Here is a 72089-nt window from a genome sequence, read left to right as displayed (position 1 = left end):
AAAAAATGTCTAGAATGAATTCGTCTTACAGGTCTTGTTACATTTACAACATTATTTTCATGGGAGACCAGTACAACCCATAGGAAATGTTCCCTGGTTTCCAGGCACATGAGGATCTGCAGATTACTGACTGAACATCCCATTGATGATAAGCCAGATTCTAGGTTTTTCCTATCTGAGGCATGCTCAAAGAACCATAGAAAGCAAGACAAGTTATAGTATAGAGCATATGTCTCCCACCTCCTGCTTTCCACCCATTAGTTCTGCATTTTTTTCAGCCCATGAAGGACTAAATTTAGCAAAGGAAGAAGCTCAGAGGAGTCACAAGGATTAAGACCCACAGCTCTGATGTTTCCACCTCTGGCAAGGCATGAAAAACATTGGTGCTACAATGCTGCCCTCTTGTGGCCAGCTAGGGAATAGAGAGGAGAACGTTCTGCCACAGTACCTGTCCCAGCAATACACCTTGGAATGCTTTCATAGCACCTCAAAGTGTTTTTGATAGGGCTCACATACCAGCAAGAAATTAATAAACCAAGAAATATGCCATTGCCTCCAGCAAGGTAACTGAGTAATAATAATGATAATTATAATAATAACTTATAGCATTTATGCTATGCCTTTCATCTGTTGTTATGTCTTAGCAATTCTGAAGAATTTGCATGCAGCCACATCTGGGGTGGATTGCATGGCCATTTTTTTCAGCTGAAGTTTCAGAGGATGGGAGGGAGCACTGTCACTATTCTATTGTTTCTTAAGTAGATTTGGTTCATGCAAAAAAAAAATGTGTTCAGGCAGCTCCAGGTCATCAGGGAGTGGTTATGACAGTCCTGGTTTTTTACCTTCATTGCATTCATGACCTTCTAGCTCTGATTTCCCATATATGCAAAAACTAGTGTTGTCTAGTCACTTTCTTGTTTGGAAACCTTGAAGCCAGAAGGGCTGTGACATTTCTAAGACAACCTCCAGTGACGCCAATTAAACATCCTCTTATCATGACAGGCTGGTCAATGCCTCATTTTCTAATTCCCACTTGCAGAAACACTGTGAGGTGATAGATCAGGAGTAACAAAGAAAAGGTGGAGGGAACAAACAAATCAAGCGATGTGCAATCCAGAAACAGCCTTTATTAATAATGACCCAACATCTGAAGTCTACAAAACTACATAAAACCAACTGATAAATAAATAAATACATGAAAAGCATAAACAGATAAATAAAATATAATTGATCACATAGAAACTATGAATAGGCTTGACTATGGAGATTTGGACTTCTCTCTTCTTGTGAAAGACCAGGAGTTACACTAGTGCCATGGGTACCACGTGTGCAGCTGTTGGGGGAGGGGGAAGAGTGTCACCCTTTCAATTGCTGCCAATGCCCCTACCATGACAGCCCTAAAGCTAGTTGCATCACTCCACTGCCCCAGTCCTGATAACCTGTGTTCTTTTGTCTTGGCTAGAAACTAACCTCAATCCCTAGATCACTGGTTGCTGATGCTGCCTGGGGCCAAACATTGGTTGGGTCATCGCCCATTCCACTGCCCCTACCAGGGAAGAGGGAGAAATAGTAAAACTCTTTGGGATAGAATTCATGGAAGGGGCTGGTCTTATCTTTAATCAAGAAAGGAACTTTGTCTTTACTGCTGTTTTCATCCTTTTGATGATTTTGTCTTGAAGTTGCTTACAGACTCCTGATGCAGGCCTCCGGCAGAAACACAATGTTGTGTTGAGTCTTTTGTGATGTTTAAATAAACCTTGCTTTAATTCAAGACATCGTGTGCTCCAGTCTCTGGAATCCGCGGTCTCAGTTCCCATTTTTCTCCTCTCCTCAGAAAGTTGCTGCCCATCTCTGGCCTGAGCTCCCAATTCTGGAGTTTGCTGGAGTTGCTAATGGTAGTGCAGGACTTCAGGTATAGCACCACCTTGTGGATGGCAAATGAGAAGCACCAGAAGTTGTTATGACTGGGGATGTGTGAGCCCTTGTGCCCCGACTGAGCACGGCAAGGATGGAGTGCCACCGCACTCGGTCAGGCAGCCAGACAACCCCTAGCTTCACCTGCACTTAGCCACTGTTCCCCAGGAGTTGAGCCCTTGGGTTCAAACGGCCGGCAGGGCTTCCAGAACCAGTGGGGATACACGACCACTGACCAGAAAGGTGGGCAAACAAACACAGTCCAGGAGCCCGTAAACAGCAGAGCAAAGAATAGTCAAAGAACAGTCCAAGGTCAAGGCAGGCAGCAACACAACGCGTAGTCCAGGAACAAACCAAGGTCAGGAACACAGGAACCGAAGACAAGGAGCACCGGCATGGATTTCAAACACAATTGAGGCCAAAGCAACGAAGGACTGGAGGCAGGGCTTTAAATAGTGTAGGAATCAATCTCAAACATGTGCAGCTGATCCAAGATGGCTGCCCCCATCAGCAGAGATGCCCTACATCAAAATATGGGCTTCCTTCCTGAAGCTAACCAACTCCAAGATGGCTGCCACAAACTCCAAGATGGCCGACCTATCCTGGAGAAACCACATTCAAGATGGCCGGCTATCTTCGCCAGACCACAACTCGCCAGCGAATTGGCTGCGCAGGCCTGGAGCCAGGTGAGGAACGTAACAGAAGTAAATCAGGAGAAATCTGTGTAGCTCACTCAGCTACAGAAAGTCACTGATAATGGCTAGGAAGTATGTCAGAGAATGGAGGGCGACGTGGGCACCACTTCTAGATGTACCCTGTTAAGAAGCAGATAAAAAGGGGTCAGAAGAGAGCCTGTGCTTATTATCTTCCTGAGAAGAGCTAGTTAGTAAAGAGAAAGAGAACGAGCCCTGGAGAGGAGATATGAAGCACATACTAGTCAAGAAAGATTAATTAGAATATGGATTCTCAGCCCAGTCCTCAGGTCACAGCCAGCCAAGTCTGGTTTCAGAATATCTTCAATAAACATGCATGAGATGGATCTGCTTCGAAAGGGAACAGCGCCAATCTATCTCATGCTTATTCGTTGTGGATTTTCTGAATGGTCTAACGTTTGGCAATTAAAATTCAATGCGAAGAAATGCAAAGTGATGCACTTAGGGAGTAGAAATCCAAGGCAGACGTATGTGTTAGGCGGAGAGAGTCTGATAGGCACGGACGGGGAGAGGGATCTTGGGGTGATAGTATATGAGGACTTGAAGGCGACGAAACAGTGCGACAAGGCGGTGGCAGTAGCTAGAAGATTGCTAGGCTGTATAGAGAGAGGAGTGATCAGCAGAAGAAAGGAGGTTTTAATGCCCCTGTATAAGACGTTGGTGAGGCCCCACCTGGAGTATTGTGTTCAGTTTTGGAGGCCGTATCTTGCGAAGGATGTTAAAAAAATGGAAGCGGTGCAAAGGAAAGCTACGAGGATGGTATGGGATTTACGTTCCAAGACTTATGAAGAGAGGCTTGCTGACCTGAACATGTATACCCTGGAGGAAAGGAGGAACAGGGGTGATATGATACAGACGTTCAAATATTTGAAAGGTATTAATCCGCAAACGAATCTTTTCCGGAGATGGGAAGGCGGTAGAACGAGAGGACATGAAATGAGATTGAAGGGGGGCAGACTCAGGAAAGATGTCAGGAAGTATTTTTTCACGGAGAGGGTGGTGGACGCTTGGAATGCCCTCCCGCGGGAGGTGGTGGAGATGAAAACGGTAACGGAGTTCAAACATGCGTGGGATATGCATAGAGGAATCCTGTGCAGAAGGAATGGATCCTCAGAAGCTTAGCTGAAATTGGGTGGTGGAGCAGTTGGGGGGAAGAGGGGGGTGGTTGGGAGGCGAGGATAGGGGAGGGCAGACTTATACGGTCTGTACCAGAGCCGGTGATGGGAGGCAGGACTGGTGGTTGGGAGGCGGGTAATACTGCTGGGCAGACTTATATGGTCTGTGCCCTGAAAAGGACAGGTACAAATTCAAGGTAATGTATACACATATGAGTTTGTCTTGGGCAGACTGGATGGACCATGCAGGTCTTTTTCTGCCGTCATCTACTATGTTACTATGAACCCCCTGACTGACCTGAGGACTGAGTTGAAAACCACTGGATTAGAAAATTAAGGCTTCCACCTCCTGAATAACACACTAGGAAGGTTCTGAGATACACAGCAAAGCGGCTTATAATATAATTAAAAAAAAAAAGAAATATATATATATATATACTAGTAAAAGAGGCCCGTTTCTGAGCAAATGAAACGGGCGCTAGCAAGGTTTTCGTCTGCAACACCCCCCCCCCCCCCCCCGCCAACCCCTTTGTTGTTGTGGCATTGTTCCGCCCTGAACGTCATGACGTTTGACGCGAGGGCGGGGCCCGTAGCGATTTCCCACCCACCCCCCGCCTCCCTGCCTCCCTCCCTGCCAACCCCTTCGTTGTTCTGCCATTGCTCCGCCCTCGAGGGTGGGGCCCGGAGCGATTTTGGTGGCTTCACCACCACGAACCTTCGAACCTTTTTGAGGGAAATCAGGGCTTGGCTTCACTGACGTCACTGTCTTCAGAACGTTGAGGGTGAGTTTTATATAAATAGATATATACAAACAGAAACAAAAAAAGTGCTTATAGGTGACATGGTAGGAAAGATTATAGATCTAGACACATTAACACAGATGAAAGTCAAATTAAAAAAAGAGAAGAGAGGGGAGTAAAAGAACAGTAGACAGACGACCTAACGCAAGGAAAGAAGCACCCAAACGCTGGTTCTCCCTTCCCTGGGTTCTAGATTCACCTTTACTATCTCAGCATCCTGAACAGATCCATCCATTCTACTATAGCGGAAAGCACCGTATCTTGTCTGGGTGTTGGCAGAGCCAGCCAGTCTCTCTGAGGGAATGGCAGTGCCCTCTCTTCACTGACCCTGCTCCCAGAGGTAAGGGGTCTTCATTCTGTGTGTGAGGAAGGGAAAGCGGGGATTTCCTCTTCCAGTTTGCACAGTCTCCTTCTGTGGCACCTATTGACTTAGCAGTAAGTTCTCACGCGTTAACCGAGCAGGTAATCGTCAGCCTGCGTACACTGCCAATTACTGCCTGGTAGCTTAGAACCCCTGGCAGCTCCCTTATAATGTGGAATCCAAGCCAACCGCCCTGCTCACCCTACCCAAAACGTGGTCCTGGTTGTTGGTGTTCCATAAGAGCTAGACTACTTATGTTTGAATTTACATTTATTACTCATTTGCTTGCCCTGGTATGTCGGCTTCAGGCAAAAAGGAGAGAGAGAGAGTATTTGGGGGGAGGAGGGAGAGAAGGACCCATCAGAGCCCTCCCTGTGCCTTATTCTCCGGTCAGCATTAGGAAGAGCCAGTGTGCAGCACTTCGTACCTGCTGCCTTCTCCTCTGCCAGTTTCCTCTGGGATTAGAACCATATGGAGCCAATTTATAGGAGTTTTAAAAATGTATTGTATCAAAATGAGGAGCCCAATGTACTCCTTTGCCTTGGTCCCATCAAGGGGTTAATTCTCTCCTGGTAGTGGGTGGAGCAGGGTGGGAACCATTTAGATGGAAACAGGTGGTACAAGTTGGAACAACTACAGAACAAATTCATTCTCCAGATTTGGGAGGGATGTACTCAGAATTGGGATAAATGTCTTCACCTCTCCTTTAGCTCTCTGCATTTACATAGTTTACTGTTTGTCCCACAGTCTCCGTCTAGCTAAGACTGACTTGGAAATACAGAGACTAAGAATTATACATTTATGATAGTGACTGCCTCAGGGAGAAGGCTTCAGACTGACTATACAATTAAATATATATTTTTTAAACAATCTCATGAAGAAACCTTCTTAGGCTATAAAATAAATCTGAATACATATTTAGTAGAGAAAGTTTGAGGAAAGTATTTAGAAGGTACCTGCCAAGAGCTAAATTAATCTGGATTGGAAAATTGTAATTAATTCATAAGAACAGAAGAATAGCCATACTGGGTCAGACCAGTGGTCCATCTTGCCAAGTATCCTGCTTCTAACCAGGGGCGTAGCCAGACTTCGGCGGGGGGAGGTCCAGAGCCCGAGGTGAGGGGGCACATTTTAGCCCCCCCCACCATTGCTGAACCCTCCCCCCCCCCACCAACTTTGACTCCCCCTGCCAATGACCCTCTCGACCCCCCTCCCACCGCCAACCCGCCATCGCCTACCTTTGCTAGTGGGGGACCCCAGCCCCCGCCAGCCGAGCTGAGGTCCTCTTCTTTCCAATCCTGCGCAAGGCTTCACTCTAGTCTGACGTCCTGCACATTGCACGTGCAGGACGTCAGACTCACAACAAAGCCTTGCAATCTGCAGGGCTTCGTTCTGTTTCTGTGAGTCTGACACCTATATATTCCTATGGGTGTCTCTAGCATTAGCAAATGCCTTGCAAAGGATTGGGAAGAAGAGGACCTCAGCTCGGCTGGCGGGGATTGGGGTCCCCCGCCAGCAAAGGTAGGCAACAGCGGGTTGGCGGGGGGGGGGGGGTTGAGATGGTCATCGGCAGGGGGGTCCAGGGGCAAATCTACGGGGGCCCAGGCCCCCGTGGCCCCATACTGGCTACGCCACTGCTTCTAACAGTGGCCAATCCAGGTGACAGGTACCTGGCAGAAACCTAATTCATAGCAACATTTCATGCTACCAATCCCAGGGCAAGTAGTGGCTTCCCCATGTCCGTGTCAATAACTCGAGGGCTATCCTGAAAGCCTGATTGACTGATAGTCCCCCAGGACAGGTTTGAGAACCTCTGCTCTAGGGATGTCTTTTACAAAGGCGTGCTAGCGGCTTTAGAAATATATGAGCAAGTCTAACGTTGAGCACATGCTTATTTTTAGCGTGTGCTAAAAACGCTAGTGCGCCTTTTGTAAAATGGCCTCTAGGTGATTCTGTGGATTATATGCCTGTAGTAAATCTGCTCTAACTTCTGGAAGGAGTTTCTCTCATGTTCAGTTGCTGGTAGCAGATTGAACTTTTGCCTTGGGGTTAAAATGCCTCTTCTACTCCCTTTCCAACTGGCATTCCAAAGCATAGTGTCAGTCAGTGATTCCCAAACCAGCCAGTCAGGTTTTCAGGATATCCACAATGAATATGTGTGAGATAGATTTGCATATCAAGAAGGCGGTCTATATAAATCATGCATATTCATAGTGGATAGCCTGAAAACCCGACTGGCTGGCGTTTGGGAATCACTGTTGTATGTATTTCAAATGGAATATTTAACATGTTGGACAAAAGGTCTCCTTTCTCGGGAATACAGAAATTAATACCACCGTTGATTAGTAGACCTGATTTGAGGTTACGGGACCTGTTTACTAAACTGCGCTATAGGTGTGCTAGCGTTATTAGCATGAGCTAATGCTAGAGACACCTATATATTCCTATGGGTGTCTCTAGCATTAGCAAATGCTAATTTTTAGCGTGTGTTGGGCATCTGTAATATATATTAAATCAAAACTGTATTGTTTGTCTGTGTAGATTATATTATGTATTTAATCTTGTATTTGTGGTGCTCTCCTGTATACTAAATCATGAGTTATACTGTTTTTCATCTTATGTAGCTAGTTTGTGGGTTTGCTGTGCTTTCCTGTAATGACTGGAGTTCTAATGTTTGTCCAACCTGTACATATCGTATTGCTTCTTTTATTTTATAAATTGTAAACCGTTCTGTCTTGCAGTAGCAATAAGATACGGTATATAAATTGACGTAAATAAAATAAAATAAATAAAATCTTAACATTTTATCTTATATACTGATGTTGACATCCAGATATCTGTTGTTTTATAACCTGCTTAAAATCTTGCGTGTAATCATAATTATCTTTGATTTGGAAAACTGCGTTTTGAAAGTGCCAAACCACTCAGAGAAAAACTGCATTGGCTACCAATCAAAGAACTTTCAAAATCTGCACCACCGTTCATAAAATACTCTACGGCGAAGCACCGGGATACATGACAGACCTCATCGACCTGCCAACCAGAAACACTACAAAATCCACACAATCATACCTAAACCTCCACTACCCAAGTAACAAGGGACTCAAGTACAAATCCACCTATGCATCCAGCTTTTCCTACCTAAGACCACAAATATGGAACGCATTGCCAAAAGTAGTAAAAACTACGCTCGACCATCTAAACTTCAGGAAAGCACTAAAGACGGAACTGTTCAGAAGAGAATTACCCCAGCAACCCAAAATACAAAACCTGGACATTTGCAACACAATGTAACCAAAGACCGCAATTGAACTCTACTTGTACCTCATTCCATCACATTATCACTTTGTATTCATTCATACCATGTATTTGTTCTGATCAGAATTGGCTAACGCCACAAACGGTAATATATAAGCCACATTGAGCCTGCAAAAAGGTGGGAAAATGTGGGATACAAAAGCAACAAATAAATAAAATGTGAATGAATTTTTTTTTTTTTAGAAAAGCATGTGATGAGCACCAAGAATCCCCAGTTATTCAGAAGTAAAAGGAAAAGTGGAGCACATCAGACTAGGAAGGAAGGTGGGATAACTAGATTTTATGGTTCTTGTCTGTCTTCGTGTTTTTATGTTACTGTGTGATTACTGCACAGTTCATGTTGCTAAAAACTAAGATATCATTCACTTGACTCCTCTCTTGCCTTCAAATGACCCACTTTGGTTAATAACCCTGATCCAGAGGAAGCAAATGAAATAATCTCGTATGATTGAAGCTAATTTGTTCCATGCATGAAAAATCATCCTTTTCACTGTAGGAAGCTATTGGAGCAAATCACAGAAGCTGGCTCCACCCACCTGGTTGCCCCTCTGGTCATGGCAGCAGACAGCCATCCATGTGAGATCATCAGGCCTAAGGACAGCGAAGCAGCTTTCACACTGACTGATGGGATCACAATACAATGGCTAATTTAGACATGCTGAAGCTGAAGTGGTTTCAATCTGCAGTATTTCAGGTAGGTATCAAAAAGATTAAAGTGCACTGAAGACACAAGCCTCAGTTACACTCCGGTCACCCATTCCAATAAACTGGCATTTCATCTCTTCGCACCTTCCATGAATTGTGCTAATGGGACAGGGCTCTACCTGTTGGACTGGATGCTTGTCATTTAACAGCCTCAGCACCTGGGGGGCCATTCTGCAAGGGTGCTAACCCTTTCCATTGTCCATTTCCATCAGGTTCCTCTCTAATTTAATGGAGAAGGTCTCTGGGGGTTAAATGTGCTGAATCATTAAAGCCCCAGAAAGAAAAATGGTTAACCTGTCTCTCTTCTCACTTCCTGAATCCTCAGCACTTTTCTCCGCAACTCCATTGCATGTGGCAGGTCCTTTACTTCACTGAGCAAATTTTTTTTCTTTTTCTTTGCCCTGGGTCCATCAGAGGCTGGTATGTTAAATTTCAATTTCCCCTTTTGATTTCAGATCATTTATAAAAGAAGGAAGCTGGGGATGGCAACGACCCTTTGACACACTGTTAACTTCATCAAGACTCTTGCGTGTAGGCAAGATGGATGGATTGTCCCCAAGCTCTGTCACCGGCAGATTAATGTTATCGGCTAAATAGTCCTGTGATGGCCACAAGGCCAAACCAGCCCCAGTTAAGGGCACATCAGGGTATAGTCTCCATCCACGAGAGCCTTTCTTGGCAGCTTCCTCTTGCACAGTGTTATTATCAGGCTTTGAACAACGTAGCCTGTCACTTGCTGTGGTTGTAACTTGGTGGAGACCAACTGTTCATATTTCATGCTTTATTCACCAACATACTAACAAGGTTTGTGAGGCTGATATGTCCAACTTTGTTCAGTGCTTCAATGTTAACAAAAATAAATTAATGTTACCGACTGGTTGATATTCAAAGTGATTTAACAGGCCAGAAATGGCTCCTGGCCAGCTAAACGTCTTGTTTAGAAGTAACCGGTTAGTGGCACTGAGAAATCGCCGGTTAGAGCTTATCTTAAAACCAGTGATTTTGGAGGTGTTCTGGGGACGGACTCAGTGCTTGGCCGGTTAAGTGCCGATATTCAGTCAGTCCTATCTTTATGCAGTGCCTGATAGCGGGTTAAGTGCCGGATACTGAATTTGAGTGGCTCCGTAAACCCAGAAATTCAGCGCTGAAGCCCAGACACGGCGCAGCATTGAATTTCTGGGTATAACACCTGCGATCAGCAAAACACTGGAGCATCACCGGCTGAATATTAATCCCTATGTTACTCACTTTCCAAATAATTATGGGGCCCCTTTACTAAGACTCGTAGGTGCCTATGCGCGTACAACGTGTGTCAAATTAGAACTACTTCCCGGCTACCGCGTGCCTCTGGCAGTAATTCTAATTTCTATATGCGTCCAAAATATGTGGCAGAAAGTAATTTCTATTTTCTACCGTGTGGTGCTAATTGGCAGTGTATTGCACGCTGACGATTACTGCTCGGTTAACGCGTGAGAACTTACTGCTAAGTCAATAGGTGGCGGTAAAGTCTCAGGCCCAAAATGGACGTGAGCTGATTTTTATTTTGCCGCATGTCCATTTTTGGCCAAAAAAGGCCTTTTTTTGCAGGTGCACTGATCAATGGACCTGCGCGCGTCCGATACGCGCATCTACACCAGCGCAGGCCATTTTTCAGTGCTCCTTAGTAAAATGGCCCCTATTTTATTATCACAAAACAATGCTCTATTTTTATAGGATGGGTGATTGAACCTGTAAGGTAGGGTTGTGTCATTTACCCCCAAATGACACAAGTGATGAAACGTTTCAGAAGCCTCAGGGCTTAATTATTTCAAGCACTAGAAAAGGTTAGAAGCATCTTAATGGTTCAAGCAGCAGGTTGAGAACTAGGAAAAGCCGGTTCTAATTGCACTGTTGCTCTTTGTGGTCTTGGACAAAGTTGCTTATCCCTCCATTGGCTCAAAGTACAAACTTAGCGGTCGATATTCAAACGGGTTGAACATGGCAGGTTAAACCCCGCTGAACTAGATAGCTGCCGATATTCTGTGGAACCACTAACTCACCGGCCATCCCCTAACTGGCTTTTAGGGGTGGGTGAGGGGCCAACTTAGCTGATTCGCAGCAATATTCCGTCCACTAACCAGCTAAGTAAGCACAAAATGTTAGGGCAGCACAACAGCCAAGTTAACCGGCCACAGGTCTGAATATCAGCCAGTGCCCGGTTAACTTCCAGGTCAGTGCACAGTGCCAGCAGTTGTTCATACCCTGGCATTAAACATCCAGGGTAAGGTCAGCCAGTGGCAGGAAGCAGCTTGGAAGTCAGCTACTACTGTGGCACTCTGAATATCGGGCCCTTAGATTTTAAGCACTCTGGAGACAGGAAAATACCTTGTGTACCTGAATGTAGCACACCTTGAACTACAACTGAAAAGGTGTGAGCTAAATGCAAAAATCCCTTTCCTGATCAGTCTTTCTATGCCTCCTGTCTCCCTGTGCAGCTCTTCCTAGGTTTAATTTGTGACTTACAGTCATAATTTACCCCTAGATTACACCTTGGTTACTTAAATCCAAAGGTTACCCTCTGTTACACCCCAGCCACCAGCTTTGGATTTGACTCTTTTTAGCTGCTGGCATAATTCTAGGGGAATCCTCACTCCCTGGTAGTCAGCACTCTGCGAATTTGTCAGCCTATCAAACTCACCCCAAAGTCCAGGCCTTCTTGTTTCATGTGTGCCAGTTGATTTGATTAAGCACTTAGCCAGAGGATCATGTGATGGATAAAATGGGTATCAGATAGGAAGGAGAGAAATAGCGAGTTCACGATATTTAGGAGAAATGAGAGGGCTATAAGAGTCAAGACCCTCCGTTGGATAATTGTAGTTGAGGAACAGAAAGCCAACAGTGAGGAGTAATAGGGATGTTCAAGGTTAGAGGAGGGGAGCTAGGGGGGGTGGGGGGTGGGAAGGGAAATGAGGAGGATAAATGTCAGGAAGGAGAGAATTCACTTTTATTAGTATTGATGGTAGGAACCAAATTGTGTGTTTATGTTAATGTATATTTCCTAGACAATGCAATTTTAAGTATACTAAATGGTGTAGTAATGGTAAATTGTTATGTTTATTAATAACGTTCCTGGAAAAAGGATTGATGGGGGTGGGAGAGGTTGGGGGGGGGGGGGTGACAAAACGGTGGGGTTTTAAGCCTGTAACTTGTATTAATTCATGAAGTGTATTTCTCCTATTGGCCAGCAGGTGGTTTTTCCTTATTTTAAAGCAGTTACAGAGAAATTACTGCTTTTTCTTTAGTCTAACACACATAGGAAGTAAGATGCAGCATACTTTTGAAATCTTGCTGTTCTGGGCTCTGATTGGCCCAGGAGCTCAATTCATCTAAGATGTACTGGCTTTTTTCACCAGTCATAGCCAGGGAGAAGAGAGAGAAAGATCTCTTTGCTGAGGCCCTGTGAGCAGTTATATTTGATAACCTGCGAGCAGCTATATGTCCTGAGCTCCCCAGAAACTATTCAGATAGTAAACAAATATTTAGATAGTTTCATAAATAATCCATATTTCAGTTACCTGTTATTGTTTTGCTGATTGCACCTTTTCTGTTCATTGTTCTAATTTTTCATGACAATAAACATTTTCAGTTTATTGCCTCTGCTTGTCTGGACTAAGAATGCTGGTGGTTTATGTGTTGGGTCTGTGAGTGCTTTCTACGAACTGTGGGACCACCGGAAGTGTGGACCTAGTAACCTAAAAATCACTGGGGATAACTTGAGAGCAGGAGACTCGCCCAGAGGCGGTTAGGACCCAGTCAGTGGGAGGAGGGTGCTAGTGTAGAGCACAAGCGGCAGGTGCAGGCGGACCTTACCTATGCTGGGGAATGGGGATAAAGCCTCTCTGAGTGGCTGCGGGGTAACCCAGGTGGGTGGCTAGGCGTTTCGTGACACCTAGTTTTAAACTTATATCCCAAAGTACTGTTGGATTTGTAGTCGCTGCTGCAAGTTCCATGATGCAATGGCGTGAGATCATCAGGAATCCAGAGTTGGCCTCAAATCTCCCTCCTAGATCTCAGTAACCTGGAATCTCTGAAACTAGATGGGGAAAATAACAGGAACACTTTTATCTGTTTGTGTCTGGCAGAACAGAATGAATGATTTCTCACAATTCCCAAATGTTTGGTGAAAAATGGACCCAATTGGTCACAGACAGAGCCAATAGCTTTTCTAATGATATATTTAGAAAGCGAGGAGACTAAATTATGGTGTCATGGAAGGTTCTTTTTTAAATGTTCATTGACCCCCGAGGGGTTATCTCTGACCTCTTTGACCTTCCTGAGCTGCCAAAGTGATTGAAGATATAGGAGAAGAAGCAGCTTTCACCCCAGTACACCCCACTCAAATACACTTCCTCTCTTGGCATGTCCATTCCGATACTATTTTTCACATTCTGAAAATACTGATGATCTAGCCTAGATCCATCTAGCTTTCTAAATAGCCTGTCTCTTTGATAAATAACATAAATTAAATTAGACAAGACAAATAGTCATTTTTTTCCTCGGTTTGAGGGGGAAAACAAAACCTAGCAAATGAAAAAAAAAAAAAAAAGGAATTCTAATTCAGGTGACTGTCCCTAAAGGCCCGAAGGATTTGCACTCTGAAGGAAGTGGGAACTATGGTGATCACACACAGGTTCACAGTTTTAACAAGGGTTAAAGATCTTTTCCACAGCAAGTTTTGCTTCAATTCCTGACTTTTCCCATGTTAGTTCGATGCACTATTACAGACACGCCAAGTCACGTGCGTTCAGCGGGTGACACACGAATTCAGGCCCCTTCTCCAGCTCACATGCTTAAGGGGCCAGATCTCACCCACTGACTCCCTCCCTGCTCCCTGGCGATCTACCATCAGCTTATACCTCCCTCTATCTCCTTCTTCCCTCCCCCAGGTCTCCAGCGTTGCCTTCCTACCTAACCTCCGTTCGATACATAAATATACAATCTATATTGTATAAAGATATAGACATATAGTATAGATTGCTATCTAGATATACAATATAGATTGATATCTAATATACAGTATAGATATGGATTGATATAAAGATATACAGTATAGATCGATAAACAGTATAGATTGATATCCACTAGACAGATGTAGATATAGATTGATAGATATAGATATACAATAAAGATTGATACATAATAAACACATCTCTTCAACAGAGCCTACAAAAGTCACCCTCAATGAAACAAATCATTCCTTAAACCACCCAAGTACACCAAAAACACCTCTCACATAACCTTACCTAACACCTTCTACCTAAATTCCTCTTTCACCTCAGCTTATGATCGACTGTTTTCTTAAATCATGTAATAACGTTCTCATTTCCATACTCTGTAAGCCACATTGCAAAAAGGTGGGAAAATGTGGGGTACAAATACAATAAATAAATCAGTATAGATACAATATAGACAGATCAATATTTATTTATTTGATACTTGTATCCCACATTATCTGAATACAATTATTCAGCTCTATATGGCTTACAGAAGTAATAACCCAAAACATCCAGGGAATCGTTGTGCTGACACGCCCACATTTTTTGAAAATAATGAGGGAGGGAAAACGCCTCCTATAACTGTGGCAAACAACTACACGGTGAACTGGACCGCGGAATCAGCAAATCCACATACACACAGTTGAAAAAGTTACTCGTCGGTCGAAAAACCTCCATTGCAATGTTGCTAAATTGTGCAATCGAAAATTGAAATACAGTATGCAAACAAATTCAAGCAAAGCGCTGTCGCATTAAAATCGATCTTCAACACATTAGTGTCATACAAATACAGTCACAAAATGTGAGCACTTATCTTCATGGTGCTGAGTCCCAATCCACGGGTGCTCAGCCTTGGCAGGAAAACAAACAACAGTGTGGTTCCGACGGACCCGTTTCGCTCCAGCTTCTTCTGGAGAACCTCACTGTGCCCCAAACTGGCGGGTAGTTTCTCCACTACGAGACAGCATAAGTAATAAACAGTACAAGTAAATGTATAATACATGTTATGACAAATCTCTCTTGTCATCCCCCTTCTCCTCCACTGCTAATTCCAGGCTTCGTTCCTTTTCCCTTGCGGCACCTTATGCTTGGAATGGACTTCCTGAGCCTGTACGCCTAGCTCCATCTCTACCTGTTTTCAAATCTATGCTGAAAACCCACCTTTTCACCACTGCTTTTGGCTCCTAACCACTACTCAATTCCCCTATCCTTGTTCTGTCTCACCCAGTACTTTCCTTGCCCTTAATTGTCTTGTCTGTCTATATTTTTAGATTGTAAGCTCTATCGAGCAGGGACTGTCTCTCTGTATCAGGTGTTCAGCGCTGCGTGCGTCTGGTAGCGCTATACAAATGTTAATAATAATAGATAGGTTCCAAACATGCAGTTCTGCTTAGAAGCCGAGCAGTTTCCCCATTGCCTGTCAGAAAGTCAGTACTGTAATATGAAATTCTGCTTCACCTTGATTTACCTCCCGTTTTATTTATTTATAATTTTAAAACTCTGGTTGTATAAGAGGAATAAGGAAGTTTGGTCTCTCTCTAGCAGGGAGGAACTGATGTATCGGCTGGTGGTCAAGATTCTCTGTGCATCCATGAAGCAGTGGAAGTGAAGGAGGCAGCTGCAGTCAACATAAGATGGACGGTGAGAGGCCTGCTCTGTCCTGCTTTGATTTATGAATTCAGAGTTTCCTGCCGCGTCAGATAATCTACAAGATCTGTAGATTATCTGATGCTCAATAACTATTAGCTACTACTGTCTAAGAACCTTTGCTTAATTTTTTAATGTTATTTTAAGATGTCCCGGATCTGCTTTGACGAAAGAAGGATTGGAAGGTGTTGCATATGTTTTAATGACCAATTAAAAAAGAAGTAAAAAGTTGGGGACTGCTAAAGCTAGGAATTCAAATTTGGGTGAAACACTGGCCCTAGGGCTGTTTTGGGTTGGGGGGGGGGGAGTAATCTTCTGTTTCACCCTTTTTTGCTACATTAGCTGCACATTAGCATCTAATGCAGCTTACTAAAAGTACCTCCCAGAACTCGCATGTAGCCCTTTGGGAGTGTGCCCGGTTTATTTTTTAAGGGGGTCCTTTTACTAAAGTGCTCTGAAAAAATGGCCTGTGCTGTTGTAGATGCCAGTATTGGACATGCGCAGGTCCATTTTTCAGTACACCTGCAAAAAAGGCCTTTTTGGGGGGGCCAAAAATGGATGTGCGGCAAAATAAAAATTGGTGCACGTCCATTTTGGGCTTGAGACCTTACCACCACCCATTGACTTAGCAGTAAGGTCTCATGCGTTAATCAGACGGTAATCATCAGCACGCATACACTACCAATTACCACACAAATAGTGCCACCCGGTACAAAATAAATATTTTTGGACGCACCCATTGAACACACAAAAAAAATAGAATTACTGCCCGGAGTTCACGGTAGCCAGGCGGTAGTTCCAAATTGATGCACATTGGGCGCATGTAGGCGCCTACACGCCTTAGGAAAAGGGTCCCTAAAAGAGAATCCTGCGGATACCGCACTTTGGAAAAAAAAAATACTCCTTAAGCATTTGGTTTTCTTTGGAATTCTTTTTGTGTCGTAGAGGACAGCAAATTTGTGGTTCTTTGCAAGTGGATGAAGTAGAACAAGGGGAGGAGTTGCTAATCCACACTGGAGGGAGCATTTGCGCACGCCCAAAACGTTTTGTCAGGTTTTTTTCTGGGCTTTGGGAGAACTATCTCGCTTGGCTCCATCCATATTTCATCACCCATGTGTGTAGATGATTCTATCCCGCAAGTCAATGGAGTACTCCCAGTGGCTGCCATGGTTTTCCAGTGTCAGGGGGTCAATGTTTACATTTGTGTCCTCCCCACCCCCACCCAACACATACCACCACATCGGTAAGGCTTCACACTTCTGTGTTTTCATCTTCTAGCTGTTCCTTCAGCATCCGTTCAGACTGAAAACCTGACTGGCTAGGTGTTCTGGAGGACTGCATTGAGAAACTGATGTAAAGTTACATTTTGAGATCATTAAGCCTCATTTCATGTGGTTTATAGTACAGATTAAGCCATTTTGGTAGCTTTTCTCTTAGTCACCTCCTCTAGTCTGTATCTCTTCAGTGTAATGCTTCTAGAAAAGGACACAGTTCTCCAAATGAGTTCTTTTGATGGTATGAGTCTGGATTGTACACACACACAAAGGTTCAGTCAGTATTATGCTATAATATTGGCAATAATGATGCGATTGTGCCTAGATTGATCACCAATATACTGAATATAACAATTTAGTGAATATAACATCACTAAAAAATGTAAACATGGACATTTTTTTTGCATCAAAAGTCTAACAATTGCTTTCTTCTTTGCCTCATATTCCTGCTTAGTTCAGAAATTTCAGTCAGCTTAACAGAAACAAATATTTTCACAGTGGGGGTTTTGTTTTTTTTCCTCCTCTCCTCTCAGCAGAATTGCATTGTCCCAGGGCTGGGAGGGAAAACAGATCGATACCTGAAAATGAGAAGGCTCAGCTGAGTCAATGTGAGAAACCGTGCTGAGGGGATGGAGAGGGGGAGGAGACTGTTAGGTATTAAATGCATCAAAGGTAGGGAACAGAAGAAAAGCCTGAGAGGTACAGCCGGATCACACAGATAAAGAAATGCGATGCAAGACTAGAAGACCCGACAGGGAGACACGGGGTTTCAAATTCTGACTTGGGGTTGTGAAAGAGACCCTGTATTAAAATATAAAATCCTTCATGTGTGAATACAACAAATGCACAATGTAACAACATCAGCACAATAATAATTGGAATAACATAATACTTTTATGCAAAAAGATCTCATAGACCACTACTAAATGGACTTGGGAAAAATCCACAATTTCGGGAATAACATGTATAAAATGTTTGTACGTTTGGGTAGCTTGCCAGGTGCCCTTGACCTGGATTGGCCGCTGTCGGGGACAGGATGCTGGGCTTGATGAGCCTTTGGTCTTTTCCCAGTATGGCATTACTTATGTACTTTACTACCGACTGGGTTAGAGACTTGGTTCAACATCCAGAGCTGACTCCCTGACTTGAGAGAAAGCAGCGGTCAACCGTGCACCCTCAACCCAATCTTTAGTGGAGCGTGCAGTCATGGCGCAACAGCGACATCTACTGGTCAGATTCAAGGTCGGCCACTGTAAATAAGGGCTGCTCTATAGGGGAAGAGGGAAAGAGATCTAGCCATAGAGTTTTAGAACAGGAAAAAGCACCAGTATGCAGCCATCACTGGGGTAAAAGCTTGGAAACATAATTGTGGGATATTTTAGTACTGTTTTTCAGAGACATACAAATTTTGGAGCAGAACAGCTCTTTTTTTTTAAATTATTTTATTTTTGTATTTTTTAAAATTTAAACAGCAATTAACTAATTTATTTAGCAGCCTTTATAAAAAGGTTCACCCAAGGCGGTGTACAGCAGGTACAGTTTAACATAAAAGTTACAATTTTGTTAACAGCATAACAATAGTAAAATAACCAAGAATAAACATAAATATAATAAATGAGGTAAACTTTAAAACAGTAAATTGAAACCTAATAATAGAACTACCGTGAAACAGTATCAAAAATATACACATTTAACAGCACTGGAATTCAAATACCAGAAATATACTACAATCTTAGCATAATACTAACAATACACCTAATAAGCAGCATTAGAACATTCAACTAACATAGATATGATGCTAAAGATTTTCTACAATACGGTTTACCATATAACTGCGGGACCAAGATGCGTGGTACAGTCAGTTGGGATAATTTGATGGCTAGCTACAATCAAGGCAAGTTCTTTGTATAGTTAAGCAAGCGATAAGGAACTAAGTTACAATATGTGTAGCAAACTAGACCAGGTGCAGAATTGGTGTATAGTCAGTCACCCTGCGTGTTAAAAGCTTGGAAGAAGAGCCAGGCCTCTGTTGCATTCATTGTCCCGTAGTCGGAATGCACTGAAAGACAGCAGACCCTAATAGTTTAATTATAATCTTGGCAAACTCACTAACCAGAAATAAACCCATACTACCTCTGTAGAAAATCCAAATTATGTTATCAGAACAAACTGAAATCTAATTTTTTTCCAAAGAACATATGAAGAACTTAGAGATCGGAACTGAGATGGCTAGGTTGAGGACATGTTGAGTTCCAGCAGTATTTCACAAAAGGCTCTGTCCAACAACTGTGACATCGCCTCCTGCTGGTGGAGAAGAGGACTATGTCTGAATTTAAGAAAGTGTGGGACAGGCATCTGGGATCCCTGAAGAAAAGGAGACAGTGGTTGCTGTGGATGGGCCATTTGACTCTTCTCTGCCGTCATGTTTCTATGTTTTAAGACATACAGAATTGTACATGTATTTCTCAGCAGACAGACATTTTACAAAAATACACATGAAACCAATGAGGCATGAACTCACAATTTCACAACTTCCACCTGGAAATGGCACCACTTGAGTGCTGTGCGAAGACGCAGCCACACTGGGCGCAAGAGAAGCTTATTGCTCCCTGTCTGTTGTCTTCTCTTCTTGCAAATCCCAAAGTGACGTTTGTTGCTTTTAAGTCATACAAGGATTCATAGCTTTGCAATAGGTGTAGTGGCATGGATTTAATCTAACATATAATTGTTTTAATTCTTATTTGGCTGCACCAACCCTGATAAAGTGATGAAAAACGGTCCATGTCGGTGGTCTGCGTTATTAAGTTAAGTGCCTAAAATATTGGAGCTCTATCACTTTTATAGAAAATGCTTTAAAAAGTTTTTTAAAACTGAGCTTTAAAGTTTGATAGGATTAAAAAGTATTATTTAGTGATTTTGTAAAAACAAACAAACAGCTGAAGATAAAGGCAAGCCATGAGTTGTGGCTCATGTGAAACAAGTTGCCACTGATGGATCGGGAAGAAGTATAATTATTGAATGATTTAAAGTGTGGAAAGTGTTGGGATTTGTGATTTGCTTGATGATTGCCTCCACTTGAGATCTACTTCAATTGATTAAATTGTGATTTCTCAAGGTCTCCTTTTCTTGGCCATAGCACAGTGGGCAGAACAGGGTTGCCAGAGGACGTGTGGTACAGGGCAAACTTCTGGCAGTACAGTACCCAATTCCACATGCAGCTGGCCCATTAAGTCAACTTATAAGTGCCTGCCAATTAAATAGTGAGGTCACAATTGTATTTACTTTTTATGTTAGAGACACAAATAAACAACGGGAGATTAAAGAATTACTCTCTCAGTACCTCATGTAAAAGCACTTTTAAAAGTTGGTGCATGCCTCAGAGCTAGTGCAAAACTCCACAATGATATTTTTTCCCATATACATGTATTCCCTTAAAAACATGTAGATTTTCAGCCTGCCTAAAAGCCAAAAATATATATTGTCTATTTATATGGATGTATTTTTGTTAGCTGCATAGTTGCAGGAGTGATTTGCAATATATAACCATCATATTTGAAAGCAAAGCCACACCTCCCTGAAATTTCTGGGCACTTGAATGTCATGTCAAATAGCTGCTCTCTGAAATCATCATTTACATGTGCAGATGCTTCTAAGATAACCTCCTTTCTGCTGTGTATTATGGACAAAGGGAGGCACCAGGCCCATCTCCTCTGTCCATTCTTCCTTCCTAATGCATTACACATGCTGGTTTGCTGACAGATTATTGCAGGTTATGGACCTGGATCCATTTTGAACTTGTGTCCTTTCCCCATTGCAGCTGAAGTATAAGGTAGAACTCCCCCCCCCCCCCCCCCCCAACCTCTACCCTGCTTTTTTAATTTTGAGAAAATTACCATTATCCAACAGAACCTGTATGCCAAGTTGGTCCCAGTCTTCTCGGTTCACTTCTTGTTCCTTGCCCCCACCCCTAGAAGGCTAATCCATGCACCCAGGGTCCTTCCCAGAACAGGTCCTGGAATAGAAGAGAACCTACCATGGGCTCTAGTTGGCCATTTGCTGTCATCACCAACCAAATGCCAGTGCTCTTCAGTGGGCAGTGCCCTACTGTCCAAATTAAATTAAAATTTGTGGAAATACTTTTCTCCATAAAGAAATAAATATACCAGCAACTTTGCCTCAATTATAAGATGTCTGACTTGATTGCAACATGTTCTCTGAATTGGCTGGCAGTTCTTGGTTAAGAATGGCCCTGCCAGTGCCATTAATTTCATGGGATTGTTAAATATTAGTCACACACAGGCCCCTGCCAACAGAGGCTTCTTGCAGCCTCTGTTGGGATGCGACAGACTCCACAGGAGGTTAAATACTAATACATTCCAACTCATTAAGGCAAAAGGGTTTGATGATAGTTTTATTTCACTCTAGTCCTTCTGTACCCCCCACCCCTCCAACACAGCTAGAATAAATCATTAAGGGCAAATGAATGTGAGACCAGTGTCCTGGAAACAAACATTCCATAATTAAGGAATATGTATGCATATAAACATGATAAGAGTTAATGAGACGTCTGCTTAAGGATTATGTAGGGTAAAAAGGAGGAGTTTAGTAGCACATTAGTGCAGAACATCTTAAGAATAATCATTTAATTCAGGCCTTCCCACACCAGTCCTCAGCACCTGATAAGTCAGTTAGGTTTTCAGCATATCCAAAATGAATATGCCTGAATATATATTTGGCTTAGAATGGAAGCATTGCACACAGAGATTTTGCATCTCTGCAAATATTTGAGTCATAATCTTCCAGTCTTTATACTACTTGTATAAATCTTGCATAAAGATGTTGGTTGGTTGTACTGAATATCTAGGAGAACCTAGGTTTTTGTGATGGACTTTTCCTCAGAGGTCCAGTCATGCTTCACACTGTCCTTTCAAATACTGGGTCATAGTCTAAAATGAGACCATCCCAAGTAGCTGAAAGACAGGAAACAAGCCAAAGTAGGAATAAAAAGACAAGTCCAAGGGAGCTTGGACTGTAAAGAAGGAATGTCGTATTACCTGCAGGACCATGTCTGATCAACGTAATGCTAACACTCTAAAAGTTGTTTCTACAAAGGGCACTGAAGCACATCTGAGCTAAGACAGGCCTATATTATCGTCATTCTTGCAAAAATGCCATGAGATCTTTAATATTCACAGCGAAGGTTTACAGTTCATTCTCTAATAAATGCATTTCAAATTCCTAAATTAATTGATTTGAATTAGCTCACACACCTTGAGTTACTGCAACAAATGTAAGATACATTCAGGTGCTGTAGGTATTTCCTTGTCCCTGGAACAATGGAAGGAAAGTGACCAGGCCTTCCTCAAAGTCACAGGGGGCTGCAGTGGTTATTTGAACTCTGGGCTTCCCTGGCTCTTCTCACCCCTGTGCTAATCATGATATGCAAGACATCAAACTATAACTTGGTACTAGGGATGTGGTTTTGTTAGAATGCCTCAAAAAACCTAGTGCACATGCAATTGATTTGTGCACAGTAAAAACTTCCAATGTATGTTAAATTTTTATTGAATGCTTATCTGAACAAATTGGAAAAATGCTCCCAAAAATCAGGAAAAAGTCAGAAAAATCCAGAAGCAAGTCTAACATTTTTTGCCTGTGCATATCCTTATTCGGTACACAAGAGGGGTGAAAGCAAGACATTGTGACTGGACATCCCTGCAGAGAAGCAGCTAATGATATGTACAAATCCTTTAGTGGCCAGGATACAAGGCTTACCTGGGCCAGACATGGTTTATCACTATCTCACAGCAAGCAAGCAGCAACTTGGCTGCAGACATTCTCTGCAGCTAACGGCTTGTGCTAATTTGTGTTACATTAAATGAGATGTTTAACAGAATTAGGAACTCGTTATAGGTTTGATTTAATGTATGTTCCTCCCTCAGAAGCAGTGGGAGAAGAGGCTCTTCTTGATCAGGCCATTGAGTGCATTAATAACTTCCTTTTTACCTCCTGTCATTAGCATCTTCACATTTACTATTATGTCACAGCAGGGCACAACAGCTCTTTGCTACATTAGTGCAAAGCTCAGTTTTTACAGAGGTCCAACTGTTTCACAGATGTACACAGAAAGAATGCCTACTTGAAGAAACTGGTTCTCAAGGCCCTATTTAGAGATTTTGGGCAGCTTAATAGAACTGTGGAGGAGTGGCCCAGTGGTTAGGGTGGTGGACTTTGGTCCTAGGGAACTGAGTTCGATTCCCGGCACAGGCAGCTCCTTGTGACTCTGGGCAAGTCACTTAACCCTCCATTGCCTGCCGCATTGAGCCTTCCATGAGTGGGAAAGCGTGGGGTACAACTGTAACAAAAATAAATAACTCAAATGTGCTACTTTTAAGGCTTCTCCAGCGTGGGGTACAAATAACTCAAATGTGCTGCTTTTAAGGCTTCTCCCATGCTACAGCTAGCTGCCTTGACACAGAGACAGAAGAAATAACCCCAGATAGCAAGAAGGGTGAAGGTGTGCACAGCAGGGGCGTAGCCAGACACCCAATTTAGGGTGGGCCTGGGCCCAAGATGGGTGGGCAGAACTCCACCCTGTCCCACAAGTGATTTGGTCTCTCCCTCTCTCGCCTGCATGCCATATGGTCTCTCAAACATCCCCCTCCCCCATACCTTTTAAATAGCAGATTTTCACTGGCAGCAAGCAGCAAATAATACACACTGCTCATGTTGGCTTCACAGCCTTCCCTCTGATACAACTTCCTGTTTCCGCATAGGCGGGAATACATCAGAAGGAAGGCTGGTATGCAGGAAGGACAGGAATTTTCGGCTGGTGGGGCTTGGGCATCCCTGCCAGCCACTTCATAGGTGTGCTGCTACTGGGTGGGCCTGAGCTACTGGTGCACAGGCTACTGCAATTTGCCCCTTTAATTTGCCTTTCAATGTAACCTCACCAAAAACATACAGTAATATGCAAATACATGAACAAACCAAGTTTCAATGTAGTCTTACATATTAATGAATTTGCCTTTGAAAAATGCCTTTTCCTGTACACTGACAAACTTTTACATTAAAATATTTTTTTTAAAACCCTTTATTTATAAAATATGTACATTGTAGTTCCTCTGTAAATGTATTTACATTCAAAAAGTTTATAAACAACCTCTGAAAATGCACATATATCAAATTACACTATGTACAGTAAGTTCTCACAAATGGAACAGAACAGTAATTTTGGGTACTTCAAGAGAAGTTGAAAGGAGAAAGTTACTTATTTGCTGGACCACATGCCTGTAACGATGTACTAAAAACTGTTACTACTTATAAACATATCCATGCACAAAGGTGAAGACCAGGAACACACAGGAAACTAGTTGCATGCAAACATTTAAATTATAAAATACCCTTCTCTAATAAAATTCATACCACAACGCTACAAATTTCTGTTTCCTTTTGTGATTATTGAGCATAAATAATTTTATAGCACCCTCTGTTGCCGGCGTTTGCAATGCAAACGGTACAATTCCAGCATTAGCTTTCAAGTATGGATCCATTCTGAATTTTGCGAGATGGACTTTGGTCTTGCCTTTAAATTCCAGGCGTTCTGATTTCTGCTGCCCAAAATCTTTAGCTAATGGGAATATGCTGGTATAGAACAGGTAGCACTTTGCTGAAAGTACTTTCCCTGGGTCACTAAACTTTACCCCTGCAGATTCTTGTAAGCACAACAGGGCTTTTGCTTAGTTAAAGGTGTGAAGCCCTAGTGAAAGACAACTCTTGAAGGACAAAAATTTACCAATACAAAACACCCATTCCTGCTAAAAATCCAATACTAATCCACAAAAAAGGAATAGAGCAGTTTTGGAAGGCAATTTTTTTTTTTTTATCTAGGTAAGTTATTGTGATATTATTGGCAAGTTCATTAGTTGAGAAAGTTACTGTCTCCCAACTAAAGAAATCAAGGACCAGATCTATCATGTCAGCACAGTACGGGAGTTTAAAACAACCACCTCTGACCCAGGTCCCCTTAGCAAGATACATTTTCAATGTAAGAAATTACACAGGTACTATGGCCTGATTGCATTATTCAATTCCTTTCTAACAGTTTTAATATACATATGCCCTAAATTGATACCTATAGGAATGAATGGAGACCTGATCTCATTTTAAGCTGTCTTTCTGGTCCACTGTCTGCATCACTACTACAAACCAGTAAGGACCAGCACCAAGGTCACTAGATACAGAGGTTGCAAGCACAGCAGTACAAAAATGCAGAATTAACCTTCAAATATTAAAGCAGAAACTTTAAGACATCTAGCTCTCCAAGAAAGGAAAGACACTCCGGCTCATGCGCTTCTTGGCTGTGGCCTGCTCTTGCCGTAGTCGCTTGGGTGAAGGAGTTCCACGAATAGTCAATTTATTTTTGTACACCTGAATGAGAATCAAGTGGGGGAAAAGAAACAGGTCAACTTATCCAAATGTACAACAGCTAAAATTTCCTCACAAGAAAGAGAAGTCCTCCACAACACTGTTCACTCCAAACATGGAGAACAGTCTGGGACAATTCTTTGCTTCTCGGTCACAACTACTAACTTATCTACTAGGTCACCAGTTCATTTTGCCTTTTAACAGTTTCAGGCTGATTTGAATTGGTGACCTGTTAGATATTCCCTCATTCTGCCAAATGTACAGATATTTTTAGTAGCAGGACCAGCAGGACCTAAGTTATGGAATTTTCTTCCATATGAATTGAGCTTGATTACAATGCAGATGGCTTTTCATATGAGTCTTAAAGCATATTTGTTTCAACAGGACTTTGATGACTGCAGTTGATTGATAGAATCGATCTTTTCTAGTACATGTATTGGTAAGCTTTTAACTGTTTTTCATTTATGTTTTTATGTCTTCAGACTGATCAGAAGAATGGAGTCCAATAAACGCTGGCACTAAGATTTCTTTGCTTGCTGCCACACCGGGACATATGAGATCTTTTTCCTCCTTTTTAAGATTTTTAAGTAGGCTATTTAATCAGATATCCAATATAAGATTTACAAACATACAAGTGTCTTCAGCTTTAATGATTGATGTTTTTATGTCTACTATTATGAGTGCATTTTGTGAACTGCTTATGCAATATATAAATCTGTAAATAACTAAAAATGCATACCTTTGTGCTGATCTACTCAGGCAATCTGTTACTTAGATTCTAAGCCCTTTAGGGACAGGAAAATACCTACTGTACCTGAATGTAACTCAAAAGGGCATGAGCTAAATTCAACAGCCATATATTTGATGCCCACAGAAAATTTGATTGTAGCTAATTAGAACTAGGTTGCAGTAAGGGATTACAACCTAGTTTTCCAGCATTAAAGCAAAATTTCAAAATGAGAATGTTTCTTCTTTTTCTACTTATTTAACACATTTTTAAAATTACCTCTCTTCTCCAGGTCTTAGTGGTATCCAGCTGAAAACATAAGGCGTACCTGTGGCTTCAGTTTTTCCATTGCTCCTTCCTTCTTTCCTGGAGAGAGTGTTTGGAAGACAAAATTCCTAGAATTGCGAGGTGCACTGGGATTCAGTTCAGACATAGCTGCCAGCTTCTGAAGCACTTCCTTTGGTTTATTCAGCAGTGATCCATTCTTTAACTGAGGAAAAACCCACACCAGATTCATGCTCGGCATTTTGCACATCTATTACATTGTGTAAAGCCTAAGACTGCAGTGCAGATAAGGAGCACCAGCTACAACTGACAGAACAAACTGCGCATATGCGGCTTTTTTTTTTGTTTTGTTTTTTAATAACCAAAGACCCCAACAGGCTTAAAACCCAAGTAATAGACCGGGACTGCAAAGGGCAGCATGTCCACCACCTGCTGGAGACTGAGAACTACTGGCTTTTTGAGGGGCTGCACAGCAGGCTTATAGCAAAACTCTGAAGTTAGTGGTTCTCAGTCTCCACCTGCTGGTCAGAGCGGTGAATCTGGAAAACTTAGGGTTAACATTTATGTCTTAAAATTGTAAGAAATTGCCTTTAGCGATTTGTTGAGAAGATGCAAGTCTCAGCAGTTCTCACCGGACATTAAGAAAAGAGCCTGTATTTGATTAGTGTGTGAACAAAATTGTTTCTAAATTTACACTAATGAGGGGCCCCAGGATGGAGGAAGGAGAATAACTTTAAAGTAAAAGGTGTTTACCTCATCTGTGGTTTCAGAACTATAAATGTAACCATTTGCACTACTAGATTTGGGGAGACTTAGAACAGAAAGATTTCTCTAGTCTCCCCCCTTGTAACAAGATACCTTATGCAATTCTAAATAAAGACCAGTTTCACCGACTACTTGTAGACAACTGGAAGGTAGATTCTGAAGAATAAAACACGGAGTGCATATACCCATCTGCGCCAGTCTGGAGGGACACTATGGCATGTGCTTTCTTTTCTTGGAACAACGAAATATAGATGGAGAATCTTCCTACACTTCACTCAGGCTCCAGAAATGGTGCTACTGCTCCGAGGTCAAAGAGATTCTGCAGCATGGCCTGTACCACCACTACTTTGGCAGGGGCACAACAAGGTGATACCAAGAATGAGTCTGCAAAAGGGCAAGCAAAATCTAGTCTGTAACCTTATCACATCCAAAATCCATTTGGTCAGATGCGATTTAGATCCATTCCTTGGCAAAGAGAGAGAGGAATATCCCCTGAACTCGGTGAGTGATGGACCTGGAGGCCATCACTGTGACGACTGAGAGGAGCAAGAGGGCCAAGGTCCTTGGTTAGTTCCTTTCCTGTAGCCTCAAAAGGAAAGCTGATGTGCTTGAAACCAGAAGCACTGAGACGACCTGGAGCATCCCAGCCTTACCTCTTAGAATCTCAAAATCTAGCCCTAGAAGAAGCTTGTTGAAAGGAAGTTTTAGGTTTATCCAAAGGTAAGCTTTGCAGTTTGAGTTCTCCCATGTCTTTAACCAACGTTTTGAGATCTTCTCCAAACAGTAACTTGCCCTTGCTAAGTAGCCTAAGAGAGGTCTTAGAAGTAGTATCTGCAGACCAATTTCTGAGCTATAAAAAGCATCTAGCAGAAGCTGCTACCGCCATGCCCCTCACAAATGTTCTGAACAAGGTCATAGACAGCATCTGCTACATAAGCATGGTTCGCCTCAAGATGAATCACATCCTCTGATTACTCAACCTTCTCAATGTGGGATCAAATGGAGGGAAGCCCTAGAAAAACATAGGCTCTGTATACTGCCACTTTGTGTCTTGCACCAAGCTTCCCTCTACTGGGATAGTAGTCTTCTTAAGAGCTGAAACCAAGGCATCAAACTTAGGATGTTTTATCTTTTCTTTTTCCTCAAGAACCAATGGATAGAGTTTAGCCATAGCTCTGTCTACTCTAAGACCCACTTCTGAACAGTCCCACTCCACCAAAATAAGAGCTTTAATAGCGTGCTGCAAAAGAAATGCCTTCAAAGGCTTCCTTATACTTTGAAGGGTGGGATTGACACCCCACCCCCCCAAACAGGGAGTTTGTCACCTTCCAGCTCACTTAGGAAAGCTGTCTTAGGACCCAGATATGTCTCATGGTTTCAAACAGCAACTGACAAAGCAGAATGGGAGCCCAGGGCATTTACTGTCTCCAAACACCTCTGCTTGGATGCTGAAGCAGAGGAAGGCAAGGGAAGACTTCCACCTTCCCCAACTTATTCATGAGCGCTTCAATACAAAGAATTTATACAAAAGCAATACAAAGTCAGGAGAAAAGGGAATCTCTGCTCCCAGAGATTAACCACAAGCCTAAAGAAGATTAGGAGAAACATCTAAAGCCTGAAAATTGTGTCTCTGGAGGTCCTGTACCATAGCCTGCTGGTCAGAGTCCTCCAACCTAGGAGCTATCGTAGATAGCACTTCAGAGAAGGAACATAGCAAAATGGTTCCATCCACGGTATTGTAGTAAGAACTGCAGGTCTGTACAGCTGCAGAAAGATGCTCTTTTTCTTTCCAAAAAACAATTTCCTGCTCACTACAGGGTTCCCCCCCTCTCAGTCAGTTGCAGAAAAAGACTCACCAGAGTTAGAAGCACAATCCCTCCTTGTAGTACCTAAGTGACCCTTGCACAAGGCACAGAATTTATTTATTTAGGTCTCTTATATACTGCCTACAAGGTACTACTATTAAACATTTCTATAACGCTACTAGATTTACGCAGCGCTGTACAAATGAACATGAAAAGACAGTCCCTGCTCAACAGAGCTTACAATCTAAATTGGACAGACTGCGGTTTACTTCAGACACACCAACCATGTCAGAAATCAAGGTTGGTGCTGCGGCCCAATGTGACGAAGTCAAAACCAGTTACTCTCCAAATCAACTGTCTGTCTCCTTGAGCTCCCTTGTAGCTAGGTGAAAAAGTAAAAACTCACCCCCAAACTACAGAAAATCAGAAAAGCCTTTTGCAGAAAACAGGTTGTTCTCAGTTTCCTCTCGATTACAAAACTGCAAAAAAAATTCCTATTCTTGCTCTTTTTTTTTTTTAATCAGGGAAAAAGAGATGAGAGAAAGGGAAGGTGGTGGTTAAAGGAAGGATTACAGGGAGGAAGCTCAGATTTCTCTGAACTATCCCCTAAAGTCTTTTTTTTTTCAGCAGCTAAGCTCAAAAGTCAGGCAATCCTCTGCTCAGGTGGCCCAGGAGGTTGTACTGTTGACCAGTTCAGGAGCTGCACAATTCAACAGTAACCATCTGGTGGAGAAAGAGAAATACTAAACACCTGAAAGCTGCACAGTGCTTTTATAGGGCAGGGCTCACAAATGTGTTCTGTCTCCACCTACTGGTTGACACACACAAACCCACAGGTTCTGGACTGGTCTGGTAAGGATGACTAGGAGGCATATTTTCAAAGCACTTTGGGAGGCTAAGTTCCATAGGTTTCTATGGAACTTTGGGAACCTAAGTGCTTTGAAAATGAGCCCCTAGGAATCTCAAATTTGCATTCCATCAGGCCATTACAAGAAGCTTTAAGGTAGATATTTAAAGGGATTTAAGCAGGCAGGAGAAATGTTTTACCAGTTTTAAACCCTAAATCAGTGGGCCACGAGGGAATCTTCAGCAGTACCTGAGTAGGCAGTGCAACTAAATATCTCCTCTGACTGCTGCCACACTGTCTGGTTAAGTGTTGCTGAATAATTCCCCCCTGGTGTGGTCTATGGGTGGAGTGAGGTCAGACTCTGAAGGTAAGTGGGCTCTACCAATATTCAGTACCAGTGCCTGCATATCTGGGTAGGCAGATACCGTTTTTATCATGGCAATAACAGTATTTTTGTAAACGCAGTACTAGCTATGTTAATTTCTTAAAGCAGTTTTAATATTTAATCCTGGAGCGACACCAGCTATTTCTATTAGATATATATATATAGATTTGAAAATGCATCAGCAGGTTCAATATCCACTATATTCTCATTTTGGCTACTTGGCTTACTGCAGTTCTGCTCCAATTCTCTTTACCTACGAAACAATTGGAAGATGCATGATTAGCCTGCTAGAACTAACCTGAAGTGAAGCAGGTCTGAATGCATGGAAAGGACTCTTTGATATCAAGTCAGACTTCATTTCCTGCATGGATGTTACTGAAAAGAAGCAGAAAAATACTACTATTGAATTATCTTTAACACTGTTTTTACAACATGAAAAATCCTGTCTCTTAATGACGTTGATAGATATTATGGAGGCAATCTCTACCATCAGTTATCATGATCTGCCATGCACTTTTGAATGAATTCCCTAGTCATATTATAAAACCTGGACTTTACCACATGATTGTACAATAAAAAAATATGCACTCTTGCTACACTTCTCCCAGGACACAAATTTCTCCGGGAGACCATGCTGAATCAGCATACCTCTCTTCTGAAGGGCTTTAGCTGTAGCCTTTTTGGCTAACTTCATAAACTGACTGTCCTCCCCAATGTCCTCATCATCTGCTTCTGTGTTTTTTCCATTCTGCACATAAAAAAAACCAAGACACAAAGTGACTACTAATTCACGAAGAGATTTGAGAAACCAAAATAGCTGAATCCAGTAACGTTTCCTCGATTGTACAGGCACAGAAGTTATTTTTCAATTATTTTTGTAGCTACTGGCAAGGTCTTTGTCTCACAGCTTAGTCTTTGGTAAACTGAAGATTCAGAAATGCTTAATGTACTAGTTGTCTGTGTGACATAATGTGATCAAAATGACAGTGTCATCAGCAGTGGTACCTGTTCACGTAGCCACTGTTCTCTCTCAAAACGTTCTTTTCGCCATTTTGCCTCAGTCTCATCAAATTCTTCATTTAGAACTTCAGTGTCATCGTCAGAATCTCTGTGGAACATGTCCATCTGAGAAGCATCTTCTATTAATAAACACAGTTAAGTCATTAGTGTCAGATCAGCAAGCACTGAAATCTGAGAACTACAGATAATGCATACGTTATTTTTCCAGAAAGTCTGGGAGAGCAAATATTTAAATATAATGTCTAGCAGCTGATTTTTTTTTTTAATTTTTCTATTAAGCACCTCCAAAGGTTTCTCCTACTCTCTCTACAACGATTTCTAGTATTAGGAACCTAACATAGAACTGTAAATCTATGTAAAAGAATTGCAGGCCTAAAGTTAGGTAACTTTTCAATTGAAAACTTATATGGCTGAATTAAAGTGAAAATTAGATTGTAAGCTCTGTCGAGCAGGGACTGTCTCTTCATGTTCAAATGTACAGCGCTGCGTACGTCTAGTAGCGCTTTAGAAATGATAAGTAGTAGTAGTAAAATCTGCTTATGTTTAGACACTTGAGAACTAGATACTATCTGTCATGCCTAAAAAATTGTTGCCAAAGCGAAATACACCTAGATGTATTCTATAAAGTATGCTTAAATTTAGACATTCTTTATAGAATAAGCCTAAATTTCCACGCAGTTTATAAAATACGCCAAACACCCATCCACACAACTAAATTTAGTTGCAGGCAGTTACGCCAAGTAAAGCTTGGTTGCCAATGCCTGAATTATGCGCAAACCAGGTATATTCTATAACAACACACATAGATTTTAGAAACACCCATGACCCGCCCATTCCACACCCTCTTTTCAATTATGTGACTTAGAATTTGCGTGCATCACGTTATAGAATACTCTTAGTTGTGCACATAAATTCTACTTAATGCCAATTAGTGAAAATAGTTGCTTGTTAAGTAGCAATTGTCGGCGCTGACTGGCTTGCTATGTTGCACTACGTAGAATCCGGGGGTAATTTTATAAAATGTACGAGTGTAAATTTACATGCAGAAAAAGCCTTTTATACAATTCTGTGGTGATATATGAGCATGTAAGTACATGGCAACAAGACAGCAAGTACTGACGCATGTGCCACATGGAGGCATTCCAGTTGGTGGAGGGGGGGGTACTTTGCATCTCCATCCTTGCTCCATCCAATGTATATGCACATTAAAAAAAAAAATACTGAAGTACACATGCAGAATACACGTACAGACATGTACCAACAGATATGAAGGTACCCAAAGAGAAAAGACACCCCCCCAAATCACTAATGTTGAAAAACATACCAGGAAACGTAGATGGAAAGCGATGACCACAAATGCTCGCAGTCTAAGCAATAAAGTTCATGACCTTCAAGCCCTGATGTTGGAGGCAGACTTAGATGTTGTTGCAATCACGGAGACATGGCTCAATGGTTCCCATGAATGAGATGCAAACAAATAGATAAGATCTGAGATGACATGGTTTTACCAAAGGGTAAATCATGCCAACCAAATATGATTGAATTCTTTGACTGGGTGACCAGAGACGTGCGCTAGATGTAATCTACTTACATTTCAGCAATGCCTTTCACATGGTTCCCCACAGGAGGCTCTTGAATAAACTTGACGGGCTGAAGATAGGACCCAACGTGGTGAACTGGATTAGGAACTGGTTGACGGACAGATGCCAGAGGGTGGTGGTTAATGAAATTCGCTCAGATGAGGGAAAGGTGAGTAGTGGAGTGCTTCAGGGATCGGTGCTGGGGCCGATTCTGTTCAATATATTTGTGAGAGTGACATTGCCGAAGGGTTAGAAGGTAAAGTTTGCCTTTTTGCGGATGATACTAAGATTTGTAACAGAGTGGACACCCGGGAGGGAATGGAAAACATGAAAAAGGATCTGCCGAAGCAAGAATGGTCTAAGGTTTGGCAATTAAAATTCAATGCAAAGTGATGCACTTAGAGAGTAGAAATCCACGGGAGACGTATGTGTTAGGCGGTGAGAGTCTGATATGTACAGACGGGGAGAGAGATCTTGGGGTGATAGTATCCGAGGATCTGAAGGCGACAAAACAGTGTGACAAGGCGGTGGCCGTAACTAGAAGGTTGCTAGGCTATATAGAGAGAGGTGTGACCAGCAGAAGAAGAGAAGTTTTAATGCCCCTATATAAGTCGTTGGTGAGACCCCACCTAGAGTATTGTGTTCAGTTTTGGAGGCCGTATCTTGCTAAGGATGTAAAAAGAATTGAAGCGGTGCAAAGAAAAGCTACAAGAATGGTATGGCATTTGCGTTACAAGACATATGAGAGGCTTGCTGGCCTGAACATGTATACCCTGGAGGAAAGGAGAAACAGGGGCGATGTGATACAGACGTTCAAATATTTGAAAGGTATTAATCCTAAAACGAACCTTTTCCGTAGATGGGATGGCGGTAGAACCAGAGGACATGAAATGAGATTGAAGGGGGCAGACAAGAAAAATGTTAGGAAGTATTTTTTCACGGAGAGAGTGGTGGATACTTGGAATGCCCTCCCACGGGAGGTGGTGGAGATGAAAACGGTAACGGAATTCAAACATGCATGGGATAAACATAAAGGAATCCTGTTCAGAAGGAATGGATCCTCAGAAGCTTAGCCGAGATTGGGTGGCAGAGACGGTGGTGGGAGGCGGGGCTAGTGCTGGGCAAGACTTCTACGGTCTGTGCCCTGAAAATGGCACATACAAATCAAGGTAAGGTATACACAAAAAAGTAGCACATATGAGTTTATCTTGTTGGGCAGACTGGATGGACCGTGCAGGTCTTTTTCTGCTGTCATCTACTATGTTTTCAGACCAGGTGTAAATCCATGCACTGGCATCTGCACACTACTGGGGGTTGCTTCTGTCTGCTCCTGCCAAGGATTTAACCTATTATAGCCATGCCCAGCCTCAGTTTGAATCAGTATATCCCTACCAAAGCAAGAGTGGAAGAGAAGAAAAGAAGAACTGTATCTGTGCTCTAGACAGGGTACCCAACAGCAACACAGCAAGCAATTAGAATAGCTGGTGTAAAGAAGCATAGAAATGGCTTCACTTGTATTTTAAGTCGTATGCTTTTTTTTTTCCATACACAAATTAAACAATTAGAAACTACAGACCAAATCAGGAAGAACAGAATCAAATCGGCTATCTTTCCGCAGTCAAACAAGATAGAACCAGACTAATGCTAAAGGTGGGATCTGGGCCGGTCTGGAGGGACTAAAGGAAAGAAAATTAGAAGGTAAGATCTAATTTCTCCTTCCTTAGCATCCCTCCAGACCAACCCAGAAATGACTGATGGGAAGTACCACAGCAGTACATTCAAGGGTGGGATCCATAAAGCCCTGCGGTAAGAACGCGCTCACCAAAACCCACTTCCTGACAGGCTTGAGTATCTAACTGGTAGTGATTAACAAAAGCGTGAAGAGACGACCAGGTCGCTGCATTATGTCCAAGGGAGTAACAAGAGACCGTTCTGCCCAAGAAGAGGTCAGACACCCCTTGTGGAATAAGCCCGAACACCCTGTGGAACCACTTTGCCAGAAAGAAGATAGGCAAAAGCGATGGCTTCCTTAATCCACCACACAATAGTAGCTTTGGAAGCAGCCAGACCTTTCCGACCACCTGCCATCAAAACAAAGAGAGATGATCCGACCGTCGCAAATCTTCCGACCTACGCAAATACTCCTGCAAAACTCTTCACACATCTAGCTTCCACAAATGACACTGCTCAACCGAACCAGTAGAAGACCCCAAAACAGGTAACACGATGGACTGATTCAAGTGAAAGGACAAGACCTTTGGAAGAAAAGAGGGAATAGGACGCAAAAGTATCCTCTCTTTCGAAAAATCCAAGAAGGGTAGTCTACACAAAAGCACCTGAACCTCCAATACACATCGAGATGAAGACATGGTGACCAGGGAAAACCGTTTTAAGCATCAAGTCGTTGGCAAGAGGAAGCAGCCAGTGGCAAAAACGAAGGATGAACCAAAGCCGAAAGAACTAGGTTCAAATCCCAAGATGGAAAAAGGGGACACCTTAGTGGATGCATGCTCTGGGAAATCTAACATCGGGAAAGGACGCTAAGGATCCACCTTTGACTCAACCACGAAAACAAGCCAGGGCCACTATTTGAACTTTCAGCAAAGCAAGAGCCAGGCCTTTGTCAAAACCATCCTGCAAAAAATCCAAAATTTAAGTGATGGAACCATTGTAAAGGCTATATATTGCCATCTGCACACCAGGCCTCGAAAATACGACAAACACGCACATAAGCGAGTGAAGTTGAGGTACAGTGAGATTTCAGCATTGTAACAATGAACTTTGCAAAATACCCTCTCTTCCTTAGCTGAGCCTTCTTAAGAGTCAAGCCATAAGATAAAACCAAGCCCGATTTGGATTTGCCTCTGCCACATCAAATCCTCCGAGTTCGGAAGTTTCAGTGGCGAGTCCACCAGCACCCGCATCAGATCTGAATACCAAGGTCTTCCTGGCCAATCTGGAGCAACCAGACCCACTTGCCCACTGTGAGTCTCGATTCGCTGAACGATTCGGCCCAACAGAGGCCATGGGGGAAACACTTAGAGGAGGCCCTTCAGCCAAGGTTGAATCAGAGCATCAATTCCCTCGGATCACCAAGCCTTTTTCCGACTGAAAAACCGTCTTGTCTTGGTGTTTTGATGCGTTCCCATCAGATCAAGTACTGGGACACCACGACGATGGAACTATACCGCCATAAGCTTCCGGACTCAGGGCCCACTCCCCTGGATCCAGAGTCTGACGACTGAGAAAGTCAGCCATCACATTCTGTGAATCGGCTACAAGAACTGCAGACAGATCTAGCAGATGACACTCTGCCAAACTCATGAAAAGTGCTGTCTCCTTTGCCAACTGACAACTTCTCATGCCTCCTTGACAATTGACATATGCCACTACTGTAACATTGTCGGAGAGAACTCTCAACACTTTCCCCACAATGAGACTGTGAAACGCCTGGAGGGCTAACCGTATTGCCCTGGTCTCGAACAGATTGATGGGAGAGGAAGATAGAGACCCTGTGCTAAATGCCACAAACAATAGGCTTCCCAGACCTTGAGACTGGCATCAGTAGTCATGATCACCCATTGAGGAGAATCCAACAGAACCCCTTTGGAGAGACTGGAAGTAAGACGCCACCAATTGAGACTCGGTCATGCCAATGCTCGGAGCAGAAACCGATCCTCCAAAGAACCTGGGACACCACCAGTAAAGCAGAGCCACCTGAAGAGAACGCATATGAACCTTTGCCCAAGGAACTACTTTTACAGATGTCGCCACTGAGCCGAGAACCTGAAGGTAATATCCCTGGCCCAAGCAACAGGACAACGAAGGAGATGGCAAATCTGATCCTGCAAGTTGTGAATCCGAGGCAGCGAAAGAAAAACTCGGCCTAGAAGAGTGCTGAATGAGATCCTGAGGACTGAGTTAGTACCAAATGACTTTTGAGGGGATTTATCACCCAACTGAGGGCTTCCAAGAATTGAACGGCTGTTACCTGGAGACTCTCCTGATATGACTTTGCTCTGATCAGCCAGTCGTCTAGACAGGGATGCACCAGGATGCCCTTCCTGCGTAAGGCCACTGCGACCACCTTGGTAAAGGTCCAAGGATCTGTGGCTAGACTAAAGAGCAGGGCACAGAACTGATAATGCTGTCAACACTGCAAAATGAAGAAATTTCTGGTGCTGGCAGAGAATTGGAATGTGAAGACACGCCTCCGTCAAATCCAACATGGTCAGAAACTTTCCTGAATGAACCGTGACAATCACCAACCGAAAAGTCTCCATACGAAAAGATGAGATCTTGAGAGCCCGATTCAAGCTTTTCAGATCCAAAATGGGCCGAAAAGTTGTGTCTTTCTTGGGAACTACAAAATACATGGAATAATGTCCCGTGCCTATTTCCGCTTGATGCACGGGACAAACCATATTCAGATGTAAAAGCCACACAAGGGTAACACTGATAGCTGCCGACTTGACCCGTGAACAAGGAGACTCTAGGAAGGCATCCGGGAGTGGACGAATTAACTCTTAAGGCGTATCCGTCACGAATGATACCAAGAATCCACTGATCTGAGGTTATCTGGGCCCACCTCCCATAAAACTCTCACAACAGAGCTCCTACAGGGATGAGATGGTGGGCCCTGACACCTTCACTGCGAAAAACAACTCTGGACCTTGGAAACCTAACCACTTTCCCAGCCTCCCTGAAAGGACTGAGAACGCTGAAAGAAACGAGATCTGAGCTCCAGCAAACCGTGAAGGCCGAAAACGCCAAAAATCATGCACACAACCTTTTCCGGCCAAGAAGCCATGGCTCACCGACCGAGGATGATCCTCCGGAAGCCGAGACACCTTAGACTCTCCCAGACTCATGACTAACTTATCCAGTTCCTCACCAAATAATAAGCACCCCTAAAAGGAAACTTACTGAGCTTAGACTTAGAAGCCGCATCTGCTGACAGAGAGAATGCCGGGCAGCAACACTAAGAGCCACAGATTTAGGCAAGGCGTGAAGCAAATCATACAGCGTGTCTGCCAAAGAGGCAGACCCCAGCTCTGAAAGCTCATCGGAAGTTCTATCAAGAACATGCTCCAACCAATGAAAACACACCCTGGCCCCCAAACCACCACAAATGGCAGCTTGAACTGCCAAAATGGAAACATCAAAACAATGCTTCAACAGAGAGTCCATCCTACAATCCACAGGATCTTTCAGCACGGTTCCTTTATCCACAGGTACTGTATTCTTTTTAGTGACAGCTGAGACTATGGCATCTACCACAGGAGGCTTCAACAAGGCTTTGTCCTGGTCTGGGGTACAGATGAATCATAGACTTAGCAAAATGAAAAGGAGAGTCCGGACTGTCCCACTGCGCTTGAACTTTGTCTCTTATGTCTTGATGCATAGGAAAGGTCTTACCTGACTTACGGATCCCCTTCACCAAAAGATCCACTGTCCGCTGCATGGTGCCACCGGCTCCTCCTCAAAGTTTAGAGTGGAAGAGACTAACATGATGATCTCCTGGAGATCCTTCTTGTAGAAAATATAGACCACCAAGGGGTCTTCACTCGGTAGTAAATCACCTTGAGGAGAAAAAGGCTCTGTTAAGCCCCCAAGGTCCCTTCTCTGCATCATGAAGAAACTGGTCAGAATTCACGCAATGTTCAGGAACTGCATCTTCCTCACCATCATCCCAAATCACTCTAGGGCGCTTAGATAAGGAAGATGACAGTCTCCTGGAGGGTCCCGGGGGTAGCATCTGAAGGAGGAGCTGTTAGCCTTAAAAGAAAGGTTTTGTACATAGCCAAAAGAAATCCCAGTAGACCCCCCCCCCCCCCAGGAATTCCCCTTTGCACCACGGCAACTGTTGCCAAAATAGGACTCGAGGCATGAGCTGCAAAGGCAATTCAGTAACTGCATTCTGCGAATCCAAAATGGCAGCGGTTCCCGCCAAAACTGGAACAGCTGGTCTGCCAACACTCAACTCTCCACAAGGAGCCGCAGACCCACTGAAAGCATTTGTACGTGCCAAAGCTGCAGAAACGCCTGAATTGAGCTGTTCTGAACCTCACGCTGATACCGACGCCGTGCCATATTTACAAACCTCAGTGGAAGTCACCCCACAGCGCTAACAGTGCACAGTTTCAATTTCTCACTCATGGCTCCCATGTGTGCTCAGACTTAGTGGAGAGACGGTTGCTCCCAGCCAACGAGAAAACAATACCAGCAGCAACGAGGGACCAAAAACCAGATTGGTCTCCTTTTAGTTTTTTTTTTTTTTACCAAATTAAAGTGGCTGTCTCCCCTCAGCAAGCAAACACCCTTCCCTTGAAGGGGTTGATGCGATAATCTCCAAATTAAAACAGCTAGCCCCAAGATGGACTGCAAAACACTACTTGGGGGGGGAGGGGAGTACAACACCCCCGAGGCACCAGAGAACCCCCATGAGCATCCACCTCAGCCAGCAATAGTGACCCTGACGGAGTACAGATAAAGGCAGCTTAAAGTTCCTACCTGTTTTTTTTAAAACGAGAATGAATAACTGGGATAAATAAAGAAAAAAATACATAGATAGAAGAAAAGACTGAGACTGAAGGGATCACCACATCTACCACCTGCTGGAGACTGAGAATACTAATTCAAACTGATGCTGGGCATGGCTATAATAGGCTCCCGTAAGAATCAGAGTTCTCAGTCTCCACCTGCTGGTAGGCATGCACAACCCATCAGTCATTTTTAGGCTGTCAGGAAAGATGCTAAGGAAATTTTGTTTTTGTTACATTTGTACCCCGCGCTTTCCCACTCATGGCAGGCTCAATGCGGCTTACATATTGTATACAGGTACTTATTTGTACCTGGGGCAATTTAGCAACATGACCCCACTGATGTCATATAGATGGTTTCTAAAAAGCATACAAATTAAATTCTGAAATATAAATCCAATTTGAATAACAACATTGCTAATCTGAAGGGATGAACTCAGCCAGAAAGGCTGTTCCAAGGCCTGTATAGTACCTAAATTTTTCCAGCGGAACTTTCTTGTGCGTCCAGGACCATCACTGTGCAGGTCTCCATCTGCAAGATATTGCTCTTGGTATAAGCGTAGCTGCCGTTTATCCTCATCAAGCAACACTTTCCTGGAACCGCCACCCAGGGAAAACAAAGAAGAAAGAATTCAAGATCAATGACCAAAAAAAAAAAAAGGAAACAGTACAGGTAAAGGTTTAAGCATCATATACAAGTGCCAGATTTCACTAAAGTATACCTATGGGAGCAGCCGTTGGGAGCAGCCGATTAAAGAGCCAAGTGAAATAAATTTATACAATTTGAGGCGGTTAGATAGCATAGAAATTCGTACAATTGCCCTCGCAGTTAACAATGTGGGTCCAAATGAGCAGGTAATGAAGTAACAGGAAATTTTTAAAAAGTTCAAAGTTATGTTGAAAACCAAAGCACTCTTTCACCCAGATTTTTAATATCCAAGTAGATGGCAAGAGGAGTGTTCATTAGTCTGTAACACAGGATATGCTATCTGTGTGTGTACATTTCTGGTATGGCTGTTTAGATCTTTCCTATCATGTAATGGGGCTCCTTTCCTAAAATGACCTCCTTAGTGTTTAATAATGTAGACCACAGGCCAAGAAATAATCAGTGCAACTAACCTGTGTATTTTGTTAACCTGGTCCTGTAATTCTTCATCAGATGGGAGATCTTCCTCAATATCGTCTTCCTCATATTCGTCATCTTCATCTCCTTCATATTCATCTCCACTTCCTTCATCACTGCCTGACAGCTCAGCCTCATCTTCTAGAAAGTCTTGCAGTTTTCTGTCACCAAATGTCAAAACACATTAGTACATGCTCCAAGACCTTTATTTATAGCCTTCATTCAATAGTACTCTAATGCAAAGTGCACGCAAGTTGCCAAGTTATAAAGGAAAAAAAAATACTAACACAGGAGTATCACATGATTGCAAACAAAAGACAGGTAAGGATACTAAACTTACTACTGCTTTTCTGTAAAGAACATTTCAACGTACTTCGCTAAGTAGAGGGCTATTTTCAAAAGGATTGTGAAAAATTGCAGGAGGACCTTACAAGACTAGGAGAATGGGCATCCAAATGGCATATGACGTTTAATATGAGCAAGTGCAAAGTGATGCATATAGGAAAGAGGAACTCGAACTATAGCACCGACCAGGAAAAGGATCTAGGCGTCAATGTTGATACATTGAAACCCTCTGCTCAGTGTGCAGTGGTGGCAAATAGAATATTAGGTATTAGGAAAGGAATAGAAAACAAAAATGAGGCTGTTATAATGCCTTTGTATCGCTCTATGGTGTGACCGCACCACAAATATTGTGTGCCATTCTAGTCACCGCATGTCAAAAAAGATATTGTGGAATTAGAAAAAGTACAGACAAGGGCGACAAAGAAAAGACTTGGCTTGGAGAAAAGACCGCTGAGGGGAGATATAATAGCAGTATATAAAATAATGAGTGGACTGGAACAAGTAGACGTGAATTGCTTGTTTACTCTTTCCAAAAATACTAGGACTGGGGGCATGCAATGAAGCTACAAAGTAGTAAATAAAAATCTTCACTCAATGTGTAATTAAATTCTGGAATTTGTTGCCAGATGTGGTAAAAACAGTTAGCTTAGCGGGGTTTAAAAAAGGTTTGAATATCTTTCTAAGACAAAAGTCCATAAGGCATTATTAAAATGGACTTGGGAAAATCCACTGCTTATTTCTAGGATAAGCAGCATAAAATGTATTGTACTGTTTTGGGATGTTGCCAGGTACTTGTGACCTGGATTGGCCATTGTCAGAAACAGGATACTGGGCTTGATGGACCTTTGGTCTGTCCCAGTATGGCAAACACTTATGTTCACTTTCTATTCGCCAATTTGGCCTTCTGTCTGGGAGACATGTATCACGTTACAAGTAGGATCCACTGCTCTTAAATAGTAAGTACAGAGTGCAGGCTCAAATGTATGTTATCACTTACAATTTTCTTTTCCTGCCTTCTCTTTGTTTCAGGAATGCTTCATCTTCACTTCCAGAAGCCTCATTTTCTTTATCTGCACTATCACCATCCTCTTCTGCTCCACTGCCTTTTTCCTGTTAGTGAACAAGACATCAGCTGTTCTAAAATGTGCCACAGAATAACAGTGAATGTTTTTGTATGGCAAACCTTGGCATTCAGTGAAAAAGAGAACAAGGAGCAATTAGATGTTACCTGATAATACAGAAAGAGGAAACATTCTCTCAAAGGATAAAACTTTGTATCCACCTCTGCCACCTTGATCCCTTGACAAAGGTTTTCTGAACTGCTGCTGCCTATCCACAGAAATAGACTATGTCAAGCCAGACCACCTCCCAAAAAGGCTAGTACGGGACGGAAGCACACCACTCCTGTGCGAAGTCTAATGTATTACCGTGTTCCCGTTTTTTTGAAAAGCAGGGAACTGTAAGAATGTATTTAATTAGCTCCCATAAGAAAAAAAAAAAAAAAAGAGGGCCAAGCCCAACCCTGGCCTACTGTCAGTCAGACCAGACGACAGGGCCACAAGAAACACCATCATCAAGGTCAAATCCTTCAGGGTACAACCCGATAAGGGCTCAAAAGGTGTCGTCACTAGTACAGACAACACAAGTTTAAGATCCCATGGCAGAATCGGCTGATGCACCGGAGGTCGAATAAAACACACACTTCTAAAGAAATGAACCACATCTGGAAGGACATGACTCTTGGCCAGACTGACCACCCAGTCCGACTGCAGCATGTGCACCACATAGGCCTTGGCCTGGACACTCTCCTTGTATGACTTCGCTTGGATGAGCCAGTCACCCAGATACGGATACACCAAAATGCCTTCCTTGTGCAAGGCAGCTGCCACCACCATTATGACCTTGGAGAATGTACGGGGAACCGTGGCCAACCCACAAGGAAGCGCATAAACTTGATGTCTCCCCAAAACAGCGAAGTGAAGGAAACACTGATGAGCCAGGCGCACAGGAATATGAAGGTACACCTCTGTCAGGTCCAAAGAAGACAGGAACTCCCCAGGCTGTACACGGTCAGAATAACCGAACATGTTTCCATGTGAAAAGAAAGCACCTGAAGAGTGTGACTGACTCCCTTGAGATCAAGAATAGGGCTATAGGAACCCTCCCCCCTTTTGGAACCACGAAGCAGATGGAATAACGACCTCTGCCTTGCTCCACATCCGGTATGGGAACCATAGACCTTAACGCCTCCAGCTGACGAAGAGTCTGGTGAACTGCTCACGCTTTCCAAGGTGCCCGGCAAGGTGACACCACGAAAGCATCCGCCAAGGGGCGGGCAAACTCCAGCGCACAGCCGTCTCAAACAACCTCGAACACCTACTGATCTGAGGTAATCTGGGTCAATTCCCCATAAAAGCCCTGCAGCCTCACCCCTACGGGAAACAAGGAATGGACCCCAACACCTTCATAGGGCAGATCTTCCCGAGACAGCCACCGGGGTTCCAGAATCCTGACTGCTCCCCTGAAAGGACTGCACCCGCTGAAAGAAATTACTACGCTGAGACCTGCCATCTCTACCAGGCCTGTAGCGACATGCGTTCCGAAGAAAAGCGACTTTCCAGCATACTTCTGCCAACTGCCTTAGGCAAAATGAGTTCCTGCAGCTCCTCACAATGAAAAATATGCACGACAGAGGGGTCCTACCCCGGAGACAGCTCCTCCTGCCAGGACTCATCCCCCAGCAAATGCTCCTGATGTTCAAAGTACTCATCCTCAGACCAGGCAGGCAACACCCCAGACACCGTGGAAACACACTCCAAAAGGCCCTCCTCATTCTTCCAATCTCCACGACAGCACTTGGATGGAGGCAAGGCAGCGGGTTCTACTTACTGCGCAGCCCAACTGCTTTAAACAACAGGCCTTGCACATGGCCAAAACAAATTAAAAATCCGCTCTGAAAGCATCTGGAAGGACCTGTCGAACCTGCACTGCCCCAAGAGACAAAGCAGGTTAAAAGTACGGAGGAAGATCGGACCCCGACGCACTGGGCAAGATGGCAGTGGTTCCCACCAAAACCTGAACACCTGCCTTAGCAGGCTCACTCAAGGTCTGGCCCGTTGAAGGTCTAGAACCTGAAGCCGCATCAGAGAGCTCCAAAGCCAAGCATAATCCATACTACCCAGCCGAATCAACTCCTGGATGCTGACACACAGTGCAGCACTTCAGTCCCTGCGACATCACCGCCTCCTCTACGGAGCAACATACTGACCCGATGGGAAGGCAAGAGGCAGGTAGCTAGAAGGCCCAAACAGCCGTGGATGAAAAAACCTTTTTTTTTTCAGCGCATCTCTCTCTCTCCAGTTCCCACTATTTTTTTTCTTTAAAACAGAGCCCAGAAAGATGGGACAAAGGCAGACCCCACAGCACTCAAGGCTATTGGCCTGCCAGAAGACAGAGCCAGACAACCGAGTCACACCAAAGGAAGACACCCTCAGAAGGGGTCAAGTGGGGGGGGGGGGGGGGGAGGGGCCCGGCCAACCAGGTGTGACATGCCCCTGGGCTAGAGAGACCCCCGCGGGCCTCAGCTCCAATCCAGCAGTCACAGAGGCAGGAAATAAACAAGAAATATTGTTTGTGGGTTTGTTTGCTTTTTGAGAGAGAGTTTTTTTTCTCTTTGAATTAAACCAAAACACCAGCCCTGGAAATACTACACACTAACCAAAACCCAGGACCCCCAACTAACTGGACTGCATAGGCTTACCACTGCTACTATCTGCTGACACTGAGAACAGACTGGGTTCCTGGGGACTGCACAGCCCACTTATAGGCTTACTTGTACTTCAGTTTGTTCTCAGTCGCCATCCGCTGTCAGGAGTGCATAACCCACCTGTGCCGGTCTAGAAGGACACTATGGAAAGAATGTTTTTGATTACTCAAAGACTGGTTAACATCACTAGAATCATTTCATAACCAGTGGCTATTTCACGAATGTGCACTGTATAAGCCACAGGCTCCAAACCATGAGTAATTAATTCCTAGCTGCTCTAGCCTGTGGGCTCGTTTCCCTCCTTTAATCCCATTTCAGTTTTTCAGTACTCACATCTTCACTGTCAGATAACTCGTCTGGTAAAAGCTGGAACTCGCCATGCTCCTCCTCTTCCTCCTCCCTAAAATGCAACACACATCCATAAGCAGTTGTCACACATAACTGATCCTCAAAATCTACATTTCTTCTCAATATAATGGATGAGGAATTTCCACTCTGGAGCTCCCTGGGAAACCAGATATGTACCTTACGGAGAAGGGTAGGGATAAGCCATCTAAGAAAACTACTCCAAAAGATCATTCCCAAATAAAATATCTCCTGCAGCTAAACATGGCAAGTCTGGAAGTTAGCTCTACCTGTCTGTTGAAAAAGAGCCTGAACAAAGTGCTACAGCTTCCGCCATTAGATCATCATTATTCTTCTGTTGTTTTGGGGACATTGAAACTTGCGATGAAAAATCAGCTACAAGGAAAGAAAAACACACATTAAATATGGTCAAATCCTTACATGCCACAGAAAGGTTTCTCTGCAAAAGCAAGTTCAGGCATGAAGGAGAAATACATGTGATCCATAGACTTCTCCTATAGTAAGTTTCTTTTCATGAAAAGGTCAATACAAAAAAGCGAAAAAAATATGTCCAATACCAAAAAGGGTGCTCTTGACTAAATAAAGAAACAGTACTTTCCTATTTTATTTTGTGATGCCAAAAAACTAGCAAAATATACAGAATGTGTGATTAAGATGCAGAGCAGAACCAATAAAACATGGGGGTGCATTACAATTAGCTGCTGTGTATCCATGTGCTATGGCAACTCTGCATGTTGAAGGAAACAACCTTTGCATCACCATTTCCTGCCTCACCTTGAGAAGTAAATTTGCCTGAGCAGAGTTTGAGCAGTTCTTCCATGTCATTCTTCTTTGCTGGGCTGTCAGTAGCATGAGACGTATTAAACTGCCCAGAACAACAGTCCAGCAGCTCAGCCATGTTGGCATCCATTGCATTCTCATCCATATTATCCAGCAACAGTGTGCGCTTAGAGGAAACCTGGTACTTATTTCTGTGATGTCCAACATTCAGAAACCTTCACAAATAAATTTTGGTGAAATCATTACAGACATATACACCAAAGTATGATTTTGTAAACTACTTTCAAAAGCTGCCATAAAATATAATCAAGGCTCTATGATCATAAGAGTCTAAAATTCAGGCTCTGATCCCCAATATAAAGAACATCAGAGGGCCTGGATCAGCCAAAGAAAATGTACTGGAATTGAGCTGGAAAAAGTGAGTCACAGTGAAGACAGCTGTGGCAAGACCGGGGAGACAGACCAGAAGGAAAGAGGAAGAGGAAAGCAAAGAAAAACAAAGCAGTAAATATAAAATCCCCCCATTTCTCTGGGTCCTACACAATTTTGGTCAGTACCTAAGATTTTTCACCCCTGGTTTCAGAGGGCATACTCGCCACCCAGAAGTCAGCAATGCAAGTAAAATCTAGCCAAACGGCAGCAACCATCACTCATTTACCCATCGGCATCAAGGAGCTGACTCTGAGTGTCATCTTCCAAAGAAAAATGAAACTGTGACTCTTCTGTTTCCAGAAATTGATTTTTGGGATCAGGTGAGGGGTTGTACAGATCCTGTGAATCCTCTACAGGAAGGGAAGGCTCAGACAGCTTCCCAGAGCTCTGTCAAACATAAAAGCAGTGGCATTCAGATGATAGAGCATGACAGTCCTATCAAACAATCCAGGTGACCTAAAGAGGACAATTTCTAATCCCTGCAGGTTCATGTGTAGCCGTAAGTATTTTTGCTGCTTTTTTTTTCTGTTTTAACTTATGAGGAACAAATCAGTCTAGTCTATTTCTTTCTTTCTGGGATGTCATTCTCTTGTCTAGTAGGAGTCCACAAAGATGCCATACAGATCTACAATAGAGCAAACGCAAGAGAGAGTAGATCCAAATCCAATGTACAAAATTTGGACTTTAAACACACCTGACCTGGTCCAAGTTTTGTCTATGCATGGGCTCCATCAGGGGTTACAACACATCAGGGAGGAGTGCCTGGGCTAAACACTCCTAATTTAAATGTGTTAGCACTCAGCATAACAGCTTGAAGCACAACTAAGCACAGACTGCTTCCTTCCAAGCTGCAGCAGCAGTGGCGTACCAAAAGGGGGGGGCGGTCCGCCTCAGGTGCACGCTGCGCGCCTGTTGGCCGAGTCCGCTCGTTCCCTCCCTGCTGCTCCCTCTGTGTGGAACAGGTTACTTCCTTTTCCAGGGCAGAGGGAGCAGCAGGGAATGAGCGGACTTGGAGCCGACAGGCGCGCGGCACCCCCCCCCCCACAGCAGGTAGAAATGCACCCGGGGGGGGGGGGAAGAAGGTGTAATTTCGCCGGGGGGGGGACGCATCGGCGATCCGCCCCGGGTGTCAGGCAGCCTAGGAACGCCACTGTGCAGCAGTACTAGTATGTGTACTGCTGCAGCTGTGATGTAAACAGCCTGTACTTAGTTGTGCTTCAAGCTGTTGTACTGTAACCCCCGAGGCAGCTCATACATAGGCGAAACGTGGATCACATTAAAAAAAGGTGTCATTTTATACATTGGATTTGTATCTGCTGTCTTTTGCAATTGTCTTGCCTAGTGTCATATAGATTTTTTTTTCTTAAAAACATTGTAACCACATAGATACTTTTAGTGATATGTGGTATATCAAATAAATTTGAAGGTTAACTAAACAAGCAATACACTATGGAAAGCCCTTACAATCTCAAGTAGCTTTATTTTCAAAACCTTATTCAAACATGAGGATGCACAATTTTGAATACCCAGAAAAATTCAGAGCTCTGACCTTGGATGCTGAACTGATGAAACTGGACTTGAAAACACCAGGCAATTGTGAGTGAAAGCCCCCTGATGTGGGGAGCACACAGCTTCCACGTCCCCCCTGCTTGTTGCAGGGCTGATAGCACGGAATCATGGAACCTATTAGCTCAAAGCTGCTGTTATGGCTGTTTTCTTTTGTCAGTGGCAGCAGCAAAGATGATTCATCTTCCTCTGGAGAACAAAAGAAAGAAAGGATTTAAAATAGGGAAAGCCAGAATTTTATTCAAGAACATTCAGCAAACAGCAATGTCATCTCTGACTTAAGTGTTCCGATTTCTTTCAGTAACCATGTTGCGGTGATTTAAAAAAAAAAAAAAAAAAGAAAATATGTTTGTTTTTCTTAAACTACATGTGGAACAGGAGTTGAGATGGTGTAAGGTCCCCAACTGATTGGGGGCTGTGGCTGATCCTATGCTATGAGGTCCACGTACAAAATCCAACCGAGCAGTGTTTTAAGTTTCTTGATGTTGTGTTAATTTTCATTCTAGGGTTGTACAGTGGGAAGGCAGAATAGAAGAACGAGTATTTACCCACAGAAAACTCATTGTTCATTGTAAATATATCTTGAAATAAAGTGGCACATGGTATACCTAGCGTTGCTAACCCTTGCTCCTTTCAAAGTGCCCAAAAAACATTCTCTCTGTTCCACCTCTTTGGTTTCATGTGGTGGATCCACGAGTATTCATCCTTGACCCATCCCTTTTCAATATTTTTCTGATTCCATTAACAACACTGAATCTCATGGCTGCAGCTCCATCTGCTATGCTAACGATGTAGATTTTACCGCCCTCAGCTTCTACTTCTTCATCTATTAGTAGCCTCAACAACTGTCTTCAAATGGTCTCCACCTGGCTTAAGGATAACTTATTCCTCCATTCCAGCGTGTGAATTCATCCTCTTTTCAAACCCCTAACTACTCTCCCACATCCTCATAACTTATTATTGATGGACACTCTCTTTCCTTTAATGAGACAGTTAAAAAACATTCTGTGTGTAACTTCCAACTCTAAATTGTTGTACAGAAATCAAACTGTTATTCATTCCTTATTTTTTGCCTTATACAGAACACAGTCAGTAAAGTCCTCTCTTCCATTTCCACCTGTTTGACGTCGTCTCTTGTCTTTAGTCATAACCCATTTAGATGATTTTAACTCTTTATTCTGGTCTGTCCTTCTTTTAAAACATCTTCAACAGCTGTCAAATGTCTCAATAATACTCCTCGCTTCAATCATCTCTCTCCTTTTCTGTCAGCTGAACACTGGCTGCCTGTTTCCACCTGTATAACTTCTTACAATGGTCTACAAAGGCCTTACCCCTTCTTCACCTATTTTAGAACAGTTCTCATACACCATCACGTTCACTTCATTCTTCTCAGCAGTCACTCCTTTATCTCCCTCCACTTTCTTATCTGCATTTAGATATCTCTTGTGAGCTACCTTTCGTTATGCTGGCCCAAAACTGGAACTCACTTCCACTTGCATTCAGACTGGAACTCTCACATAACAAATTTAAGAAATGGATAAAAAAAAATTGGCTTCTCCAACAATCCTTCAGCTCAAATAACTAACAACCCCAACACCTTCCCCTTTTGGGCATGCTCATCTCCTGTTCTCTTCTCTTTCTTCCTCTCTTATCTTTAAACCACTCAGCTGCAATCATTATTTTTGCAATTGGTGGTATATCAAGACTTTTAAATATTAACAACTACTTTTACCTGATTTATCATCTTGTTTGCCTGCAGTCTCATCAAATTCAGTCTTTTCACTAGCGAGGGAATCTCTGCCAGAAGAGCAAATGCAAGAGGAAGATGGTGAGGGGATAGTATTTCAGCCATACTAAAACCAATTAAATCTTACAAGATTTGGGAATTTTGTATGTATGTTTGGGATTGATGCTATACTGTATCATTTCCCTTCTGGGGTTTTGTATTTGGTTGATAACTTAATAAAAACTGTTTGAAGTTAAAAGCAATTAAATCTAAATCCAGATTCAGCTCACAAGAACCAAGAATATATTCTATTCATATCTCTTTCCTAGTTTAAGTTATGCTTAATAAGAAAATAGCACCAAAAACACATTCTACAAAAAGCAAAAAAAAAACAAACAAACAATAGTGCTATTTACCCCATTTTGGAAGAACTGTCTTTGAAGAGAAGCAGGGTAGACTCTGACACAAGTGGCCTGGGCATTGAGTGACTGTGAGCAGACTCAGCAGCTCTGTTTCCACTAACTGATTCCTTATCAGTGTCTTTATCAGTATCTTCCGCAGCATAGCCATCTTCCTCTGCCTCACCAAGAAGAAATTCCACTGTCTAAAAAGGAAATAAAACCCCAAACATTCACATAACAAGATTTTGTTGGTTGACTATTCTGATCCCAGGCGCTATGCAAAAGGATACTCAGGAGTCTCCTGATTATACACTAACTGGGGATATATTTTCCCTGCCCCACCAAAACATTGGCTAACAGCAGGGCTGTGGAGTAGGTCATAGGATAACAGCCGACTCTATGGGTGCTTGGGCACCCCCAATATTTGAGAAAATTCATTGTATGTATGCAGAGGGGTTATTTGCCTTGGGCTTAGCACCCCCAATAATTTTGAAAAGTTGGCTCCTTTGGAGTAGGCACACCAAACCTTTGACTCAGATGCCTCCGTTTTCTAATGTCCAACTCTGACTGATAAGAGGCTTTAAATGTCTTGTTCTGAAGCTAAAGTACTCAGGTTCTGGAATAGTGGAAGCTACATAATTGAAGAGGTTGTTAATACATCACATTATTTCCTGAATGAAAGACACTAGATCTCTCCCTACACGCCTCAGGATTTATGCTGTTGAAGAGTTTATGAATAATTCCTTTAGTTCTCCACAGGCAGTTACTCAATGCAAAGGCATCTCATGGCTGGCCAAACAGAACATCAAGCTCTGAAAAGAAAATAAATCCCAATCAACCAATACCTCTTGGTTGCCGCCTTCATCTTCCTCCGATTCATCCGTCATTTCCTCCTCCTCTTCTTCTTCTTCAAAACCATCCTCATTATCCAGCTGAAGTAATACCTGCCTCTTTTGGCGTTCCTCAGTCCGCCGCAGTTTCATTGCCTCTTGCAGTTTTGCTTTCAACACCTGTAGCTTTTCACCTGAAGAGAAAAGTCAAATCATAAGATAGTAGCTGATGACAAAGATTTATTGGCCTGCTCAATCTGCTCATTTATCCCTGTCCACTGCAGATTTTTTTTTTTTTTTTTACTTATAATCACTAATTAGTTCTTATCTGATGATATTCTGTCCGTTCTCACCAGACCAGTCCAGGTTTCCTCCCTAGTCAGCTGACTTGGTTGTTTTTTTGACACTTTGCTGCTTTCTTGCTGGTTCAGTTTCAAGTTGTTTGGTTTATACTTTCTTTGTTCAGCAGCTTAAAACAAATGGGTGGACATAGTTAAGTGTACAGTATTTACTTCATATCTTGATTGTATAAAATACTAAGGTACTAATGCTACTGGGAATCCTATGAAGCAACGTGCACATAACTTTTTCAGTCTCCATCTGCTGGGAGTTGGATTCAACTAACAGGTTCTGGACTGGTTTGATGAGACTAAAGGAAAGAAAATTAGCAGGTAAGATCTAATTTCCCCATATCAGATCACTCCAGAAACTGTGGATATAGCAATGCAATCCTTAGGATGGAAGTTCCCCTAAGCATTTCCACTCCAAATGTAGCTTCAATTAAGAACATCAGAATAGCCATACTGGGTCAAACCAACGGTTCATCTAATCCAGTATCTTGTTTCCAACAGTGGCCAATCCAGGTCACAAGTAACTAGCTGAAACCCAATTCTAGTGGCCACATCCAATCTGTAGTACTTAGTTGCTTACCTTTAATAATATAAGCCAATAGACTCCTTGAGCCATGTAGAAATAGTAGCCTTATATGCTGTTTGCCCATTTTTGTTTTTCCCTTTTGGTGGAACCAATCTATTCAATAATCTAAACTCATTAGTTACCTCTAAACAGCAAAAGAGACCTACGTAAATCCAACAAATGCACAGTTTTAATCTATTTATATTCTTCTCTTTGAAATGATTAAAGAATCATAAGTTGATTCATATCAACTAATCACTTAATCCCTGCCTACCTCAATTTGTCTATACCCATTTACTACTACAACCTATTCAAGCATCCTTGTATAATCCTCCTGTACTTTCCCGTCTTTCTGCCTTGTCATGTCATTACCCTCATTGCATTGTAACCTTTTATAACATTATAAGCCACATTGTGCTCACTCTAGTGGGAAAATGTGGGGTATAAATGTACCACAAATAAATAAATAAATATGAAAAGGAGAAATAATTCTTGGAAAAAAAAAAGAAGGTACCAGTCTAATGGAAACTTCAGCTTCAGTGAACCAGAGAAAAGGATCCCTGTGAGCAAGGGCTTGCAACTCTAACTCAGCATGCTGAAGATAAAGCTAAGAGTAAGGTCCTTAAAGAATCACTTTATTTCAAATTTCAAAAGGAGGAAGAGTCAAAGCAATTAGCACTACATTTAGATTCCATTCCAGATAGAAGCACTTTAGCAGAGGTCAGGAAAAGAACCACATCATAAGCAGCCAAGAGCGACCTTCTCTACTCTGACCCAAAAACAATCTAAGACAGACATCTGAAATTTTAAGGAGTTCAGGGCTAACCCCTTCTCAAGGTCATTTTGAAGAAATGATTATTTTAAAAAAATAAATAATTATGCCACATTATTGCAAATATTCCATGTGGATTGCAATTCTTCACATACATAATACAATAAAAACAGAACTAAATCATCCATATACAAGGCCTCTCACACAACTCACTATCACAATACCTTGACCTCTTATAATTAACATCCAAAGGCACATCTACATGCTTATACCAAAAAAAATTACATCAAAATTCTTCATATGCTAGGTGATAAATAGAACCACCAAAAGGTAAGACTGGATGGTTTGCAAACTAAGCTTCAAAAGTGTGTTGGCCTATGCCAGAGTCTGATAGTCTCTTTCTAGTAGCTATAACGACTTCCAAGTAACCTTTCTCTACAAGCGTGATCTCAAGAGCCAAGCTGTAAGACCAAAAGGAGATGGATTTTCCATGATCACTGGGCTTTGAAACAGAAGTTCCTTCTCCTAGGGCACCTTCAGTGGCTGGTCAATTGTTAGACAAGCCAAGTCCATGAACCAAGGCTTTCAAGGCCAATCTGACCCAGGCGAGAATCAATTCTTTCAGGATAAATATTGGAAATGGAGGAAGTGCACATAGAAAACCTTATGCCTTGTGCTGCTTTCTGTGGCTGAAAGATGTTGCAATTTTGGCATCAACTCTGGAGGCCATTAGATCTATGAGATGAAGCACACCATCAAATCTTTATAAAAAATTTAAGGCATCTTCTGTCCGCTCCCATCTAGGAACTTTACCTCAAGTGACATTTATCTGGCCAATACTGGGGTAATTGAAATCACTCATTGTGTTGATAAATTTCATAACTTTCCTTATTTCTGTTTAAGATTTCATTATATGCCTGTTGGTCAACAGTTTAGCCCTACTAGAATTCTCTTTCCCTTCACACATGGAATTTCTATCTTTAAGCATTCGACATTACTACTTCCTGCCGAATTTTTGTTAGTCTAAATTTCCTCTTTAGCTTATAGCGTCACCCCCTTCCAATTTGATCCACCTTACCACTGCAATATGATTTGTACAGTGTCAAACTGGTTATCCTCCTTCTACCAGATTTCTGAGATGCCTATCATATCTACCTCTTTATTTAGTGCTATACACTCTAAATGATCTCATCTTATTGCTTAGGTTTCTAGCATTTACATACTAACATTTCAAAGTGCATTTTTTTTGTTTAAGGGATAAATTGCTATCTTTACTTACTTTTGCTTTTGTTGCAACCTCTCGATTGGGATGTCCTAACTTTCCTGGATTGAACTCATTTCCTGAGCACTAAGACCTCTTTGCACAGAATACACATATGACCTCTCATTGACTGGGAGATAAACACGTGACACTCAGTGCAAGAGACTGGATATTCCTCATCTCACTGCTGGACTGCTGCCTTCATCTTAGTGCTGGTGAGTTGTTAAGTTGCTAATAGAGTAGGAGTAAGTAAACAAAAAGTCTCTTAAGTTTGCTTGTTATATTCTAAGCTTTGCTGCTACTTACCTATTTATTTTTAGGTTCCCTCAAAGATCAAAAACAACATATTGCTGAGTGCTAAGTACTGGCTGATGAAGATGCCCTTAGTAAACTTTCTATCAACCTAATTGACTTAAAAGCCTATAAATCAAAGATCAGGCCTAGGGGAGTTTGTACAAATTAAATAAAAAAACAGAGGCTTCTTTTAAATGCTAGCTGTGCACTAAACTGATAGTATGGTAAACTCTAAAACAGAAATTTTAAATGTTAAACTATTCTCTAAGCTGCCTTTGCTAAATAAAGCAAAGACTCTGAAACTACCCATTTAACCCTAAGTCATAAGTTTGAACGCAGTTTTCTAGCAGGTAATGCACTTACCAAACTTTCTTCCCTTCAGCAGGTCTTCTCTCAGCATCTCTTCAGGATTGAGAGCTACTGAGTTCCCACTCTCCTGGATCCAAAACGTTTGCCCACTTAAGAAATCATTCTTTGGATTATTTGGATATGTGTGCCACTGACAACCCACTCTTTTCAATACTGACCGCTCAGTCTAGAGACTACAACTATACTACATAAGCTGTGGCCTGATGACTCTTGGGTTCTGATCAACCAGTCATCCCTTCTCTTCACAATTATTTTGGAAAAAGGTCCTTGAAACTGTGGCCAGCTCAACGAGAAGAGTTTCATACTGAAAATATCCCAGGATGCTCTAATGAGGCAGCCAAGTTGGAATATACAACAAGTAGGACTCTTTGAAGTCTAGTGCTATGAGATAATCCCCCAGTGTGCATCAACACAATGACCAAGCACAAAGTCTCCATCCTAAAATGCGATAAATTGAGCGCCTGATTCATGCCTTTCAGAATGGGCCTGAAGGACCTTTCCTTCTTTTGCACCATTGGTCAGATGCTATTCAGGTCTACTCCTCAAAGAATGTTGAGAGTCAACTGCTTATGCACACTACAGAGGAGGCTTGGATCCCCAATTTCTTACTGCAGATCTCTGGAGGGGTCCTCAGACTTTTGTCACTGGGAACCCCCTTCAGCTTAAATGTAAGGAGGCAGATTTCACCTGGCACCCTTAGGCTTATCCTCTGGCAGTCTATGAGGGTGGAACTCAGGTCTTTCACAATCCATTCCAGATCCTTCCCAAACAGTAGTTCTCCCCTGAAGTGCAGTCTGCTGAGGTGGGTCAGAGCCAGGCCTGCAGACTAATTAAGAGCCTCCTTGTGAGACTGACATGGCCATGGCTCTGGCTGAAGTCCAAATAAGGTCATAGAAGACATCTGCCATGTAGGACATGCCCAACTCCAGATAAGCAGCTTCCCTCAGGTCAAGAACTTCTAGGGCAATCTCCACCTACTGAAGCCAGCATAAACATGCCCTGGACATACAGGCGCTGACGAGAGCCACCTGAAGCCCCAAGGCCAACATCTCGAAGCTTTGCTTCAAGAGTGCTTCACATTTGTGATCCTACAGATCCTTAAGGACATACCTCCTTCCACAGGGATGGTGATTTTCTTGACGATCGCAGCCAGTACCACATCCATCTCGGGAAACTTAAGCTTTCCTTCTTTTCATGCACCAAGAGATAGAACCAACCCATGTACTGGCCCTCCCTAAGTCCAGCTTCAGGCATCTCCACTGAGATTGTAGCACCTAATGCCTGATGGCTAGGAAAGGTTCTGGTAGGCTTGTGGTTACCTTCAAAGCTACAGTAAATTTTCACCTCTCTTCCTTGACTGAGGGCTCCAAAATACTGATGGCCTACTGGGCTTGCAAAATTGTTCCGGACAGCTCTTTCCTCCTAAGAACCTAACCATAGGCTCTATCCACCACCAGTGGCTCTCCATCCTCCAAGGAATCTGCCAGGTGGCCTTACCACGCTTAGCCTCTGAAAGGCCTCTGCAGAACACAAGGACTACATCTCCTGGTCCTCTAAAAGTGGCTTCTTCGACCTTGCCAGCCACACTGAGAAGCAGAGGTCTCCACTGTTTACCCAGCCCACAGCACTCACTAACAAGGCCTTCATAGTACTATCCTGTCACATCCCAGGGCTGCTGCAGTGCCTTTGACAGTGGGAGCACCTCTTCACCCACTCTGCTGGCATACCCAATGCTTGTATCTCCAGCCAGGCTCTGCATTCCCCGATGCCTTGCTCTCCACTGCACTTCAGGCCTGCCTGTGTTCTGGATGGGCCAATGCTGGTCTAGCCCTAAACACTGCTCCAAGCACTAGGCCTCACTGCCGGTTATCAGATGCAAAACTACATGCCACTCCTTGTGGAGGTTGAAGGTTGAGTCAGGTTGCCCTCCTGCCTTCTATATGGCTGAGGAGAACCCTCTGACCACACAGTTAACGCACTCCTATGCCACTTCTGATGTGGTACTTTATAGGGGGGCGGGGGAGGGACACTGGCTTACAAGACAGACCAACCAAAACAGCCAAAGAGCTTCGTCTAAGGGTACAGGTCAATGGAAAACAGACTTTCAGCACCTGTCTGGAGACTCCTAGTACAATCCTTTATTTATTTTTAATTAATGGCAGATTCCTTGGGCAAAACTTCCAGGGACTATTTACCTGGCAGGTCCACCTGGACAAGGAAGAGGCCCAGACTGTCCCTGCAGGCACTCTGAACAATCTGGATCCCTCCTATGGGCTTTTCCTGCTCCAGCCAGTTCTCCAACTGGACCCAGGAACCTTCACCATATCAGTTCTGCTCTGTAAAGGTGCTTCCATCACCATTTGCTGGACGAGGCATCACCAGACCCCCTTGGACCTCTCTGCCTTAAATAACCAGGCTCAAATAAAACAAGTGCACAGAAGGAAAACAAATTGTTTTTTTAACTATAAAAGGAGGGAAAAGAAATGAAGTGAGAGACTGAAAGGGCTCACCACCTTCCACCAGCTGGAGACTGAGGATAATAGATCTTTCTATTCCTGGCAAAGGCTCTTATTGGCTCTCTCTGATGACTCTGACTTCTCAGTCTCCACCAGCTGGAAGATGTGCACAACCCATCAGTCGCTCGCTGGGCCAGCCTGGAGGGACACTAAGGAAGCTGTATGTTGTATTTTATACAATTCTTTAGTCTCCGTTTCCATCTGCTGATTTATGGGCATATCCTGTCAGTTCTGACCCGGTCTGGTGAATAAAAAGGAAATAAAATTCGGCCATTTTAAATTGATAGAACACTTGGATGTTTCTTGGATTACTGCGAAGGAACTTGTGTGATCAAGACAACTACTACTGTTTATATTTGCTGTCAAAGAGTATTTCTATTGTTATGTTTTGTGATATATAAAATAAAGAACACAAACATAAAAAATTGATAGAACTCTTCCCAGCTGTATCAAGTTGACCCCCTTACATGATATAACTTCTTAGTCATGCTTCCTCTCTCAGAAATTCTCCAGTATCCTCCATAACCATATAAGATCTCATCCCCAATCAACATGCTCCCCCATCATTCCTAACCACCAAGCTCTATAATAAACTTGAGTTTCAAATAAGCTCCCAAAATCAGGGGTATCAAATTGTAAACTAGCAGGTCTGCAAGGGTCAAGTTTTCGGAACTGATTTCATCAGTTAAGGATCTGTTGTATTGCTAATTGTGGGTGGAAAGAGGTGATAAGGACAAAATATGGAAAAAGGAAGCAATCTAGCATTTGTTGCAGGCCATGAAGTAGCCAGGTTAGTACCAGGAGACTGAACTCCAAAGCAAACTGTGTTGGTTCTGACCTAGGCCAGGGAGGTTTTCAGGATCTCTCAAATGAATATGCATGAGATCTCTTCTCTGCCGGATACTGTATTTTCAGATTAGAGCTTAAAAGGCTATAACAAAAATGTTGGGCACCACACATATCTTAAAAGTAAGGACATTAAATAAACCCATTTTTTTCAGGGCAAGTACAAGCAGCCCTAAGATAGCGGCCTTGTTGTTGTAGGCATAAATGTCATAATAGTCTGTCAATCTCGCTAAAGCATAGTGTTCAACTTTTGAAAACATATACGTGATCTGCCTGGTTTGACCTATTTTTATCCCAACATACCTGGCTTTGTATTCACATTTTCCTCAGTTGGTTCTGCAGCTAGTGTTATGCACACCACTTCTGCTTTCAGTTCCTGTTTTCCCTCAGTAGTGGTTTCTTTACGAATGATGCTCAGGTTAGTCTTTCGTTCACTTTGGGGTTTAGCTCTGTGAAGTGTGTGCTTCAAAAAACGCTCCTTAAGGGCTTCAAGTTCTGGACCATAAAGTAATCAACATTGTCAGTCATTGAACCACAATCACAGCATCTCTCAAATTTTTCTCGCCACAAGATCAGACAAACTTTTACATACTTGTTTCAGAAATATATATAGAAGAATGAGGGTATTATTTTAAGCTATTTTCTTGTTAGTCTGAAATCCTTATAGGAGTAAGTGTGAATATTTTTATTGTTAATTCCCTCTGGTGTTTTCAGTGTACAAGTACTATATTGTATTGTACTTGTATTATATATAGTTAACACTTCCTCCAGGTCATATGTAAGAAAATAAGGCTTATTTCCACTTTACTCTGAGAAAGTCCCAGAACACAAAGAGATGATGCATAGGAAATACCAAGACTGATTCAAGCTTTATCAGGTAGAATGAATATGTAAGCTCTCTCTCCTACCAAGTTTACAGCATGCTTCAATTCCTGGATGAATGCAATAATACAATGCGCGTAACACCCCCCCCCCCAGCTTTCCTCAAAGGGGACTAAATGGCATGAAATCCATTATTTTATATTGTTGCTATACTATACCACAAACCTGGGGGGGGGGGGGGGGTTGCTTTTTTCCTCTTCGTGCAATTAGTAAATTTAAAAACCTCTTATTTACGTCAACTTTTGGGATTGTAGAGCTCCCTGAATACCATTTTCAAGTGAAACCACTGGCTAGGTCAAAGCGATTTATGCAAGTTCATGGCACTTTGAAGCTGTTTACACAGACATAGAAAAATTAAAGCAAATAAAGACCATACAGCCTATTGAGTCAATACCATCTACTATCTCTTCCTCTCCTTTACAGATCCTAGATACCTGTCCCAAGCTCAGGGCTGGCTCAGTCAGTAGACAAGGTGAGGCTCTGGTCCAAGGTGCTGGCACTAAAGGGCATCCAGCGCCCCCTGCTTCCTTCCTGGCCGGACTTCTGCTGCCTCTGTGCCTGCCTGCAACCGGAGCAGCGAGTGGAGACCAACGATGCAACACCTCTGCTGCCACGCTGCCTCTGAACACCGTATGCTGATTGCCTCTATTGGGCTTGCTGCTTCTGCTCTGACACTGCCACCCAGGTAAGTGGGTAGGCTGGATGGACCGGTCTTGCAATGTTTTTTTCAGTCGGGGTGGGGGGAGTGCGATATTGTGGAAGTTGCTTGCTGTTAGGGTGGGTAGGAGGGAAGGCAATATTGTGAGAGTTGCTTGCTGTTGGGAGGGGGGGGAAGGAAGGGCGGAATTGTGGAAGTTGCCCCAACGTAGGGTGCAGGGCATGGGGGGGGGGGGGGGGGCACAAAAACAAAAGTCGGTCCATGGCACCACAACGTCTTGAGCCGGCCCTGCCCACGCTTTCTTCAATTCAATCACAGCTAGATGGGAAACTTCGGGAGTCTGTAAAAGTATCATGAAGTATCTTCATTTCACATCAGAAAGTTGAATGAGGGAATGCTGTTGGGACTAGAGCTGATGCATAAATCAAACTTTTTTGGTATATAAGTAAAAGGAACAAAAAGGCAATGATGAGTTTTAAAAGGAATTGGCACTTATCAAGTCAATGTCCGAGTGCTGTCTTTTTGTTCTCACAAATTTTTTTAAAAATTTCTACATGGAGTCATCAGAGATGTAAGCAAAACTTAAAATCTTAGGGCCCTATTTACTAAGCCACGCTGTAGGCTTACTAGCGTTTTTAGGGTGCGAAAACGCTAGAGACACCCATTCAAATATATGGATGTCTCTAGATTAGCATACACTAAAAATGCTAGCGTACCTTAGGGCCCCCCTTACTGATTTTGTATTTAAATTTTACACCTCCGAGACATAAATCCAAGAAGTCTTTTTAAATGGAAAGGTGGCTCTAGGGCAACGTGTCATAGAAAGAAGGTGAAAGGGAGCAAACAGAAGTAATTAAGAAAATATTTCCTTACTGAAAGGGTAGTGGATATGTGGAGGAGGTACAGACATGGACCGTATTAGAGTTAAGCACTGAGGATCTCCGAGGGAGAAAGCTGTAAGGACTAAGGCTGTATAATCTTTTTCTGCTGTCATTTTCTGTTTCTATGATTATTTTAAATTTGTTTTCTTAGGGCTTTCCAGGGTAGGCATCTCACAAATGTAATAAAAACTAACATACTGCATTTGTTGACCATCTTTGCTTTCTTCCTCCTCCCTAGCTCCGTTCACAAAGTTGGAACCGCCCTTCCCCCCGTCACCTCCCAGAAAACACGCTGGTTGTTGCTTGCAAGGCACACTGGGAATGGACGACCAATACCCAATCCTAGCCTGCCTTGCAAGGAGGAGCAGAGATGATGAAGCATTTAAAGTGCTTACTAAATGTTTATGTAAACTTGCTATATCACTAAGCTATACAAGTCATAGCAGTTTACAAAAATTATGAAAACCAGTGTTCAGGCAACAAAACCTTAAATAAAATAATCTGTTCCAGATTTTAAAATACTCCAAAAATCAGGCCTCACTGATGAAGCATTAACCCCACAAAAATGATGATCTTATATTCAAGTTGGATTTTGCATTTACAAATTCTCTCACTCAGCCCCCAAGTCAAACTCTTCTTCTTGGGCTTCTTTACCTCTCTTATACAGTTTGCCAAAAGGAACACACTCCAGGTGAATGGTCTGAAGTGGCACTGCAGCCTGGCTAGGTTGTGGTTGATGTAGCCAGATCTCCCTCCACACCACTAGGGCCTCTAAAAAATCACTTCCTGACCCTGACTAATCTGAGTTAGAGGTACCAAAAGCTGTTTCCAAAACAAGTTCTGCCCATCTATGTTAAGTAGAACAATTGAATCAGGTACCTTTATTTGCCTTGGGTTCATCAAGGTTAACAAAAGAGCTGTCATCTGGGGAAAGCCGGGGTTTAATAGAGAGGTCAACACCCAATGCCAATAATTTCTCCAGCTTTGATTTCTTGTTTTCCTGTGGAACTGGGACAGTTGATGTAACATGTGGAACCAGCCCTCCAAGCTCTGCCCCAGGATTCTGATGTTCAATACTACCATCTTTTTGATTTTCAAGGGCAGGTTCCTCAGGCTTTAATGCTTCCTGCTGCAATAAAACTGCAGCTTCCATTTTTTCATTGCATTCCAGAATGCAGGTATCCGAGACTGGCGTCTCAACCTCAGGAAGAACACATCGTTCACTGGTGTGAGTTTCATTACAATCATTCTCTTCCTTATGGTCTTCAATGCAAGTATTAATCAAAGGTTCATATGTTCTAATGTCAGGACCCTCAAGAACTAAAAGGGGAGGATGTATTTCCAGTTCTACCTCCTCAGCTATTGACTTATCAGTTCCTTCTGGTCTGTTATCATTGCAACTTTCATTTACGTTCTCAGTGCTCTCTTTGCTAGCACAGAGCTGATATTTGGTTGATCTGCAGGTAAAAGCAGGATAAGATCATGATTAGCCATTCAATAAAACTTCCAACAACATGGAATCATTTAGAATAAAAAATTCAATTCTAAATTTGTTGTTTGCAGAGCAAGCTTGTTAGGATAAATTAAATATCTAGCATTCCCATCCCAGGTCCGCTGCAAACACCACACTCAAGCTGGTTTCCAGTGGAGGGAGCAAGCAGAAACAGCTGCCCAGAGCCCCAGTTGCACAAGGGATTTCCTTGGCATAGCTGAGTGATGGCATGGAGACAGAACCGGGTATCCCTACGGCCAAAGTCCGCTCTGGGTTTATAGAAACTAACTTTCCATAAGAACAAACGCCAAATGTTCAGAATAAAGGAAAAATATGAAAATAATATATTCTTTTCCCCTCATATCTTCATATTATTGATTTCTTGTGATCCGATTCATCTAGAAATTCTTGTAGGCACGTGAGGAGGATATATTTCATTAATCAGACCTTAAGTTTTAAAAACTACCTAGCAAATGGACCTCCTTTAAAAGAAAATTTATTAAGCTGATCTACCAGTATAAAAGCCAAAAGTTGATGATTCTTACTTAAGCAGCGCCATAGCGCTTCCCTGGCATGCAGGCCTGGGGCGGTGCTTGTAAAATTCATGGACAGTTTTGGGTTCAGGAAGATGATAAGGAAGAGAGAGAGAGGATTCTGCAAAAGAAACACGCTGATTTAATTTTCAAGAGAAAGTAAAGCTGATATCAGTATTAAAACATCTTTCTAAAGTTCATTCTTGTAGGGAAATTAGGTCTTACCTGATAATTTATTAGTCCTTCCCACTATTCCAGAACCTGTGGGATAGATGTGTCCATCAACCAGCATGTCTAGATAGAGAACTGAAAACTGAGTACTTTTGGCATCCAGTCCAGCTCTTCAGTATTTATAAAGGTTTTTTTTTTTTTTGTGAGCACAGATACAAATCACCCCCAAGGACGTCCTGAGGCCCAAAGCACAGCAGAGAACACACTACCCCAGGTCCATGCTCCCAGGGGACACAGCCACCCCGCCCCCCCCCCCCCCCCCCCGTCACGGCACAGCACCACCGGCCCGCCAAACTTACTGCGCTGCCTGCACTGTTCCTTATCTTCTGAAGCAGAGTGGTTGCTGAGCAGGCTCCCATAAGAACGCAAAACACTCCAGGGGGGAAAACACGACAGGGACCCAGCACCACCAGGTTTGTCTGCCCACTATGCTCAACTGGGAACCAGTTGACCAACTGGACCAGGAGCAAGGCCTCAGAACCAGAGACAGAGGAAGTCTGTCCATCCATCTGCTGGAGATAGAAGCTACTGAGGAGCTGAGCTGCTAGCAGGGAGCTATGTAGTGGTGCTCAGTTCTGTATTTTCTATCTCCACCTGCTAGTCGATGGACATAACTACCCACTTATCCTGGAATAGTGGGAATGAACGTAATAGAAATTTACTTTGTAGCTTCATTGCGTACCCCTAGTCCTAGTATTTTTGGAAAGAGTAAACAAACGATTCACGTCTACCATTTCCACTCCACTCATTATTTTATAGACCTCTATCATATCTCTCTCAGCCGTCTTTTCGGTGACCCCTAATGTGGAACCTTGCATTAAGTAGCTATCGGGTTCCTCTTTCCCAAATTAATCATTTACACTTGCTCACATTAAACGTCATCTGCCATTTGGATGCCCAGTCTTGTAAGGTCCTCTTGTAATTTTTCACAATCCTCTTGCGATTTAACAACTTTGAATAACTATGTCATCAGCAAATTTAATTACTTCACCAGTTACTCCCATATCTAGATCATTTATCAATATGTTAAAAAGCAGCGGTCTGAGCACAGACCCCTGGGGAACCCCACCATCTACCCATCTTCATTGAGAATACTGACCATTTAACCCCAACCTCTGTTTTCTATCTTTTAATCAGTTTTTAATCCACAGTAGGACACTACCTCCTATTCCACAACTCTCCAATTTCCTCTGGAGTCTTTCATGAGGTACTTTGTCAAATGCCTTTTGAAAATCCAGATACACAGTATCAACCGGCTCTCCTTTATCCACATTTGTTCACCCCTTCAAAGAAATGCAATTGATTGGTGAGGCACGATTTCCCTTCACTAAATCCATGTTAGCTTTGCCTCATTAATTAATGCTTTTGAATATGCTCTGTAATCTTGTTCTTTATAATAGTCTCTATCATTTTGCCCAGCACGGACGTCAGGCTCACCGGTCTATAATTTCTTGGATCACCTCCGGAACCTTTTTTTTTTTTTTTTTAAGTTGGCGTTACATTGGCCACCCTCCAATCTTCCGGTTCCATGCTTGATTTTAAAGGTAAATTACTTATCATTAACAATAGTTCTATTCTATCAGTACTCTGGGATGAATATCATCTGGTCCAGGCGATTTGCTACTCTTCAATTTGTAAAATTACGCCATTACATCTTCTAGGTTTCTAGAGATTTCATTCAGTTTCTTCAATCGTCAGCTTTGAATACCATTTCTGGCACCAGTATCTCTCCCAAATCTTCCTCAGTGAAGACTGAAGCAAAGAATTCATTTAATCTCTCCCTGAGTGCCCCCTTTACCCTCAGTCATCTAGCGGTCCAACTGATTCCTCTGGTTGATGGACACAACTATCCCACGGGTTCTGGAATAGTGGGAAGCTATGTAAAGGAAGTTTACTATGTAGCATCTTATTAAAAATTTTAAAAGGCTTTTTTTTTTTTTTAAAAGGAAAAATTACTTTTCTCTACTTTATAACTGAATTTTAGATTAAGCCAACATTCATCGCCAAGGCTAAACAGTGCCAAAAATATAATGCTTTAAATGTGAAAGTTATTAAACAGTATGTTAATTGCCTCTCAAGAGTCAGGGAAAGTGAGTGTGTCCACATAAATCTAAGGGACAATTTAAAATACTATTTTAGTAACTACAGTTTTCAATAAAGAGAGCATACAATAAACACACGCGCACAACAAGCCCTGATAAGCATTTTGATTCTGTACCTAGAACAAACACTTCGTAACCAGCACTTCAAGAACTTTTGCAAAATCTGACACAAAGCAACAACAAAAGTACATGAAGTTCTTTAATAAATACAGAGTATTCTCTGTCACAAAATCAGACTTAAAAACTTACCTCGTATGAGCCGTTGAGTCTCACTGTGAAGGTGCCTAATGGCTTCTCTACTCGCCCTAGCTGCCTTGCGTTCCTAAAGGAGGAAATAAGCATGAAGTTTAAAAAGACAACTGCTAAAAATCAAAAACTCAGATCAAGTATTTTCAAAACAGTGCAAAATTATACATACATTATATATATATATATATATATATATATATATATATATATATATATTAGAGAATTTGCATTGTTTTGAACTAACAGAACAATGCAACAAAATAAGAGTTATAAATCATACACATACATCACTCACCTTTTTTTTCTCTCCTGTGGCTACAGTTTCCTCTTCATCGTGACCAAATGTATGTTTATAGCCTACATGGTCAGAAACATCTCTGTTCTAGAAATTAAAACAAATAAAAAAACCCTAAATGAATTTTGAACATAAATGCTAAGCCAGCTGAATCTCAATAACTGTACTGCCTACAATGTCCCCAACCATCAAGCACATAAACTGAGGCACTCTACGAGAACTTGAGCATCTATTTGTACAAGTAAAAGCTCACACACATCTTGGCTTTAGCTCACCTTGTATTTTTTCACTTTGTCTTTTACAGCAGCTCGGATTGCATCCAAGGACTCTTCCTCATCAAGATGAACATCACTTTCCTCTATCTCATTTTCAAAGAGATCATTATCAGTAAGGAGACAGCCGCTGTCATTAAAAGGAGGTACCTGTCCACCATCCTGTGCCATTATGACAAAAGAAATGCATTCACATACACAAGCATTACAAATATCTTTAAGCTTGTAGACTAGTATTCCTGACTAGGGGTAGGGTCATGGCCAGCATCCTGTGTGAAAACTGAAATCTGTGGTCTCTTTCTGCAGCAGCTTCAGTGCAGCCTTCCATTCTCTAGCAGTGGTGGTGGTGGCTCCAGCATCCAGCACCATTATCCCCCCTGCTCCTCTTATTAACCTCTACCCACAGAACCTACTGTTCTTTTCCATGTCCAGCAGCATCCACCTCCGGTCTCCCTCCCCTTCCTTCTCCCGAGGCTGATCCTTCACTCACTAGTATAGAGGACTCTCTCCTCCACTCAGCTGCAGTAGCCTTTTCAACTAAAATTAAGTGTGGGGTGGGCACAGCCCCGCATCTCCCGCATTCTACACCAAGTTCTGTTCCAGGCTGTCACATGAAAGATAACCTGGCTTGGATTGTCTGCAGATGCAGAGAAAGTAGGCGGTAGCCCTCCTTTTAGCATGGTGCAATACGTGTGGTCAAAAATGGCTTATTGCAGTCCCAGAACACAATTACACACACAATCTTCCTGAATACCACAACACTCTTCTGTTGGACACTATGCCGAAGGGCTACAGATTGATCAACAAAACTATTTGCATTGAAAATTAATAAAAATGCAGTGCTTTTTGGGAAATAGTGTACTAATTAGAACTCACAGGCTCCATAAGCATACTAGTTTCTTGAGGGTGGTTTATAGTGATTAGAGCGGCAGACAGTATCAAGGCTGTGATATCGATAAACCAAACTTTTAACTCCAACTATGTATAGTGGAGGAGTGGCCTAGTGGTTAGGGTGGTGGACTTTGGTCCTGAGGAACTGAGTTCGATTCCCACTTCAGGCACAGGCAGCTCCTTGTGACTCTGGGCAAGTCACTTAACCCTCCATTGCCCCATGTAAGCCGCATTGAGCCTGCCATGAGTGGGAAAGTGCGGGGTACAAATGTAACAAAAATAAATAAAATATAGTAAACCTAAGAAACATAGCACATTTCTTTATGTACATTAGAACTAATAGACTGCAAAATATTTAGTTGAAGTTTGAACAAAGAACCTGAACCAAAATATACAAGTATAAATTGATAAATTTACCATCATTTTGTAAGTTTTTATTTTTAAGCTGGAGTCAGAGTTGGTACATTTTTACCGACTCCACAACCCTGACAAAAATTCTACTCTAATCTCAACATTTATAACCTGATTCCCAAAACTCCCAAAACGGTTTACATAAAGCTAAAAAAATATTACTGGGAACAACAATTATTAGCATTACAATAGATAAAGATGAATGATTGGAAAATCATTAAAAGTAGCTCTAATTAAAACTGCCTGAAAGCTTTTGGCTTAAACCAAAACAGCAGCCAAAATTCATCACCTAAAATTGAAAACTTAAGTTTGGTTGTTGTGAAATGTGAACCAGTGAGGGTTGCTGGGGATTATCAGAGCACGCAGTCTGAATCCCTCTGCTAACCCTATAGTATCCAAGCAGGAATTTAAATAATGAAAAACTGTATTTTACCTCCAAGCAAAATGGACTGCAGCTAATTAAGACAAACTAAAAGACATAGTGCTTTTACAGTGGCTGACTGTGTCACACTTAATGTGTGACAGCTGAAGTAAAAAAACTCCACAGAGAGGCTAATTCCTACTTAGGAGCTTATGATCCCAAATTTACAGACCTAAAATCCTGTAACATATGTTATCAAAACATTTGGAGCACTCTATCATATAAGCCATTGAGCAAGATCATAACTGCATTCCTTGCAATTGCAGTTCAAAAAAAAAAAATATGTTCAAACAAACTGGGTTAAGACCCAAACTTTCCCATGTGTTCAGGATATTTATAGACATACCTTAACTTTCTGGTTCTTTTCCTTTCTTTTTAAGTGTTTGGTCTTCATTTTCTTCTCTTTCTCCATGCACCATTTTGATTTACTTTTAATTTTCTCTACTTTTTCCTCAACATTATTAAATTGGCTTCTGACCTTCTTCCTTTCTTCTGGCCAGTCTCCTTGCAAATTCAACTTGTCCTCATCCAAAAGAGGTTTTGTGATAATTGCTTTGACATTTTCATCTCCATCACTCTCATCACTGTCTTCCTGTACTCTCAGAATTCGGCTCGGTTTTTGACTCTTCTGCACAAAAATATTTTCTTTATTTTCTTCATCGCTTTGCAGTTCTGCCTCAACATGGTGGTTCTTCCTGCCAGAGTCACTTTCATCATCTCCTTCACTGGCATCTTCCTGAAGCACCCTCCTTCCTTTGGATTTTCTACTCACTAAAATTTCATCATCTGAATCTAGTGGCAAACATTAATAATTTTAGTGTACAGTTTTCATATTTGTATTCACTAACAATTATACCATAGAAAATATTTACTGGTTCAAGCATTACTGCAATTCAGAACACCAACTTACCAATTGTAATCTAGTTATAATTTCTCATGGTATTATATTAACTTAAATTAGAAGAAACTGAACTACCTTATCAGTTGGGGGTGTAGAATTAAACTGAATGTTCTAATATGAACTCCTTTCATAAATTACAATTTTACATCTTATTTTCATACGATTCTACATCTAGGGGCCCTTTTACTAAAGGTGCAGTAGGACGAATGCAGGTCTACCGCTCGCTAAAAGAGCACTACTGCAGGACGCGCTGAAGCATTCCATGGTAGTTTTCCACTTAGTACATACTAATCCTACACTGAAAAATATTAGATCTGAACAATCTTTGATGAAATTTAAGAGTATTTTAAAAAATTTACTCGTGTTTCCATGCTTATGCTTAATCCAGTAGGAGGGTAGCCTGGAGGCAGAGCAATGCTTGGCAGTCGAGTACATTACTATTTTGTTGAGTATGTTCTTGATATGTGGGATCTTTCCTGTCAACAGCATTCTTTTATTACTGATTATTTTATATTCTTATGTACATCGCTTTGATTTATGCATTAAAAAAGGTGAATCATAACATTTTAATAAATATAAACGTATCTAGAGTAGCAAAGCAGAAGTTGATATGAGAGAATCTTTTTCTCTGGATTCTATTCTTTTATTTTTACAAAGAGTTAAGCATTGATTCAGGAAGATTATTCTCCTGTAGTACAAGTCCTTAGAATACAAGGCCATAACTCCCAGCCTGCCAAAGTATTACAAATACAAGACAAGGAGTACAAACCTTTGCTGCCCAGAGATTCAGTGGATCTGTTGATATGCACTGGAGAATCCATTTCACAGCTGCCTTTCCCACTGTCTGTATCACTGTCCAAGGTCTCCTGCATGTCTGACTTCAGCTCTTCTGTCTCTAAAGCTTTCAACTGACAAAATAAACCACTTCCATTAAAATTACCTTGTCAGTCTCAACTATGGATCCAATGAGAGCACATTAATGCATTCATTTTGAATTTTAAAATGTATACAAGTCCAATTACTCCACGATTAATTAAAACCACTTTCCATCTCAAGCTGAATAATATAAGAAAATGAAATTATTTTGGAAGATTAAAGACCTTCAATATAAATATGAAAGCAACCAAGCAGAAAAATGGAGGAAGAAAGCATGAGAATCAACAACAGGGCTGCATTTTGATTAGAATTTTACTCATGACAAAAGCTATGTTACTTGGTTATTCCCCCTACTCCACTGCAGCTCCTTGTGACTCTGGGCAACTCACTTAGGGCCTCTTATCAAGCAGTGCAGCAATGCCAAGGAAGCCCATTCAAAGTGAATGGGCTTTGTCGGCATTGCCGCACTGGGGACTGCTAGCGCGGTTTGATAAAAGAGGACCTTAACCCTCCATTGCCCAGAGTCACAAGGAGCTGCAGTGGAGGGGGGAAAAAACCACACACACAAAAAACAACATACCTTTAATCACGCAATTACAAGTTTACAAATTAAAGAATCTAAAACAACATGCAGAATAGCTATAAAGTGACTTATAGTTTTCACAGCCTAGTTCAGAAATGCAGCCCTAATTATTAATCCTTTGTTTTCCATAGTAATAAGAAACCAAATGGATAAAAAACAAAGAGTTCTGTAAATATAAAAATGTGAAATCCCTGCTATCTCCAAGTAATGTCAGAAAACGCCTAAAATGTTTACACAGAATAAAAGGAGGAACAGCAAGCATTCAGTACAACTTCAGTTAAAACATAACCTTAAATAGAGGCAGTATTACATCACTTAGAAACTTTTTTTTTTTTTTTTGAGACATGGGACTTCTTGTCCTATTAGGGCTTGAGGAGGGGAGTGTGAATTCTCAAAAGTTACAAGATACATTAAGGAGCTCATTTTCAAAACACAGACTTACAAAGTTACATAGGAACCCATGCAAGTTTACAAGTCTATGTGCTTTGAAAATAAGCCTCCACATCAATTCAACAAAAAGGTATCGTTTGTCTTTTTTTTTTTTAATGCTTATATCTGCATTTGCTGAAAATGGTCCGATTAGTCCTGTTCACCCTACTGTAGATGAGAATATATCCCAGTCATGCAAGTCAATCTGTCTACAGGACAAAACTGAGGTGCGCTAGCTGGTGTTGCGATTAGTGCGCAGGTTTGCTGCGCACACTGGCCAACTTTCTAGTATGGCTGAAAAATGGCTGTGATTGGTATTTTAATTTTTTAAATGACCACGCACTAATTTCTTCATTAGCGCATGGTGATTACTGCCTGAGAGCCATTACGGACACCTAGTTAGCACAGGCAGGTCTCCTGCAGCAAAGAAGTCAAAAATATTTTTTTAGCGTGAGAGTACTGTGTGCTGTTGGACAAACTACCGCAGGACACCTCAGCACATACCTCGGTAGTGCCCTTTTACCAGGCAGTAGGACCATGTTAGGCCTACAGTGCCTTAGTAAAAAGGCCACTTTATGCAAATAATTTATTTTTTTTTCATCCACTGGGTTGGAAGCATACAGATTTCCACACTCAACCCTGTGGTGTTTTACCCAGCCTCTCATTTCTGTAATCACTAATCATCATAATTTAAGTGAGGTTAGAACTGGATTTCGTTGTCTCTGTAGGCAGGTCATTTTAAGAATCTGTGAGCCTCCTTCCTTCCTCATGTCATAACCTCCTGTCCTTAAATTTGGCTTTACCTATTTGGAAAAAAAAAATCATGATTTTTTTTTATTTTTTTAAATGAGCAGCATAAATCACTGAACAGTTCCTAGAGGATGTCTGGGAGAGGTGGGAATGCTACTCTCCTACTTAAAGCAGAGGAGCTTCTGGAGGAGAAAATGCACATATAGCATTGGCACCAACATTTCAAACTCATTTTTGGAAGAAAAGAGTGTGTGTGTGTGGGGGGGGGGGGGGGGGGGGGGGGGAGTGCTAAACACAGTGCAAACTGCCCTTTGTGGATACAGTGGAAGGAGCTTGCTCAGCATCCACTGACACAGCTGGCTCCTATGACACAGTGGAGTTTAAGAGTAAGGAAAAAAAGAAAAGAAAAAAAAGATTTCACATAATGAATAGCTCTGGGGGTATAAAATACAATTACAGGCCATGAGGGGGAGGGGGAAGCCATTAACAGCTTATTTATAGACACAAGGCTCCTGCTCACTCCAGCCACTCTACAACCTCAAGTAGCAGGTACAGAAAATGCCGCAGTCTGTCAGAAAACAAACACCTGTCGCGACAGACGACATGGACCGCAGGAGTCACGCTTACCGAGACCTGAGTCAGGGCTACCACAGGAACGAGCAAAAGAAAACGGAAACAGATGACAGCGTCCTCCACTACTCGGCGACGTAACTCACGTTTACACTTAACCGGGATATCCCCCGGCCCTCCCCCCACGGAAACTAGCCACGTCCCGCCAGCAACCGCCGACTCAAAGGCTCGCGCCACTTTCGCGCGCTCTGTCCGTACAGAGCCCCACCTACTGCCAACTAGGCCAATGAGGGTGAAGCCCCGCCCACATTGTTGGATGTCTCTGCGAAGCTGATAGGATGCTTTGAGGTCTACGACAGAAAACGTCCCGACGACTGACAAGTCTGGAAGAGAACAGAAAGGAAAGTGACAAGCCCGGAGGTTTCATACCCGGCATGACGTCAAGCCGTCACCCCCCCAATCCCCCATATTGGTCAGAACAAAACAATTGCAAATTTGTGAAGTTTTATTACTTTGCATTCTTAGGAAGGGATGGGGGAAGGAAACAAGCTCTGGTGTTCTGACAAATACTTAAATTTATTGTTAAGATTTATGCCCCACTTTAATCAAAGTGGGTTACAATTGCACATACACATAATTACAATTTCAACATACAATTAATAACACTCTTTACAAGATTAACCCATCAAGAAGAGCTCCTGTCCCTCCAACAAAGCTTGTAACGCAGCATCTTCACCTTCTGCACACTCCTCCCCCAGTCTTCGGGGCAGCCCTGCGTCCTGTTGTGAGTCTAGCAGCTCTCGGCGTTTCAAAATAGCCGCCGAGAGTTGAAATCTCGCGAGGCTGCTTCAACTCTCGGCGGCCATTTTGAAACGCCGAGAGCCGGACTGACAGGATGCAGGGCAGGGGCTCTTTCCTGCCCCGAAGACGAAGAGGTACCTCTAGACCACCAGGGATACTAGAGTAAGGGAAGGGGAGGGGAGTGGACTCTCGCCCCGCCAGCCCGTTTGTCCAGAAATCCGGACATGTCCGGTTAATTCGGGACGTATGGTAACCAATTGTTTTGTTCTGACCAATATGGGGGGGGGGGG

At 42.5% G+C, this 72089-nt stretch overlaps 1 protein-coding gene and 1 long non-coding RNA gene across 5 annotated transcripts in view; one reads left to right on the top strand and one right to left on the bottom strand.

Moving 5' to 3' along the window:
- Positions 1 to 8784, top strand: part of LOC115479563 — a 19424-nt gene extending 10640 nt beyond the window's left edge. The window contains exons 2-3 of the long non-coding RNA XR_003943715.1: positions 8405 to 8485; positions 8718 to 8784. This is a non-coding gene — a long non-coding RNA (uncharacterized LOC115479563). The remainder of the gene's footprint in view (positions 1 to 8404; positions 8486 to 8717) is intronic.
- A 15131-nt stretch (positions 8785 to 23915) lies between these two features.
- On the bottom strand, positions 23916 to 71786 carry CLSPN (claspin). Of its 4 annotated transcripts, none has more exons than XM_030219396.1 (25): positions 71735 to 71786; positions 68560 to 68698; positions 67236 to 67681; positions 65170 to 65328; positions 64895 to 64981; positions 64600 to 64672; positions 62030 to 62138; positions 60872 to 61449; positions 57875 to 58066; positions 50614 to 50792; positions 49784 to 49971; positions 49374 to 49438; positions 47625 to 47830; positions 46302 to 46462; positions 45638 to 45858; positions 45133 to 45238; positions 44831 to 44897; positions 41729 to 41841; positions 40383 to 40547; positions 39736 to 39857; positions 31127 to 31260; positions 30770 to 30869; positions 30420 to 30496; positions 26363 to 26524; positions 23916 to 25310 (listed from the first exon to the last, which is right to left on the bottom strand). In XM_030219396.1, exons 2-25 carry the CDS (start codon positions 68660 to 68662, stop codon positions 25194 to 25196), a joined length of 3930 nt encoding a protein of 1309 aa, XP_030075256.1. In that variant the 5' UTR covers positions 68663 to 68698; positions 71735 to 71786; the 3' UTR covers positions 23916 to 25193. The 4 variants fall into 4 exon arrangements, with proteins under 4 accessions (XP_030075256.1, XP_030075255.1, XP_030075254.1 ...); XM_030219395.1 differs by having other exon boundaries at positions 71653 to 71740; XM_030219394.1 differs by lacking the exon at positions 71735 to 71786 and adding an exon at positions 71056 to 71333.
- Between the last annotated feature and the right edge of the window lie 303 nt (positions 71787 to 72089).

Source organism: Microcaecilia unicolor, chromosome 11, assembly GCF_901765095.1.
Source record: "Microcaecilia unicolor chromosome 11, aMicUni1.1, whole genome shotgun sequence".
In the NCBI taxonomy this organism is placed as follows: domain Eukaryota; kingdom Metazoa; phylum Chordata; class Amphibia; order Gymnophiona; family Siphonopidae; genus Microcaecilia; species Microcaecilia unicolor.
The sequence above is the reverse complement of the archived record's forward strand: the minus strand, read 5'-3'. Positions and strand labels throughout refer to the sequence as shown.

What these genes read in the sequence shown, in the direction of transcription:
- CLSPN (XM_030219393.1), bottom strand. An exon ending in GGCTCTTTTTCAACAGACAG is followed by an intron (nt 44,898 to 45,132) that starts GTAGAGCTAACT and finishes GTTGCATTTTAG; the next exon opens with GGAGGAGGAAGAGGAGGAGC. An exon ending in AGTTATCTGACAGTGAAGAT is followed by an intron (nt 41,842 to 44,830) that starts GTGAGTACTGAA and finishes GTTCACTAACAG; the next exon opens with GAAAAAGGCAGTGGAGCAGA.